The sequence below is a fragment of the Toxotes jaculatrix genome, chromosome 12 (assembly GCF_017976425.1).
Source record: "Toxotes jaculatrix isolate fToxJac2 chromosome 12, fToxJac2.pri, whole genome shotgun sequence".
Lineage (NCBI taxonomy): Eukaryota > Metazoa > Chordata > Actinopteri > Toxotidae > Toxotes > Toxotes jaculatrix.
Window position 1 is genome coordinate 26,102,353 of NC_054405.1, and position 68,841 is coordinate 26,171,193.

At 39.2% G+C, this 68,841-nt stretch overlaps 8 protein-coding genes across 12 annotated transcripts in view; 5 read left to right on the top strand and 3 right to left on the bottom strand.

The window, feature by feature from the left end:
• LOC121190193 (solute carrier family 13 member 5-like) overlaps positions 1 to 4,565 on the top strand; it is a 10,893-nt gene extending 6,328 nt beyond the window's left edge. Inside the window, exons 9-14 of the mRNA XM_041050735.1 lie at positions 2,179 to 2,282; positions 2,367 to 2,488; positions 2,780 to 2,941; positions 3,296 to 3,433; positions 3,524 to 3,723; positions 3,774 to 4,565. Of these exons, the coding sequence (XP_040906669.1) occupies positions 2,179 to 2,282; positions 2,367 to 2,488; positions 2,780 to 2,941; positions 3,296 to 3,433; positions 3,524 to 3,652 (655 nt within the window). The 3' untranslated portion in view covers positions 3,653 to 3,723; positions 3,774 to 4,565. The remainder of the gene's footprint in view (positions 1 to 2,178; positions 2,283 to 2,366; positions 2,489 to 2,779; positions 2,942 to 3,295; positions 3,434 to 3,523; positions 3,724 to 3,773) is intronic.
• A 3,577-nt stretch (positions 4,566 to 8,142) lies between these two features.
• On the top strand, positions 8,143 to 10,926 carry med31 (mediator complex subunit 31). Its single transcript, XM_041052208.1, has 4 exons — positions 8,143 to 8,316; positions 9,219 to 9,293; positions 10,187 to 10,283; positions 10,493 to 10,926. The coding sequence occupies exons 1-4, from the start codon at positions 8,307 to 8,309 to the stop codon at positions 10,701 to 10,703; spliced, it is 393 nt and encodes a 130-aa protein (XP_040908142.1). The 5' UTR covers positions 8,143 to 8,306; the 3' UTR covers positions 10,704 to 10,926.
• A 121-nt stretch (positions 10,927 to 11,047) lies between these two features.
• Positions 11,048 to 16,743, top strand: LOC121191122 (flavin-containing monooxygenase FMO GS-OX5). Of its 4 annotated transcripts, none has more exons than XM_041052205.1 (10): positions 11,048 to 11,824; positions 12,211 to 12,479; positions 12,580 to 12,718; positions 13,260 to 13,390; positions 13,598 to 13,650; positions 13,808 to 13,834; positions 13,951 to 14,075; positions 14,692 to 14,799; positions 15,069 to 15,278; positions 15,690 to 16,743. In XM_041052205.1, exons 2-10 carry the CDS (start codon positions 12,280 to 12,282, stop codon positions 15,999 to 16,001), a joined length of 1,305 nt encoding a protein of 434 aa, XP_040908139.1. In that variant the 5' UTR covers positions 11,048 to 11,824; positions 12,211 to 12,279; the 3' UTR covers positions 16,002 to 16,743. The 4 variants fall into 4 exon arrangements, with proteins under 4 accessions (XP_040908139.1, XP_040908138.1, XP_040908140.1 ...); XM_041052204.1 differs by having other exon boundaries at positions 11,048 to 11,823; positions 12,273 to 12,479; XM_041052206.1 differs by having other exon boundaries at positions 11,048 to 11,808; positions 12,273 to 12,479.
• A 2,191-nt stretch (positions 16,744 to 18,934) lies between these two features.
• On the bottom strand, positions 18,935 to 20,704 carry LOC121190887 (P2Y purinoceptor 3-like). The gene is made up of 2 exons (XM_041051915.1): positions 20,232 to 20,704; positions 18,935 to 19,844 (listed from the first exon to the last, which is right to left on the bottom strand). The coding sequence occupies exons 1-2, from the start codon at positions 20,702 to 20,704 to the stop codon at positions 18,935 to 18,937; spliced, it is 1,383 nt and encodes a 460-aa protein (XP_040907849.1).
• Positions 20,705 to 24,755: 4,051 nt separating this feature from the next.
• Positions 24,756 to 31,060, bottom strand: LOC121191133 (schwannomin-interacting protein 1-like). 2 transcript variants are annotated; one of them, XM_041052220.1, is made up of 7 exons: positions 30,807 to 31,060; positions 29,739 to 30,016; positions 29,366 to 29,475; positions 28,944 to 29,025; positions 28,640 to 28,753; positions 28,126 to 28,243; positions 24,756 to 27,433 (listed from the first exon to the last, which is right to left on the bottom strand). In XM_041052220.1, the coding sequence occupies exons 2-7, from the start codon at positions 30,006 to 30,008 to the stop codon at positions 27,339 to 27,341; spliced, it is 789 nt and encodes a 262-aa protein (XP_040908154.1). In that variant the 5' UTR covers positions 30,009 to 30,016; positions 30,807 to 31,060; the 3' UTR covers positions 24,756 to 27,338. The 2 variants fall into 2 exon arrangements, with proteins under 2 accessions (XP_040908154.1, XP_040908155.1); XM_041052221.1 differs by having other exon boundaries at positions 29,811 to 30,016; positions 30,811 to 31,057.
• A 1,582-nt stretch (positions 31,061 to 32,642) lies between these two features.
• On the top strand, positions 32,643 to 40,381 carry LOC121190794 (P2R1A-PPP2R2A-interacting phosphatase regulator 1). The gene is made up of 9 exons (XM_041051795.1): positions 32,643 to 33,733; positions 34,529 to 34,613; positions 35,068 to 35,124; positions 35,355 to 35,401; positions 35,502 to 35,559; positions 35,694 to 35,758; positions 35,853 to 35,908; positions 36,147 to 36,231; positions 36,328 to 40,381. Exons 1-9 carry the CDS (start codon positions 33,645 to 33,647, stop codon positions 36,449 to 36,451), a joined length of 666 nt encoding a protein of 221 aa, XP_040907729.1. The 5' UTR covers positions 32,643 to 33,644; the 3' UTR covers positions 36,452 to 40,381.
• Positions 40,382 to 40,770: 389 nt separating this feature from the next.
• c12h17orf49 (chromosome 12 C17orf49 homolog) lies at positions 40,771 to 44,241 on the bottom strand. The gene is made up of 6 exons (XM_041050793.1): positions 43,926 to 44,241; positions 42,881 to 42,975; positions 42,264 to 42,365; positions 41,910 to 42,130; positions 41,723 to 41,827; positions 40,771 to 41,634 (listed from the first exon to the last, which is right to left on the bottom strand). The coding sequence occupies exons 1-6, from the start codon at positions 43,944 to 43,946 to the stop codon at positions 41,570 to 41,572; spliced, it is 609 nt and encodes a 202-aa protein (XP_040906727.1). The 5' UTR covers positions 43,947 to 44,241; the 3' UTR covers positions 40,771 to 41,569.
• Positions 44,242 to 44,345: 104 nt separating this feature from the next.
• On the top strand, positions 44,346 to 47,085 carry rnasekb (ribonuclease, RNase K b). The gene is made up of 3 exons (XM_041050745.1): positions 44,346 to 44,570; positions 45,464 to 45,546; positions 46,399 to 47,085. The coding sequence occupies exons 1-3, from the start codon at positions 44,493 to 44,495 to the stop codon at positions 46,541 to 46,543; spliced, it is 306 nt and encodes a 101-aa protein (XP_040906679.1). The 5' UTR covers positions 44,346 to 44,492; the 3' UTR covers positions 46,544 to 47,085.
• Positions 47,086 to 68,841: the final 21,756 nt, after the last annotated feature.

Genomic DNA, 68,841 nt, shown 5'->3' on the forward strand with positions numbered 1-68,841 from the left:
GAATCAGAGGCGAAGAACAAACAGAGGAAACGTGTCCTGGGTACAAACGGTGAACTTTCGTGTCACGTCAACAGCTGCGGGTTTGACCTGTGGTACTGGACCGGACACTGAACTGGGATCACCTGCAGGTTTAGTTAGGCTGCAGGTCACTGAGGCTGCCTTGGCTCACCTTCTTCACGTTAGAACCCAGAGACATTTTATCTTTATTTGATCATTATTTGACCGAACATGGAGAAAATATGAACTTTTCCTCTTAATGACAAGTGGTTCTGCAGCAACATGTCTCCTGTGACTGATCTCTGATCAGATCATTGATCCTGAGTTATCGATGCTTCAGGAACATTTCACTGTTGTAGCTCCAGGTGGAGCTGGTCTGACTGAGTTTACCTGTTTGTAAAACACAGGTTCCACCTGATGAGGTGATCTCAGCTGCTGGATTCTCTTTATTCTAACTCTCTAACCTGTGGACCTGAGCCACCTGACTCTGCCCCTTCACCTTTCACCTGTTTTCTTATCCACACACACTCATTCATAGACTCCCAGCTGGGTCACATGATCAGCAGGAGAATGGTGTGGACGTCATCCATTGATCTGTTGATCCTGAGGCTTGTTTTTGTTCTGTTTATTAAATGTGAGATGAGACCATCTCAGGTCGGAGTCTCTGTTCCTCTGCTCACGCTGTGGACACAAACAGAAGATAACACACTTGATCTGGTTTTACTTTCTTGATTAACCCTCATTACTCCGCTCAGGAGCTTCCTCCTTCATGCTCTGTAAACACATCATCACTCTGAATCACATTTTCAAAAATCTCTGTTAATCTGTTCATTTTGTCCATTTTGCTTCTTCTTTCTGTTTTTTTTTTCTTCTTTTCATTTTGGTTCTGTCTTTCCTCTGAAGTCTCTGGTTGTTTCTCACTTGTTCAGACTTGTTTTCTTCCACATCTTCACACACTGTGGAAATTCAGTCTGAGGGCTGACGGTCTGATCTTAGCTCTGTGGATTATGAGCCATGTTGACGATATAACGAGCTGATTAGCGACAAATAAACAGATTTACGGAGCTGAAACACGGGTCAGAAAAAGAAGTTTGAAAAGGACAGAAAGACCGGGGGGTTCAGGGTGGAAGGACACACAGCCACAGTCTGGCTTTCCAGAGCTGGGTCTGTGGTTGGTCACCTTGGACCTGCAGTTTGTGCAAATGAATGATTTCAACATGTTTCGTGATTACACAGGTTGATAGTGAGACTCTGACGTCCTGCACACGGACAACCGATCAGAGCCAAACTTCAACGGACATCACTGACAACAACTAAGGACTGACCTTTGACCTCCAACAGATATTATTACAACACAATTGCTCATATTATGAATCAGAACATCAGAAAATCAGACAAAGTGAAACAGCGTTTAATGTTCAGGAGTCTGTGAAGTGATGAACCCCAGCTGAGCCTGCAGCTTCCCTCAGCCTCACAGAGCTTCACAGTGAGTTTCAGCTCCGTGTTTTTCATCCTGTCCCTGAATGAACGTTCTGAAAGGTTAAAAAAAAAAAAAACCCACACGGAGTGCACAGGAGGTGGATGTGGAAACACCCTGCTACTTTCTGGTCGCTGAGTGCAAGCAAACAGAGACACTGTGGTGAAATCCCCATTCATGAGCTGAGCGGCTGGTGTTGCACCGTGTGACGGAAGCAGACGAGTCAGTGGAGAGTTTAATGATGAAGGAAGCAGGAGACAGAAGGATGTGGATCTGATTTGCCAACATTGGTAAAACACTTGGTAAATGTCCTTCTGTTACGCAACCTGTTGATCAAGGTTCGGTTTTAGTGTTTACTACAACAACGGTTACTTTCCTTTTTCCAGTGAAGAGCCAGTAATTCTGGTTTCTAGACCAGGGCTGGGGCACTGCCCCTCCCTGGAATCAGATTGGCCACCCTGTCACCCTCTCACCCAGAGTCAGGTAGTCGATAGGGCCCCTGGACCAGAACCTCTGTATGACGACCACAAAGACAAAAAGACGTAAAAGTAAAAAAGCACTACAAGGAAATGCTAATTGACCACAAAAGGATGAAAAAGCACTACAAAGATCCAAAGGAAAACACAAATGAATGAATGTGTGATGGTTTAGAAATAAAGAAGTAAAGAAATAAAGAGTCTGAAAACTCCTCTCTGTCTCTGCAGGTTCGTCACGGATGCGACTGTCTCTCTGTTTGTTGCCGTGCTGTTGTTTGTTCTTCCCTCTGAGCCGCCGCGCTACCTGTGCTGCTGGAGGAGTTCTGACACAGGTGACACACACATACACACAGACAACACACACACAGCAACGTGCAGTTGTGCGCGTGAGTTTTAATATTTTTTTATCCAATCAGAGTCCCAGGTGTCACAAGGCCCCGCCCCTCCTCTGCTCACCTGGCAGGTGACTCAGAAGAAGATGCCGTGGAGCATCGTCCTGTTGCTGGGAGGAGGCTTCGCCCTGGCCAAAGGCAGCGAGGTGTGTTGTTGTTTCAGAGTAACTGGTGGACGTTTTTGTACAGAAGGAACATTTTTGTGAAGCGGTGTGAAAATGTGAGGACACGTAAAGTACGCCACTGCACCACACCGCCATGGACCATGAGCCAGGAATTCTTTACACCCATCAGACTCTGCAGCAGGAAACACGCTTCATTCACGTCACACAAACATGGCACTCTGTATTTGTGTGTGTGTGTCTGTGTGTGTGTGTGTGTGTGTGTGTGTGTGTGTGTGTGTGTGTGTGTGTGTGTGTGTGTGTGTGTGTGGTCAGGAGTCCGGTCTGTCCCGCTGGCTCGGCGCTCAAATGACACCGCTCCACTCCATACCTCCCTGGGCCATCGCCATCATCCTTTGCCTCCTAATCGCCACCTTCACTGAGTGTGCCAGCAACGTTGCCACAGCAACACTCTTCCTGCCCATCCTGGCCTCCATGGTACCGAAACACACTACAGCTTCCATTCGCACGCAATACATACATTCACAATGAAACAGTGGGACTAAGGGAGGGCGGACAAGTTGTTCTGCTGAGCCTAAGGGGCCAAAATAATCTGTGAATGTAGGTTTAAACTTTAAACGAATGTTGCAGCTGGAATTGGTTTGACAGAAATGGAAAAATGAATTGTTTTATATCACTGTAATCTAAAATGTTTCGGGTAGTAGACTGAAGTTCACCCACATTTTCTGAGGTAAAGCTGGTGTGTGTGTGTGTGTGTGTGTGTGTGTGTGTGTGTGTGTGTGTGTGTGTGTGTGTGTGTGTGTGTGTGTGTGTGTGTGTGTCCTGTCCCAGTCCCAGTCTATAAGCTTGAATCCTCTGTATGTGATGATCCCCTGCACCCTCAGCGCCTCCTTCGCCTTCATGCTGCCGGTGGCGACGCCTCCCAACGCCATCGTCTTCTCCTCCGGTTTCCTCAAAGTGTCCGACATGGTGAGTCCTGGTTTTGATTGAAATGGAAATAAGGACTATTCAGACCCACCCATGAAGCCACAGTAACCTCCTCCTCTACGCCCCCTGCAGGCTAAAACTGGTGTGGTGATGAACATTATCGGGATCGGCTGCATTAGCCTGGCCATCAACAGCTGGGGTCGTGTCATGTTTTCTCTGGACTCGTTCCCTTCATGGGCAAACGCCACTGCACCTGTGTAGGACCACATCTGTTTTCTACAACCTGCTGCCACAAGTGTATTTATCAGTTTTCAGGCTTCATCACTGGACTCCAGTTTGTGTTTAGTACTACAGCTTGTAAACTGGTTCTGAGCCACCAGAAGCATCGTCCGGACTTCCTTCTCACCACTGACCCAGAGCGTTTTTCAGAAGTTTAAAATCCTGACAGAGATATTGTAGCTCTCACAGCTGAGCTGATAGTGGAAACTTAAACCTCCAGCTGCAGTTAGAAATATACAGATTCTTCTATAAAAGCCAATATCAAAACTATGTTAAAATAATAACATTATGTTAAAACAATGGCTAAATACCAACTGCTAGAGCAAATTAAGCTCAGAGGAATAAAGGCAGGTCCCTTACAGAGTCCAGGTAAAACCATTAAGGGGGAGGAATTACTTGTACTCTAACAAGGTAAATTCTATATAACTTACATTTCCATGGAACAACAGAGTCATGTCATATTCTGCTGTAAATTAAAACAACAGCAGATCAGAAAAAATATGATCACATATAATTATAAATCAGCCAAGTTTGAATAAAGGTCTGATTCTCTTCAGCTGATATAAAGTCTAATGTCTTAGAATTTAACATTAGTTTCTCTGTAAATCATTGAACCTCCAAAAGCTATAATCATTACTTGGGAAACCTCTGGATCAGAACGGACCACAGCAGGACTTTATACAACTCTTATCCCTGGGAATTGGAATTATTTTAAGTAATTAGGAAATATATATTGTGTGTTTTTTATTGTTTTTTATTTAAATATATGAGTTTTATGTGGTAACATAGTTTTTTCTGTAAGTGAATGAACATGTACTGTACAAACTAAACTTCCAGAGTTTTGTATCATCTTGTTGCTAACAGTTTTATTTGGTGTTAATAAAGTTAGTCTTTAAAGAAATGTGTGTCGACAGTGTGTGTAAACTTTGTGCTGATAGTGTCTACAGCCTTACAAAGTAGTGGTGGCTAAAACATTAGGAAACATATTTTTACTCTGGCCTTTTTCCTGTATGTTTTCTACAAGGGGAATGTTGCATTTCCTCCTGTTATTTTCACTATTTTGCTTTGAACGTTTGGAGTTTCCCACTAAACATTAGACATCTGATGGACGTGCAGATCATGTCTATATTGCGTCCGTCGGTCCATGACCAGTCACCAATGGGTGACGTCACGGGTACTACGTCCATGTCTTATACAGTCTATGATAAGAGCATTGATTTTATAACTCTTATGGTTTCAACCAGTCAACGCTGATTGGCTGAGGCAGCACGTCGTCATAGCCCAACCAGTAAACTGTACTCTGATTGGCCGAGGCAACACGTCCTTATAACCCAACCACTAAACGGCACTCTGATTGGCCGAGGCAACACGTCGTCATAACCCAACCAGTAAACGGCACTCTGATTGGCCGAGGCAACACGTCGTCATATCCCAACCAGTAAACGGCACTCTGATTGGCCGAGGCCACACACGCTTTTGGCGCGATTCTTCGAATTTCTCTCCGTCTCTGATTTCGTCTCTGATTTCATCTCTGTGGAAGCAAGAGGCCGTTCGGCTCTGTTCAGCGTTCATCAAAAACCACCGTTTTCCACTAATTTAAGCTAGGTAAGTTGGTCATGTTTGTTCATTTTATGTTCATTTACGTATTTATAGTGTTCGCTGTTCTGCCTTTGTTGTTTTAAACTACCTAAACCTGCTGTGGCTACAATTGGCAGCATGTCATCCCATGTTTAGCTAGCTACCGTTAGCGTGGTGTTTAGCTAGCTACCGTTAGCTAAACATTGGCCATAGTTAAAATGGAATTGGAATTACTTTTGAAAACGACCGTGCCTAAAAATATTCACGTTAGCTGAAGCTTTAACATAAACACGCGTGGTTCGGTCGCTAAGTCACTACTCACTAACCAGAGCTAGGCTGGTAGCTAACCTAAGCTAAATTCGCTAAGCTAGCGAAAAGAACAAGCTGAGAACTTTATAGCTCTAGCGGCTCCCTCACGGCAGGGAATATGCTTTTTACTTGCTAGCGAGCCGCTAAGATAGGGGTGTCCAAACCGTTCCACAAAGGGCCGTATGGCTGCAGGTTTTTGGTCCAACCAATGAAGAGCACACAGTTTGACCACTCAGCTGTCTGAAGACTGAGATCACTTGATTAAATGAGTCAAGTCTGGTGTGCTGGTGCTTGGTTGGAACAAAAACCTGCAGCCACACGGCCCTTTGTTGAACAGTCTGGACCAGGGGTGTCAAACTGTTCCACAAAGGGCCGGTGTGGCTACAGGTTTTTGTTCCAACCAATGAAGAGCACACAGTTTGACCAATCAACTGTCTGAAGACTGAGATCAGTTGATTAAATGAGTCAAGTCTGGTGTGCTGCTGCTTGGTTGGAACAAAAACCTGCAGCCACACCGGCCCTTTGTGGAACAGGTTTGACACCTCTGGTCTGGACACTTCTGCGGTAAGATATAGGCAGGTGGTGATGCAGATGTATTAATCTAGTACTGGTAGTGGATGCACAGGCAACAGATTTTTGCTTACAAATATGGGGACTTGGTGTACGTGTGCTGTCTTTAAATGTTAAACATAATATTTAAAGTTCATATGTTAAAAGTGTTAAAGTATAAAAATGTAAAATGTGTATTTTCCTTTGGTTCATGGAAATTGTATCAGAGTGAGTGGTCTGTTTTTGGAAACGGCGACAGAGTGAGCGCTCTCTCTGTTAATATTCCAATTCGCATCTTTGTCGCTCCGCTCCGTTAAGTCAGTAAGTTTGGTCAGTAACGCAGAGATGGGCTCGTAAAGTTGGTTCATGTGGTTGCACACGTTTCGGCCAAGGAACGTACAATCTATAAGTATTGTGTGTGTGTGTGTGTAGTTGTAGTCAAAGTGGTATGTTTATTGTGTTGTGTTGTGTTAGCATTGTTTAGTGGAGTTTGTTTGCTAGCCGCATTACATAGATAGATAGATATACTTTATTCATCCCTCAGAGGGATGTAGCAAGCAGCAAGTAAGACAGTCACAAAAAGAAAGGAAGGACAAGTTGACAGCTAACTGGCAGCACATTTTGCGTAATGTCCTGTTTAAGGTATTTGTGTATTTATGTAGTCACTGTATTTGTGCGTAAGGGTACGCGCGGTGAGAGCAGTACAGTATGACTGCAGACTGCCTTTGCATATTTCTAATTTCTTTTTCTACTCGTGCAGATGGAGTCGTGAAATTTGATGACACCGCCACAGAGGACTTCAAGAAAAGGACTGCAAAGATTTGGAGGTGGAGGATACAGTCACTCAGGACTGATAATCGATTGTGGAGAATGTTGTCACAGCTTTTGTACATTGTCTTCTTTTCTGTATTCAGTACAATTGGTTCTGGTTTTAAATTTCTATTCTTGTATATTTGTTGTGGTACAGACCCAAGTAAGGTGGGCTGTGTAATTTATTTATTTATTTATTTATTTATTTTTCCTATTACTGGTAGTTATTGGCTGTCACTTTCATTTAGTTTTGGCACACAATCAAAAGTAAAGCATGTTGGCTTCAACTGATGAACACTGAAGTAATGTCCACATGCAAATCATTAAATTCATGTTCCTTGTTTTTACAGGTAGTTTGCAGGAAATTCAACAGAAGTCAAAAGCTTTATTAGTAACATGTTTATGCCAGTGATTAACAAAAATAAAAATGGAAATAAATTAGTGGGGATTGAATTGTGATTTATTGTAAACCTCTGTGAATAACTGTAGTCCCATGTTTTCAAAAGGTGGAGGACCCGTTTTCTGTACCAGTTAATTTTCCTGTAGCTTCGGTGGCTCAGCAGCAGGTTTAAACTGGAAATGCATCACACCTTTGTGCGTTTCCAGTTGTCACCTGCTGGTGAGACAATCAAATGAAGCTATAGGAAAATGAATTGGAACAGTGTGCCACCTTCTGAAATGGGACTACAGTTATGCACAGAGTCTAGAAGCAGAATAAAAACGATGTCTAAAATTTGTTTAAATTTGACGTAGAAAAGACGTCCTATGGACGTCAATACTGGACGTTCGGTCGACGTCGGAAAAAAGACGTCGTCTGGCGTCACAGTGCACCTTCAGGGGACCATAATTGGACGTGCAAAGACGTCGTTTGGACGTGTCTGCGCAGTTGTCCAATGTCTTCCTCCAGTGGTCAGAAAACGAACAGCAAATTTTCGTCTGTATAGGAAGAAGTTTTCAGGTATAAAAACACAATGGAGAAACAAGTTGTTTCCACTCAGGTGGGAGGAGGAGTGGGATGGTCTCTGGGGATTAGACTGGGACACACTGAAAGAAATCTGTCTCAGACAGAGACTGCTTCATGTTATGTTAGGAATTAAGCAGGGAAATGGATTATACGCCTTATAAAACCATCTTCACCATACAGAGCCGCCTGTACGAACATGAAGACTCCGTAACGTAACAGTTGGTGGCGCTAATGCTCCGCCACGTCACAACTCGCCATTAAACCGAAGAAGAAGAAGTCGGTAAATATGGCTGCGAAATTCTGACGGTGGTGATTGAGAACAACGGAGATTATAAAAGACCAACACTCAGACGTTTTGTTCGTGTTTTAGTTAAACAGCTAACATCTTATTTTGCTTTAGGACCGTATCTCTCCGGAGCCGGCGTCATGGAAACAGGTTTGTAGACGTTATTTTAGCTACTTGCTCGCTAATGTTAGCTTGCTAGCATAAATCCTGCTTGGAGAGGACGAAACTCCGTTAATAAATCAGTCAAATTTAAGTCGGCTTTAAATGTTTGTTTGGAAATGACTGAAGACTTTTTCTGTGTAAATGAGACCTTCTCTTCAATTTGGCAAACGTAATGTCTCACTGGCTTTTCAAAAGCATTTAAAACGCTAAATGCATTTGGTGTATTATAGACATCTTACACTATGTGAAGTTGTGATTGTTTAATGTTTGCGTGCTGTTAAATATTATTTGCAGTTTGGTGAATCACGCTGCTTTTTAGTTGAGTGTTAAGTCGAAATTTTTAGCATTTTGATGATAAACAACGGTGTTAAATTACCACGATTTTGAATGGAGTCTGTTCTCTGTACAAAGGGATTCATAGTTACGTGCATTGTACGTGTGAGTTATCAAAAGGCAGAAGTGCCCGTTTGCTTGTACGAAGATGTTGCAGGTCCGAACTGCATTAGAAATGATTCTTCATTATGAAACGGACTTATTAGATTGAACTCAGGCTGAGAATTGCTCATATAAATTCATGATCCAACCTGATAAAGCAGACATACATATGGTATTGATTTCATTATGTTTTAATGTGACATATCCACATTTTCTGATATGGTTTTTATAAGTTGATTAGAACCCAAGCATTTCACACCTGGAGTGGAACCAGATTTACTGTAAATAATTATTTAAATTGTAAAATATATATTCAATAGTCCTGTTGTTTCTCTAACTCTGCTTCATGACATTTTGACGACCAGTCACCTCTTCACACAGACAATTACTGTGTTCATTATCACGTTGTTGCTGAATGTTGTTTAACTGTTAAACTGTTGTTGTGTGTTTTCCAGAGGAGCAGGCCAGAAACCGTTTCCAGTCGGAGCTGGAGTTCATCCAGTGTTTGGCCAACCCAAACTACCTGAACTGTGAGTGACAGCTGAAAGCAGCTCTGATGTTTCTGTGGTCGTACGTGACAGAGCTCACACTGGTCCTGTGCTCATCAGAGACTCTTGCTGTGTTACATGTGTGCACCTGTTTGTTGATAGTAGGACGTGTTCGTGTGGTTTGACAGGTCCAAATTGTCATGTTGTAATATTTGCACATGACGTGGCTGTTGGCAGTATTTCACAGCCCCAAAAAACTGTTAAGTAAATCTTCATTTTTGTTTTTAGTTTTTGGATTATCGTATTTTATCTATTGAGTTACCTGTTCAGTTATACTTTCTGCATGTTTTATGTAAAAGAACAGTTAATTTAAAGGAAATTCGTCTCACGGACACCACTCACTAACCTTTAAGCAAAATAACTGTCTGATAGTGTGTCTGTATTTTCCCTTTGATTAGTACCTGAGTACACAGGTGTTTCCAGGAAACATGGTAGGAAATAATCTAGGCACTTACCAACCATAGCAAAATTAAATGTGAACGTTTTATTTTCCAACGTGAGGGTCTAAATGTTGTTTCAAAAGTAAAAGAATTAGCTGCATATAATAAGAGGGGTACAGGAAAAGTGTTTGCTGTACAAAGAAGAAGCAGCTGCGTCAACATTTCATATCACAAAATAACTACATGATGATTAAAGCTGCATTGTAACTGCACAAAGATCCTTTGACTCCCGACAGAGTCGATGCTTTAAACTCTTATTCCATCAGTGCAGCTCAGAGCAACATGAGGAGACTCTGTGGTAGTTACTAACATCGGCTCAGTTAGGCTCAGTTAGGCTCAGTGAAGCCAGATGACCCGAGGGGAGCTGGCCTAAGTTGAACTAGTTTCGTGATGCAGGCCTCTGACCTCCTGTGTGTCTTTTTTTTGTGCCTCCAGTTTTGGCTCAGAGAGGTTTCCTGAGAGAGAGGCCCTTCATTAACTACCTGAAGTACCTGCTGTACTGGAAGGAGCCTGAGTACGCCAAGTTCCTCAAGTGAGACAACCTACTGTATTTACACATGTTCTGGGTCCTGAGATATTCTGTTTGTTCCTGTCAGCAAATCTCACACAAAGACTCAAACCAGCACTGAATGTCTCTGACTGACGGGTTAACCCATTCACTCTGGAAAGCATCGTTCCTTTTTAATGGGATAGAAAATCTGTTTGGCCTGTGTGAGGTTAACTTCCTATCTGCCTCTGCAGGTATCCTCACTGCCTGCACATGCTGGAGCTGCTGCAGTACGAACACTTCAGGAAGGAGCTGGTCAACGCTCAGTGCGCCAAGTTCATCGACGAGCAGCAGCTGCTGCACTGGCAGCACTACTCCAGGAAACGCACCCGGCTGCAGCAGGCGCTGGCCGAGCAGCAGCAGCAGCCACAGCAGCCGCCGCACGGGAACGCTGCCGCCAAGTGATGATGCCGCTGGAGGTGGGAGTAGACTGTACATAGGAACGAGTGGGATAGTCAACCTGTGGATTGTAGTTCAGCTGGAGTTTTGAGACTGATATGGATGTTTGAGAGTTTAAAAATCCCTCAGCAACAATCAGCCAATTTTCTTTTTTCTTTTTATACATAAACATGTAAATAATTTTTATAAGAATCCCTTAAACATGGTTATTAAAGAGCTGTGAGCAGGACATGGACTGACTGGGATGCTTTACAGTGTGAAAATAAACTTGTCAGTGCTCTCAGGTGGACACTGATCAGCTGACACTGATAAATCTGTGATGATAAATTCAGATGATATATCAGTCAGTTTATCTCTAACATAAATGTGTGAGTTATAAATGTTTGGAATGTCAGATAAATCTGTGGAATGGGTTTGTTCATGAACTCTCCACTGACAAAAACCCAGCAGCAGCAGTGAGATCCAGTGCTGCTGAAAATCATCTGTCAGGCCACTTCACCTGAAACCGAGCGACACCGGCAGAGTAAAGACGAGCCCTGATCCTCCTCTCATCATGTTTTCTACATGAAGAAAGTAGGAAACGCAAACTCACCAGAGGGTAGAAAATCTTAAGGCAGTTGGGAAACGCGACATCAGAAGCGTCTCCGGTTCGATCCCTCGGTGGAGTTTGTTCTCCATCACTTGGATGACCATCACATGATGAAGGGATGGTTTGATGGTTAACAAGACTAGTCAAGTGTCCTTGGTGCAGCTGTTTTCAGTCTTCCATAGGTTTATTTTGTTGTCTACTAAGAGCAAAAGTACTCATTGTGCAGAATGGCCCATTATAAAATATCAGATATTATGTCACTGAATTCTAATTATCGATGTATTGATCACTTTGATGATGAATGGTGTATTCATCACTGCTGCGGAGATTGATCCACGATGAGACTCGTGAGTGATATGGCTTTTATTGTGAAGGGCCAGTGTCGGAAGTTGTTTGTTGACATTTCCGGTGGCTGCACCTCTGCTGTTTGACTGGATCGGTGTTACAGAGGGAACCGTCCGACCTCGTGAGCTGAGCCTGAGCGATGATTCCGTGATCACCGCAGCTAACGGTGACTGAACCGTGGGTTTGTATAAAGTGCGTGTTTTTAATCTGGATACACAACAAGCTACACAGCTAGCTAGGCTAAATGTTTGTTGTCGTTCTGTGTGGGCACGCGCAGTTTAGGATCGATAACAAGTGACGATCTTTACGCTTTGTTTATTTAAGATGATCAAAAGTCAAGATATCGATCAAAGATGTTTGAGTTGAACTTGTTTTGGGGGTGAGATCTGTTGCTGAGCTCTTACTGATCCTGATTCCGTGTCGAATCTGTCAGAGGGTCAAAGTTCACCGGTGACTGATAAACTGGGTGGTGTGAAGTTCACTTCACCTTGTTGTTAAAGTCCCAATTCAACACTGTGAAACAGCTGAGTGCAGCGAGAGTCCTGCAGCGACTGATCATTCTCTCCATGTATTGATTAATTAAACAGACTGAGTAAAGACCTCAGCAGCTCTCTCTCCCCCCCCCCCCCTCCCCCCCTCAGGGTGAGGATGAAGCGGGTGGCGGTGGTCGGGGCGGGGGCGGCAGGACTCTGTGCAGCCAGACACATCCTGTCGTGTCCGAACAGCTTCGCCCCTCCGGTGGTGTTCGAGCTCACCGACAACATTGGCGGCACTTGGTGTTACGACGAACGCGTCGGCACGTATGACAACGGACGACCGATTCATAGCAGCATGTACAGAGACCTCAGGTGTGTTCACCTGCGCACAGGTGTCAGTGTGTGTGTGCACGTCATCGCTCTGCTCAGCGCGAGGCTGTAAATTGATTCTGATTGGCTGACCTCTCCACAGGACCAACCTGCCCAAAGAGGTCATGATGTTCCCCGATTTCCCCTTTGACCCTCAGCTGAACAGCTTCCTGCCCCATCGGGAGGTTCAGAGGTACCTGGAGAGATACTGCCAGAGCCACAAGATCCGCCCTCACATCAGGGTGAGTGGTCCTGCTGCTGGTCACCTGACTGTGGCACGTGACGGCACAGTCAGGTGACACAGTCATTAGATTTATACTGAGAAAAAGAGAAAAACTAATCAGTGAAAGAAAACTCATCTGTAACAAGTCGTCAGTTTATCAGTCGACCGAGGATCAATCAGCAGCTGCTCTGATGATCGAATAATCGTTTTTCAAACTAAAATTCCAAATGTTGCTGGTTTAAGTTTCTCACGTGAACATTTGTTGCTTAACTTTGGCAGATTTGATTATAAACTCAGGATTTGTTGTTTTTTTTCCAGTGTTGATGAAATAAAACGTCACGTGAATAAAAGTGACACCTTTCACTGTTTTCTGAAAACGTTGATAGAAAATCATCTGCTGATTGATCAGTAATGACGGTAACCGTTAGTTGCAGCCGTCGCAGTTCCAGCTTGTGAGGATTTGCTGCTCGGGTTTGTCTGATGTGATGATGAACTGAACATGTTTGGGTTGAAAGGTCATGATGATTCTCAGCAGTTTATTCTGTGCTCTGCTCTGTCAGTTCAGCACTGTGGTGGAGAAGGTGAAGCCAGTTGTTGAGACAGCGGAGACGACTTTGTGGGAAGTGACGTCCTCTGATTCGTCAGGTTGTCAGAAAACCGAGACCTTCGACTCGGTCTTTGTCTGCTCGGGGTGAGACGTCTGTTATTTCACTCTTCCTGTTCATTTATCAAATCTGGGTTTAAACATCCCAACTTTACGATATAACACTAATATTAAGACTGAACTAATAAATGTGTTGTTACCTCCTTTTGCCACTTGGTGTCGTCAGAGGCTGCGTTTGTCTTTTGAAATGTGTTTGTTTAGATGTTCTGCTGTTTGTGTTTGTTTGTCCTTCAGGCACTACTCTGACCCGCACGTCCCAGACATACCAGGGATACACAACTTTAAAGGTACAGTCCACCTGAATGTGTGTGTTTTTAATAAATGGCCGTGGTGCGTACATTAAACTGAGACCCAAACACAAACATGAAATGAACAACAACCCACTGACTAAATCACTGAACATCGTTTTAAACAGAAAATGAAAAAAGAAATATGTTGCTTCAGAGCTGAGGAAGGAAACAGCTTCACCAGGTGCAGACTCATGACACCACGCTAACACTCTGCCCCTGCTTCCAGGCTAAACACACCCAGGACTCAGCTCTGTGCTGGACACACAGAGGTGACACTGATCCTCACTCTGTTTGCAGGACAGGTGCTGCACAGCCACTCGTACAGGTACGCAGACGTGTTCTCGGGTCAGTCCGTGGTGGTTCTGGGAGCCAAAGCTTCAGGATTGGACATTTCCATTGAACTGGCCAAAGCTGGAGCTCAGGTAACAAACGGTGATGAACGAGACTCTGCAGAAGTTTTAGGCACTAACATTAAAGTGAGGACGCTTTGAAATGAACAGCATGCACAGTTTTTATTTATCAGAAACTTAAACCTAAAGAAGTCAGTATTTACCTTTAAAGCAGCAGCAGTTCTCCTCAGTGCACCTGCCGTGGGTCCAGACCATCAGACGTCCTGATGAGACTGATGGTGGAGAAGAATCGAAACGTCTAACGGGCCCGAAACTTTCACACAGTCCTCTTTAACAGCTTGATGTGTCCTAACTTTCCAGCTGCTGTTAGTTGTTTTAGTCCCGCTGATGGTTGGTGCAGCCTGCTGCACTCATCACACCCAGGCACAGGAGGTTTCCTGTTCCTGTGGACAGGTGACAGGTCACCAAAATAAAACACTGTCAAAAGTAAAGGGACCTCACCAGCATGTAACCCCACACACTGAGCTGCCACACACACACACAGTGTGGCAGCACTGTGTGTGCTACCACCGTTAGCATGCTACCAACATCAAACAGCTGTTACAGACGAGCCCTGTGTCTCCATCTGTGAATGATAAAACCCACTGCAACAGACAGGTGAGTCCAACTCTGTCACGTCTCTCTCCAGGTGACTCTGAGTCACGGCCGTCCTCGTCTCACCTTTCCTCTGCCCTCTGGGATCCAGCAGTCCAGTCCCGTGGCGGCGATCGAGGATGACGGCAGCGTTCGCTTCCAGGTGACTAAACTCTCCCGGCAGTAATCCGCATTCAGTCTGATCCGGTTTAGTTTTCGTTGTGTGTTCACACTGAAGAAGGCGTCGGTGCTCAGATTCCATCCTCCCACCACGCACCAAAGAAATGGAGGAGCTGCTCACAGGTGAAGCAGTGAGAGAAGATTCAGAAGAAAGATGAACGTTCATTTCATTTCAGGTTTCTGTGTGTGTGTGTGTGGCCGCAGCCAGTGTGCGTGCATCACAAACCAGGTCTCATATCTCACCTGCTGCAGGATGGCTCGGTGGGCGGGGCTGACGTCCTGATGTTCTGCACCGGGTACAACTTCAGGTATCCCTTCCTGGACGCGGATCAGCTGGGTCTGGAGATCCAGGACCACATTGTGTCTCCACTGTACCTCTTCCTGATGCCCCCTGCCTTCCCCTCGCTCTTCTTCATCGGCATCTGCAAGATCATCTGCCCCTTCCCCAACTTCAACTGCCAGGTGAGCTGAAGCGTCAGTGGGTGTGTGGAGGGAAACTCATCCAGGCGTCAGCAGAACGACAGAACAGACAGAATGAGATGAGAGAGAGAGAGAGAGAGAGAGACAGACAGAGACACGACATCATAAAAAGATGAAAGAAAATAAATTTACAACCCATAAAATAAAAAACAGCAAATCAGGAAAAAGCCAAATGAGTGTTTTTATTTTGAAGAGGCTGTTCCAGGATCAGCCACAGGAAGAGCTCCATCAGTGCTGACCTGCTCTCAGAGGTCAGAGAGGATGGGGTCACATTCAGCTGAACATAAAAAGCTTTTCAAAGATTTAAACAGAGAAATTAGAAGGTGGCGAAGCAGACAGGGTGGAGATGGTGTGGAGGACACGTCACAGACTCATCCGGTTTTACCTCTGCAGGTCCAGTTTGCTCTGGCTGTGTTGGACGGCTCGGTCACTTTACCGTCTCGGGCTGAGATGGAGGACAAAGTCCGGCGAGAGCTGCAGGCAAAGAGGGAGCGTGGAGTCCATCAGCGCCACCTGCTGATCATGGACCAGGATCAGTGGGAGTACTGCCAGACACTGGCTCACGCCGCCGGCTTCCCGCCGCTGCCTCCGGTCACACGCCGTCTGTACGAGGAGGTGTGGCGACAGCGGCAGATTCATCCCGAAAACTATCGGACACTCAACTACAGGCTGATCAGTGACACCCAGTGGGAGCTGATCGATTGACTGATGGAGAAGCACCTGTGAGGGAGGAGACCCGCACAGGTGCTGGTTCATCTCGACGCTCGCTTCATAAGCTGCACTTTTGTTAAACAAACATCCTGCAGTGTCTTATATTCCGTGTTGTTCCAGCAGCAGAAGACAAAATCACGCACCATCTTGAATTTATATGAGCTCCGTCAACTTTAACGAGCCTCACCTGCGCTCCATCACACGGAGTCATGGAGCTCGGCAGCGGGTGTCAGGGTGATGAAGTTCCCGGTCTGGTTCAGAACGGATCATTTCTCCGACCACAGGATGATCTCCACAAACACTGATGTTCCCCAGAGGATGAATCCTCTGACTGTGAATCCACCATCTGGTGTATTACCAAATACCTGCAGAGCTAACGGCTTTCCCATCAGCCTCAGCCCTGTTGTGTTTATGAACTTGCTACGTTGATGACATCATAGACAGGAGACAGTCAACACTGAAGGATTTCAGTGTTACCTCACCAGGCCTGAACCAGGACTTTAGAAACAGAGGCCAAATAGAAACTGATAAATTAATAAATAATAATGTTAATAATCAGTTCATATGTGGATTTTTGTCAAATGGTCCGTGATCAGTAAAGTATTAGTAAATCATTTATTAACATTAATAAATAAATAAATTAAAACTCTTTACAAATGGTGCCTTATATTTTAAACCAAAAGTCAGAATGAGTCAAAGAGACGCTGAACCAAAGCGACAGAGACACAAACATACGTTTACTTGTTTATACCAGTCCTCAGCAAATAGCGGGGCGCGCGGTGCGATGCCGGGGAGGGGGGGTGAAAACGGGGGGCGAAATGTCTTCTCTTCTTCTTCTTCTTCCTGGGGGGGGGGGGGGGGGGGGGGGCGGGGCGTAACAGAATAGAATTGAGAAGCACTGATTTCTACACACATTTGGCATGAAAAAGGAAAATGAGGCCTGTAGATGTAAAAACTTTGGAGCCACTGGTCTGAACCGGTTCTGTGTCAGACACACTCCCAGACCTGGAGCTGAGTCCAGGACGGAGCAGAACACCTGGAGTGTCCCGCAGGTGTGACAGTGGATTTTTAAAGGTTAAAGCCACATAAAGTCCTGTGCAGGAAAAAAGCTTAGAAAGAAAGAAAGTGACGCCTGAACTATGTGCAAGAATATGTCGAGTGTCTAGAAACGTCGTTGGTAATGAAAGAATCAGTGTGAGATAGAAATGGTTTGTTTCAGTGCTTTGGTTGAACTGTCTGATCTGCAGAGACGGAGACGATCACTGAGCCGTTTAATGATTTCTGAGACGTCCACTGGGACCGAACGGATCCTCGCGTTAACCATGAACGAGGCCGAGGACACAGAGACACAGAGAGCTGACGTCAACAACAGACTTTAATCCAGATGCTGAGCCGCGAAACGTCAAAATGCACGAGTCGAAAAGATGAGGTGTGATGTACAGACGGACCTGAGCTCAACAACAACAACATCACATGAAGCAGCACAGCGAGGAACATACAGTCAGACAGCAGCGCAGGTCAGTGACATGGCAGCAACGTTAAAGGGCGCCACCTTTTTCAGGAATCACACGTTAATGACACGTTTCAGGACAATTCCCTGAAGGTTTGGTGGTACCACGGTGACATAAAATCAGCAAAGTCAGCTCAACATCCGATAATCCTCAACAGTCAGGTTTTTCACAGGGTCAAAGGTCACCTCTCTTCACAAGCACGGAGTGAAATGAGAAACCGGGTGTGACAGTGATTTCATGTAGAAGTGGATTCCCCTTCATTTGTTTGCAGCAGAGCCAGCTGAGCACAACATGCTCACCTCTCTGTGCCTCTCTGTTTATGTCACTGTAAACTGAATCATGTGAAAACGTTTCATTTTCTAGAAAGGACCAAGAACAAAACCAGAAATAATCACCACAGTAACTGCTGTTAACTTCAGGAAGTTAGTCCATTCAGGGGCATAACTTCATATTCTCAGGGCAAAAAGTGCATAAAAAGAAAACAAAAACGTAATTTTAGTCATTTGAGGATATGGTATGTACTTTTATTACTTTATTGATCCCTCAAGCTGGGAAATGATGTGTTCAAGGACAGTTTGTTGAAATAAACATTGTCCCTTATATGAGGCTCCACACATTTCCGATTCCTGTGGGAGCTGCGAGGACACTGATCAATTAGATCCTGATGTAAATTAAAGTTTAGCCAATTTGAGAATTTACAGTAATTTATCTTTAAGAGACGAACTGTTGTTCGGTGCATTTTCAAGTTTCTGGAAACGTCAGGAAATTACAGTTCAAATCAAAGAGTGTCAGTACAATGGAAACAGGCGGAGGCAGGAGAATGAAACTGATCTGAGGCTGGAACCTTTCATCCAGGTTTTCTGTTCATTTCACCGTTAGACGCTTCTCAGTTCAGGTCAGGTTTAATTAGGGTGAATTCTTTTCAGACACAGAGATAGGCTGAGGGGGCAAATGAAAAGGAAGCCTGAGGTTACTTGGAAAGCAGAGGCTAACAGGATGATGCTTCACTTCCAGGTAAAATTACTGGAGGGTGGACACAGTTTTCCATCATTTGGGCTTTAACTTGAGCTCCTTTAATGACCTTGTCTCATTGTGTCTTCTTCTGCAGTGATTTACAGCAGAATTTGCTTCACTGACTGATCATCTCAGTGGACTCAGCTCCTAAAGACTCCACTAACAAACGTGGACGGAAACTTGCCTTTTCTTTTGCCAGTGATCTGGAGATTTGTTTAAAATCTGTCCTAAGTTTGGAAGGAAACTTGGCTTGAAACAAAACTCAGGTATTACAATCCCCCAAGCACTAGCCTCAAAAAATCTAATATCCAACACTACTGAGCAGCTTTCAGTTTAACTGCTGAATTTTCTTCTTGGTGCATCAAGTGCTTTATTAAAAAAAACAAACAGCACTTAAAGTTCCTAGAAGATTATTCTTGAAGATTTTGACTCATTTTCCATGTGCACCTCCCTTTCAACTTTCTCAGCTGCCTCCTGGTCATCCTCTCCCACTCCGTCCTTTTTTAGGATCTTCAGCGGCCACCAGAGGGAGCCACTCCGGCGGTCTCGGCGGACAGTGCGTTCTACCGGCCAGCAGCAGGGGGCGCCTTTATCCCCCGTCAGGAAGTAGAGGAGAGCGTTGAGCCAGGCGTTGCAGGAGGCAAGCGGCCGAGTGACCTTGTAGCAGATGGAGACGGTCTTCATGGCGTTGCAGCCACCGAGCTGCCCCCGCCGCAGGAGCAGGAACAGTGTCCGGGTCACGTGGAAGGGCAGGAAACAGAGAGCAAACAGCAGTGTGATAGTAACAATGGTTTTTATGGATTTCCGCCGCCGACGGATGTAGTGGGAGTACTGGGATCCGGAGATGGAGACAGAGGTTCTTTCCCGCTCTCTAACTCCTTCTGCTGCCCCATCACCCACCTGACCATCCTCGCCGCCTTCTACTGAGCTGGGAGGGGAGCGCAGGGTCTGAAATATCGTCCTGACCACCTGAGAGTAGCACCAGGCGATGATGACAAAGGGCACAAAGAAGCCCAACAGGTGGAGGACGATGCCGTATGGGACATAGTCGGCAAACTCCTTATCGATGGCGTCATCCCAGCAGTTCATGTACCCCTCCACGTCCTGTTCCCCAGTCCTGTTCCCGTCGTCCTTTGCTTCTCCAGGCCCGGGAACACCAACACCTCCTCGCCTGATGTATCCAGTCTGGGCAAACCTGAAGATGGGGCAGGTGAGAATGAAAACCACCACCCACACCAATGCACAGGTCCCCTTCACCACCCGCTTGCTCTCTAGAGTGATGGTCCTCATCGGATGGCAGATCCCCAGGTACCTGTGGAGTACAACCAGTGGTAAGTTTGAATCCATCGCTTCAATCTTCTTTTAGTTTAAAATGTCTTCACACTCAAGGACGTGAACGCTCAGGTGCTTGGTTATGGGTTTTTGAAATTATTTGTAGCTCTGTGTACTCACACACCCATGGATGAATGTTCAAAATACAAAAAGAGGTTTTCAACACTGAGAAATAAACTGTATTTTCTTCACAATCATGGAGACTGAGACCAAGAAGGAGCAGTTCTTGTTGTTGTCAGGACTTTAGCATTTTGATTTCCAGTTTACAACATAATCTCAAACCTGAAAACAATGAACAGAGTTCAGCTAAAAGTGCTGACGGTAACGTTATGTTACGCAGGGCTGGTGTGTTTGCGGAGCATCCTACCTGTGCACAGAGATGCAGGTGAGGAAGAAGATGGAGCAATAGAGGTTGAAGTAGAAGAGGAAGCGTACGAGGCGGCACATGAAGTCCCCGAACACCCAGCTGTCCCTCAGTACGTAGCTGGCCACCAGAAAGGGCAGCGACAGGCCATACATCAGGTCAGTGGTCGCCAGGTTCACCATGTAGATCAGTGAGGTGTTCCAGCGCCGCCCACCACCACTGCTACCGCCGCCGCCGCCACAGCAGCCACCGTGGTGGCGGCAGGAGCGCAGCAACACCACAGAGTTGAGGGTGAGGCTAAAGAGAAAGGTCAGGGAGTAGCAGACGGGCAGGAAGACGTACTTGTAGGATTCATCAATGCTGCAGGATGACGGAGGGAGAGATGAGGTTGGCAAGGTGCCAGAGGTGTTGGGATGGTTGCTTGTCACCACCAGGTTAACGTCTGGAGTGACGCTGGAGGCTTGACTCAATCCCATGATGAACCACTGAAGGCTATTCCTGGCAGAGCTGGATCGGTTCAGGTTCCTCTGGCATCATCTCAGCTCCTTCACAGGACTCAAGTCTTCCCGCTCACTGAGGTTTCCTTCATTTATCCTTCCTCTGATCCATCTAATCATTTATCTGTCTGATCTCTGTCTCCTCGCTGTGGACTGATCCATGTCTCTGGAAACAAAGTTTCTGTGAAAAAGAAGGGAAAAAAACACACGGTCATTAGTTTGGAAAAGCTCGTTCAGAATGTACCACCGGTGTTTTGCTGATGAAGACTATGTCTCGCTCAATTAGCCCCTCAATCATTAACGAAGCTTTCCGGAAACCTCTCTCCGTTCATGTGGCGTTTGCAGCAGGCAGGTGGTTTGTTCGGGCTGATGAAGCGTTTGGGTCAGGGTTTAAATTCAAGCCCGTGTTTTTAAACAACAGTGGCAAAAGTTTTACATGCAGGTGTTTTGGCCCCGACAGTACTGTCAGCTGCACAGTGTAAAAGACTGAGTTCCAGACTGTTCCAACAGCAGGAAAATCATACGAGACAAAGTGTGGACGCACTTAAAGGTTATATATCGTCCGTAAGTAGCGAGAGCTCTGCTAACGGATATAAAGAATACGTGATTTAGACTGAAGGATGTGGATATCGTATGTTTTGGGTGGATTTTGGGATCTGAGGCGTAGTTTACATTTTCATGATTTAACTCTGTGATAGTGTCACTCTCTGAATCCCAACTGCTATCAGATGGATTACCATGAAATTTTATCATCAGAACAGAAATGACCTCAGGGCTTTTCACGTACATCAGGTCTAGACCATGGTCTGACCATAAACCCCTGGAGACTTCTGTCCAAATACATGAAACATGAATGTTTCCTGTTCACTTCAGTCAGGACACACCTTATGGACAAAAGCTGACGTTGATGGATCAGCTTATAATACTGTATTGTTTGGCCATATTCAGTTTTGGTTAAAAAATTATTGGAAACACTGCCTTTACCATAGATTAACAGTTTGTCAGAGGACCACAGCAAAGTGCTGAAGCTGAACTCTGCATGGCTGCTGCAAGCTTTCTTTGAAAGTGTGATCAGTAACCAGAAGCCCATCGTCCTGAGCAGGCAGAGAACAGTTAGCCACATGAACATCCCATAATGATGTTAAAGGTGCCTGTACTCACCCTGACCCTCAGTGAACACAAGATTTTTTAAAAACGCACGCTCCTGTAGGACTTCACTCTGCAGGCCTTCGTCCATTGTCCATTACAATCTACAGTTCCCAAGGTGACATGTTTGGACGTCTCGTTTTTTTTTTTTCAAGACCCAAAAACGTAAATCATAATTTACCATCAAAGAAAACGGAGAAAAGACACAAATCCTCACACTGGAAGCACAAAACTGTGGTCTGTTCATTTTTTGGTGATCAGGTTATTGATTATTTGATTGTTTCAGCACTTCTAGATAGATAGATAGATAGATAAAACCTTTAATAGTCCCACAATGGGGAAATTGCACCTTTCTTTCTTGCACCATTCTATTTTCATATATCAAAGAGGACACAAATGTGTCACAGCTGGATTTGTTTCAGATTGACTGACCTCACTTGTATGAGACATAGAAATAAGTCCAGTTAGAGCAGCTTGCAGAGTCGAACTGGACACACGAAATCTGAAATTAAATTTCGCCTCTTTCTGATCACGAGGAACTGCAGTTTTCATCTGATCCAGCTCCAGTGCTCCATGTTCAGAATATGTCCAGTGTGCTCTGGATCAGACAGAGTCTGTATGAGTCCTACCTTCAGTTGTCCTCCTCGTCCTGGTTGTCCCCTTAGTCTCGTCTCGTCCCGTCCGGGTTCTTCGGTGGACTTGTGGCTGGGAAGTGTCTGTTCGGGGCCGAAGGGTCTCTCGGGGCTTCTCCCCTGACCTTCAGCTTCTCTGTAAATAATTGATCAGCGTTCATTCAGTCTGAACTGCAGGAATGAAACCTAATCCAGGGACTGCAGAGCAGGAGGAGGAGGCACGGTGCAGCTCTGGGTTTTATGGGACACACTGGCTCTTTACAACAGCTGAGGTTTTAAATAATGAAAAATAAAACGTTATTATAATTAATATCAAGCTTTAAATTCTTTTCTCAGATTCTAACTGGTTGTGGTTCACCACACAGTTGACTTTCAAATTTAAATTTCACTTCTACTTAACATTTGCTGAATTAACTGTTATATTTTCTTTTAGTTTAGTTTTTAGTTTTGGAGTAAAGATGCTGTGATTGTGATGAATCTTACATGTGGTTCCTGCTAAAAAACAAACAGAAAAACACAGATAATGATACGTACTCTTCCATAAATAAAACACAGCACGTTATTAACCAGTGATTCATTTTCCATAGGAAACCAAAAAATGAAATGTTTATGTTCCTGGAGTCCAGGAACATAAACATTTCATTAAAAAACATCTGACGAAAGATCAAGAGCAAAAAGGAGGCTGAGAAATCTTAGCTCATGAAACACAGCAGAAAACATATCAACATATATCATACTTAAGTTAATCACGATGTGATGTAGATCCAGCTGAGACGAAAATCTTAACAGAGCAGCTCAGGTAAAAAAAACACTCACGTTTCCAGAGAAGCTGCTGAAGCCTGAAGTGTCTGACTTTCTCCTCCTGACTCTGCCTCGTTATCTGAGGCTTTAATTAGAAAGTGAATACACTAAACACACCCACTCCTCTTCCTCTGCTCTGCCTCCAAACCTTCTGCTCTCTTCCCTCCATCATCATCACCATCAGCGCCGATTCATAAGGTAAACACTGAGTTTGTCGTCTGACACTGAACACACAAGTCAGAGAGCTGCATGACAAAGCACTGCTTGTGTGTTTGAACATGCAGCGGTGTTGAGTATAATCAAACATGGCAACACAATTGTTGGTCAAACAGTGCGCAGGTAGCAGAGGCATGAATCAACATGGTGAGGGTTAGAACCTCAAATCACTCTGACGTTTATTAAAATCAAATACCTAATGCAAATGACAGAAAATGTCCCCTTTATTTGACTGATACAAGATCCAAGAAGAGATCCAACTTATTAGTCTGGTTCCTGGAGCTGGACTACCAACCAGGCAAACTGGGCAAGTGCCCAACACTCATGTGCTGAGTTTGGTCCAGACGCCCCGAAAACTCCATATCATTTGGGTCTACATAATTGGATTAATTGCAGATTTGTCAGAAATCTGATGAAGGGTCTTCCATCCTATATTTTTTGGTCTTGCAGAGGGACAAAATCCAGTCCCTCATTATTCCCTGAAGCCCAAATGAACATTTTGAAATTGCCTCTGTTTGACCGGCTGTCAGAAAAACAAAGGTGTTGAGTTCACAGTTTACATCGAAGAAGCTGCCAGTGAAGTTTGGGCTCTTTTGTTTAAACTGACTTAAAACTGTTAATCAGTTTTCTAAATTGTTGCTGTTTAATTTTCAGATATGAATTTTCGAGCCTTGACGGCCTGTCAACCTTTCTGCCTAAAAATATCATACTGCTTCACATGCCCCAACATAGCGTTGCCATCCCATGGAAGTTAGCTTTAGCATTAGCTCAGAGCTCACAGCTTTGATTTAAAGCCACTGCCTGAAAGGTTTCAGCTTATTATTAGATGTCATATACAATAACAAGATTAAAGAATTGATCCAACTTAATAGCCTGGTTCCAGGCATACAAATTTAGTTGAGCAATTAAGAAGTTACGTTAGCTGAGTTAGCAAAATGAAGTTAATTTCATTAGCTAACATGAAGCTAACACAGTAGGTGCTGTTACAGCTGTGCTTTTGTCCCAATCCACAAACTTTTCCTGAAACAGCAAATCCTTAATTCATGTTTCTTGTGTTTGTTTCAGTGCCTGACTTATTCATGGCAGCGCAGCTTTAGCCAGAACTTAAGGAACTGAGGTTAAATTAAAACACACAAATATAAATAATAAATGAGAAGTCTTCTTCTTATTGTTCTGAGAACATGAAACATTGAAGCAACGAATAACACTCAAAAATACAACAAAAAAAACCCAGAAAAAACATCATCTTTATGCCTCTCAAAATATATTTCAGAATCAATGTTTACATTCACAAATACACTTTAATTCATTTTATTTACATTTTAAAATACATCTCTAAATACTCTTAAAGTCACAGTGAAATGAAAAACAACCTGTTCACTAAGTTAATTCATTCTCAGGACAAAATATTATTCTTATTATTCAACCAGTCAGAATTATCCCTCACACATTATCACATTAAACATGCTTCATTACTTTGACTCTCTCATAATAACATTTCAGTGTGACTTTATATATAAATGTGAATAAAAAAGTTCAGAAAGACACATTGTCCCTTTACAGTACATGTCCCTCCGTTAATATGACATTCAGCTTCTTATCACAGATCAATGTGAGAAAATGTAGAAATTATCAGTATCAAAATATAACTTCTTTGTAAGGTACTAAAGGACACTGTGGTGGTAAAAGCCACACTTTAAATTGTCTAAATATTCCTTGGCTAGTGTTTAAACCAAAGGTAAATTGCTGCAGTTAGAAGAAAACACTGCGTTAAAAATGTTCCAGAGCTTAAAAAAAAAATCACCCAGGTGTGAAGGTGTAGGAAGAAAACTCCAAACACAGCAGCAATGTTTCATGTACATCATCACATATACCTGGCTATATTAAGTGGATTATTCCCTTGTATTTATTACAAGTAAACAATAACATAACTGCAGCCTGTACCTGAAGTGTTTAGCATCAGTTAAAGAGGAATGCCACCAAAATCTTACGCCTCTGTTGTTTTATGCATTTGTGTAAAATTATTATTATAAATCATAAATGAAATTAAAAAGGCAGCTCACCAACTGTAACTGCTTTTAATTTTAGAACAAATGGACAGCCGGGTCCATGAACCTAATTTCAAACGTTAGATATTTACTTTCACTGCCTGAGAATTTTACATTTTCTCAGTAACGACACCATCAGAAACTAATTTTGGTGAAATTCCCCTTTTGTTTGTGTTTTTAGGGAAAAAAAATAACAGAAATAACAACCAAGAAAAAAAAGTATGACTTGTCTTGCTACAGATGCTGTTTGGGTGAACTGTTCCCTTCTTATAGGATTATAATATAATCAGAGGGAAAAGTAATACAGTATAAAACAATAAAACTTAAATAAAACAAATCCCCTTTTTCTGATGGCGTTTAACGGTTTTGTCTCATTTCTGTCGACAACATACTGAGTTATATTAAATCAAGATATTATGGTCTGTATAAAATTTGATCCCAAAAACATTTCAGTTTTGATTTCCCTCCAATCTAAACGGTTTGATTTTCACCGGGGAGGGAAACTGAGCGAACCTGCTGATAAACCTCCTACCTGAGAAAAATCTGTTTTTAATCAGCAAATACAAATTCAAATACACAGACTCCACCGCTACATTTGTGTCCTACATTCAAGTCCAATACAAAGACAGTTGTTAAAACTAGATTGTTTGAAATAGAAGGCTATTCCTGAAGTTTTTTGTTTGATTGAAGATTTCATCCTTTTTTTCTTTCGTGCATCTTAAAGCCCTTTAAAACCACTTTTTTCTTCTTTTACAAAAAAAGTTACAACTAAAGCAACAATTAAAGTTAAGTTTGGAAAAAAACGTCATTAATTGTTATTAAGTTTAACACACGAAAAAACGGAGCTCATCTGCTCGATCAGAACTGTGTGATCTGGTGTTATCACAGTTGATTGACAGCAGCCAAAGTGTGATTGGTGGATTGAACGTGTCCTGTGTGGAAAAACAACACTGCTCGAGCGCTGACAGAAAACAGTGCGTTTGTTCTTTAAGATTTCTCTTTTAAAACTAGGCTGTTTGATGATTGTGTTGTTTCATGTCGTGTCAGAGCAGCAAACTGACTGAAATACAACACCAACACCTCATTGTCACCTGCTAATCATCCATCATCAAACCATGACTCGTTCTCTGAACTGTAAAAACTGGCCACCCAGTCTGTTGACCCAGGATTACCCTGATTATACTGGTGGCCATCAACCTGTTTTTTCCTCTCCCAGCTTCTACCTTCATTTCCAGGTACAATACAAACAACCTGAGCAGCTTAACAGATGCACTAAAGCACTAACACGACAACACTGAATTAAATGGCTGAGTTTTGAAGGAACTCTGACAGAATCTGTTGTGTTTGTCTTTCTTATCGATGTCTTACAGGCCCCGTTGCCCCGGCTTGTTCCTCGTTAGCCAGAAACCGAATGGAGATGCTGACGTACGTACGTTACTTCTTCTTCTTCATGACTTTTCCTTTGGACGTGTGTTGAAAACTTGTACTGTTACTGACAGTGGAACTGCTGTTAGGTTCAAGTTTGTCATCCGATGCCAGAGCGATGTCTTACCACTTTTTCGGTTTTGAAGTTATTCAGTATTCCTTAGACTTGACCACTGACTCGTATTGCCTTCTCGTTGCTCTGGACACTGGTGATTTGTCAGTTTCAGTAATATTAGCATGTTGGCTAATGTTTTGTTGCAGTAAGCAGAATGGTCCCAGAATGGTCAAATGTCCATGCTGTTGTGGCGAAAACTCCATTGGACCATCCAGTCTGTGGTCCTGGTGTTAGGTCAGGTCCTGGACATCCAACAGCATGGCGTCCTGCTTCGTCCTCAGCTGGTCTCGTACCAGCAGGTGGGCCACCAGCTCGGAGCTCAGAGCTTGGAGAAAACCATTGAGACAAAAACAGGATCTATAACAGACGTGGAGTCTAAAGCCTCCACAGAGTGGCGCCGTGGAGCTGACAGGGTCCTGATTCAGTCAGATCTGAACCCAGACATGAAACATGTTGATGTCGTTCAGCGACCTCACGTCCTGACAATGTCTGGGATTAAAATCAAATCCAGTTCCTCCCCTACAGACACTGTGACTGGACACACAGCTGGAGCTCTTTGTACAGTGACATTTCAGATAAGATAAGCTTTATTTGTCACATGCACAATTATACATTGTACAATGTACAGTGAAATGTGTTTTTGTACCTGCACCATAGGTGAGAAAAGTAAACAGATCAGTGTCTGTCAGCACAGAATACGAATAAGATCAAATATATATCTGGAAATATAGAAAATTTAAATAAGATAAAGATGAAAATATGTGATGTGCAGTAAAGTGTTATTGTGCATATTGGAATGATGTAGTAGTGCATTTAAGTGTGTCTGTGTGTGTGTGTCTGTGTCTGTGTGTGTGTGTCTGTCTGTGTGTGTGTGTGTGTCTGTGTCTGTGTGTGTGTGTCTGTGTCTGTGTGTGTGTGTGTGTGTGTCTGTGTCTGTGTCTGTGTGTGTGTGTCTGTGTGTCTGTGTGTGTGTGTGTCTGTGTGTCTGTGTGTCTGTGTGTCTGTGTGTGTATATACCGTGTACGTCCTGTTGAAGTGATGCTCTCAAGCTGCTGAGCTGCTGCACTGAACACTCCTGCAACTCCCAACGCTCCAGATGTTTCCGCTTGGCAACACCACTGCTGCCGGCCAGACGCTGCAACACACACACACACACACACACACACACACACACACACACACACACACACACACACACACTTTAATTAGCTGATCTGTGTGTCTTATCTGGATACAAACACTTCACAGTCTTCTAACTGATCTGTGTGACTGAGAAACATAAACAGTCACTTCAGACTCTGGTCCAGGAGCCCGGGACCCGTCTGGCACCCAGGTCTGTGTGAGCTGGGCCCTGTTGAGTAATCAACACATGGGCCCACATCACATTTACTGATTAATTATATTACTACTAATTACTGATCTATACAAGTGTGATCTAAATAACAAGTGAATGTACTTAATAAATAAATAATTCCTGATGTAATCTTTGTTTCCTCTTGTCGTTCATCCTTCCTTCTCTCTTTCCCTTTACCTCCTTCTCCTTCTGTTCAGCCAGCAGTTTGTCTCTCAGCGTCCTCAGAGCAGTGGCCACTTCCTGTTTCAGCCCGGCGGGATGGCAGCCGTTTCGCCCCGTTCCCATGGAAATCTGATAGACATGTAAGGTCAGTGGTGAGATGACTGATTCCAACCCTGACAAACGTGTGCAGCATGTGTAGAAATGGTTAAAACGGTCAGAAATAGGAATATTCTGATGGGCAGTGAAACTCGAGCCCTGCTCAGCAGCGATGTCGGGAACACACAGCGCTGCTTGGTTCTTAAAGAACAGGCAGAGTGACCTTTGTGTCGGCTCCTTCCTCCTCATCTTCACTGTCGCTGTTGTTAATGAAGCACAGCTGCAGGTTTCTGTGGTTGTGAAATCTGTAAACAGATAATAAACTATAAATTATTCTTATTCCATATAAATTATTCTGCAGCAACTTGTAATTATTTTCCTTATCGATGAATCTGACATTTAATTTTTCAATTAATCTTTTTGTCAAAGGAAACTAATTTGAACTGAAGGTGACCAAATCTCCCAAAGCAGCAAATTTCCTTTTAAAATCTTTGACTCTTTTTCACTTTTTTCCCTGAAAAATTAACAAAACTATTTATTTACCAAACATTTTTCTGTCCGTCAACTAATCGATTGCAGTTTGAATAATGTCTGAACTGCAGCCTGCAGAAACCCACAGAGTAAAACCACCTGTTTCTCTGTTACCGTGACGTGACGACAGCGACGCGACACCTCCTGAAGTCTTCCTCCTCTTCCTCCCACACGCCTCTCCACACTCCCCCCTGACTATCCTCCATCCTCACCCCCGTCCCCCTCTGCAGGAAGACAGGATAGTTCAGTTATGACAGTATTAATCAACTACAGACAGAGGGCACATGATCAGTTAAAAAAAAAGTTTTCTGAAGGCGTCAGTAGGAAAACAAAGGTTGACTGCTGATTTCGATAAAGCTTTGAGTTTTGGTGCAGTCGAAACAGGAAGTGAACAAACACTGACATCATCAGATTTGAGCTGACATGTTCGTCAACACGAGCTCAGCACTGCTCACATCCCTCAGAGGGAGAGAAAGACATAACTAACCACTGACAGGTAACCCGACCCCGCTGACTGAACCATAGACAGGTAATACCACCACTCTTCTTCACGGCTGACCTTTGACCTTTCCTGCCTCTCCTGCTCCTGTTTCTCCAACTCGGCTATCCGCTGGCTTAGATCCTCCCAGTGCATGATGGGGAGGTCCTGGTGGTCCGTAGAGGCCGCGGCGGCGATGCGATGATGAAGCTCTTTCTCCTCCTCCTCCTCCTCCTCCTCTTCCTCCTTCTCCTCTGCTGTCTCTTTCTCTCCCTCCATCCTCGTCTCTGAAAACAACAATGAAAAACTGTAACAGAAACTTCTGCTCAGGCCAAAATATCTTAGAATAAAATAATGAAAAAAAACACCTCAGAAAATCTGGTCTTCAAAAGTGCTTTTTTTTTTTATCAAGACTCAAATATGAAAAATAAATTAGCAACCAACTGTCAAACAGTAACTAAACCTGCTGTAAACTTTACTTACTGAAGCCTGCGTGAATGCAAGTCAGATTTACTAACAGTTAACTACCAGCTGTTACTGAGTTAGTCCAGCACCTTTATCTGAAGGTTAAAGCTTTGCTGCGATGATCATTCGTCATTTTTCATGAGAAATTATCAAATATTTCATGTTTCCAGCTTCTCACTATGCGCTGCATGGAACAAATAACTGGTCGATTCATCGCTCAACAAATTAATCTGGGACAGTTTTGATTATCTATTAATTTCTTATTTTAAACAAAAATGACAAAAAAAAATCTGGTTTCAGCTTCTCAAATGTGCAAATCAACTGTTTTATCAATCTATCATCAATCCATCTATCCGTCTATCTATCGATCAATCTATCGATTTGTCTGCCAATCGATCTATCGATCTGATGTAGGTTAATCAGCTGTCGTTTAAAGTTCTTCAGTTGAATCTGGTCACAAACTTATTTGCAGTTGGATCAAATCGTCTCGGTGTCGTTTCGTGTGGTTTTACTTGCTCTCGGGTCTGAGCAGCGGAGGTGTCCCGGCCGCAGACAACCCTCTGCCCGCTGTTGTTTACCAGCAGCGGGAAGACCTCGGAGGGTGTTACCCACCTACCAGTCACATCCAGTCGGCCCCGGATCTGTCCGACATGTCGCCGTCCGTCGCACCGCGGCTCCCTCCGGCCCGCGGGCTTCGCCGTGTGGACTGAGCGCGGCGCGAAGCTGCGGAGTTTTCACGGGAACATTAAAGTAAAGTTGGAAAAAATCAAAGTGGCCTAAAAGTAGCTGAGCGCCGTCTGAAGGGAGGCAGGACCTTTCTTCTTCCTCCCCCCCCCCCCCCGTCCTCATCCCTTCCGCTGTTCTCCCTTTAACCTCTTGGCTTCGGCGGAGTGACGGAGGTTCAGACGGCTGAACCGGCAGAACCGGCACCGGAGAACTGAAGGTCCCTCCGTGAAGGTCCGAACTAATCTCAAACTTTTAATTTTTGTAGTTTAAAAGTGCTGCAGTTTCAGGTTTCATTTGTTATAAAACCTGTATCATTCATAAACGAGCTGATCATATGGTTTTATTTGTAAAGTGACTGAAGCTGTCAGATTAATGTGGTGGAGCAAAAAGTCAAACGTTTCCCTCTGAATTACTCGGAGCTCAGCACAAAGGGGGCAACCAGACTCAGAGCCGGGATCCTGAAGCCCTGGGTCAAAACCTCTGCGTGAACAACCGCAAAGTCGGTCCGTTCATCGCCTACAGTGACTCTTTATCTGCAGTTTATCCTCAGTTTATTAAACCTGAGTTTTAACACAGTTATACTCATTTGAATCCCCCCCCCAAACAGTTCCTCGACCCGCCCCTGTCTGACTGAACGTGCTGGTTTCGATCTGGAATCACAAACACACAAACATGACCGGAGGAAAAAGCAGAACACCAACAAATGTTCTTCTGGAATTCACGTCTCTGTGTGTTAGAGTCTGAATCTGGTCCTGGTCTCAGTCCTGGTCTCAGTTAGAGGAAACGGGTCTGTGTGGAGGCGGTGAAGCGGTTAAAGGCTGAGCCTGCCGGTGTCCTCTTTCACCATATTTTGGAGATGACGACTCAAAGCAGATGGAGGATTTAGGGGATTCACAACAGCAAAGGAAACACCACAGCATTCCAGCAATATTCCAGCAACATTCCTATAACGTTCCTATAACACAGTGAGCTCAGCTTTCCTGTGTGGTTCTGTTGGTTCTGTTTTCTGTGACATTCTTAAAACGTCCCTGTCTTGTTCTTGTGTTTGTGGTTTGTAGTTTGAGCATCAGGACATTAACACAGTTATTTGTGATGATGTTGTTGTGCTTTGTTGTGAGTCTGTTTCCTGAAATATCTTCCAACAAAACTTTGAGAGCTGGTTTCTAAGTTTCTGGACGTTCAGGTTGATGGTTTGAGGGTTTTGACCTTTCAGTTGTTCAAGTGATTTATTTATAACAGAGCTGCAACAGTTGGTTGATTGATTAGGTTCAGGTGATTGACAGAAAATTAATCTGTAGCTGTTTTTATCATTTTTCAAGCAAAGATTCCAGTTTGGCCAGTGTGAGGATTTTCTGCTTTTCTCTGTTTTCTATCACTGTAAAAATGATATTTGGGATTTTTCTGTCTGTTGCTGAGACAAAACAAAACATTTTACGAGGTTTTGTTGGACACTTCTCATCACATTCTGACCTTTAATCGGTTAAATTATTAATTTATTAACTGGGGGAAAAAATCAATAATGAATTTAATAGTTCCAGGGAGTAATTATATAACAAAAACCTCTGAACCCAGATGCAGTTCTGTCTGCTTGTGGTGGTCTCACTGTGTTGCACTGGGACCAGAGGAGCTCACCGACCTGTTCATCATATGTTGTTGATCATGCAGCACAGAGAAATCCTACCACATTTTTTACTGTTACAAGTTTGCAGGGACAGATTATGAGACTTCGGTCCTCCAACCGTCCCACAGAGGACACCCACACACAAAGACCCAAAGCAACTGCACCCTATGAAACTTTTATGTCACTTCATGTCTCTTTGTAATCGTTTCATAATCCACCCACAGGTTTAAAATCTTCTTTATGAAATCGTACAGCTGCATTTTATCAACGTACCAACAAAGTTATATCTGTAATAAATAGTTAGATATTCACACTATAACAAATCACAGCAGAAATAGTAAATATGAGGATGATTATTGAAACTGTAACATGAAGCGGATGCTCAGTCTTTGTTGCAGTTCTCTGTGTGACCAGCCGGTGGCGTGTTTTCACAGTTGGTGAACTACCTCTATTTGGTGAAGGGCTATGTTGTAAAAATCTTTCAAACTGTATATTATCGGTGGCTCCGAGCTTCTCCCGCAGGTCTACTCGCTGTGTTCGGGTCCCGTGTTACCGACGCCCCCTGAGGACTGCGGCCGGTCTGGGTTGGACCGTCTCGGACAGCTGCTCAGCGGTTTTCTGATCTCTGACTGGAGGTTTTACTGCAAACCAAGTTAGCTCAACAGCTAATCCTAAAAGTCACGTCACCTGTGTGGACTCGAATTAAAAGTTTCACCGCAGAGGCGGGACAGCCGGGTGCGTTTTAACTATATGCAGTTACACTACTTTGTGTGGGCTGTTTTTGCGCGGGGTTCATATTTTAACTCGCTTTCACGCAGCCATTAAATTTGCGTGAGAAGCAGCAGCGAGTGAAGCGCAGCTGCGGATCATCGATGTCGGTCGGACCCGCAGTCTTACGCGGATAAGGTGGTTTTTTCCCGAGGGAAATGCGGTAGAGAGCGGGCAGCTTCGGTGTCCAGCCCGCTGACTCGGCGACTCTGGGTCTGCTGCTCGTGAGGCCTGCGGGTCGGGCTTCCACCGGGCTTGAGTAGAGCCCGACGCCGCTCTCGAAGGGTCGAAGGCCGGCTGCTGGCTCTGCCGCCGCCGGGCCTGCGGATCAAGGAATGGAACGGATGGAGGTGGACCAGTGCGCAGGCGCAGGAGGCGGGGCACTCCGCAGGTCGAACAGCGCCCCCATGATCACCAGTGTCAGGTCAGTGGTATTACACCCAAACGAGCAGCACTGAAATCCATCTTAAAAAACATTAAATGTACATTAGCCTCATTAACAGGGAGCCACACACGTCTCATTAAAGACGTTTCATTAATACGCGGAGCCACTCTTTAATTCGGCGAACTGTTAGTGCGCTGAGCAGCACTGACTGAAAGCCAGATGTTTCCATAGTCCTCAGCAACAGACACACACAGACACACAGTGACACACACACAGACACACAGACAGAGTACTTTATTAATCCCAAAGGCAAATTGCAGCGTTAATGATAATAATAATCACATAAATCACAAGAATAGTGTTAGAAATAGTTATGAGTGAAATTACACTGTTCAGAAAATCGTGTTTGTGTTTTTGTCCTGTTAATCCTGGTTTTTGTTTGGCGTCAGATATTCTGTCCACAGACCAGGACGGCTCTGACCAAACTGGACCCGCAACAGTCGATTGACAGAAAAATGATCTGCATGATCTGATTTGTTTGAGTCATTTTAAGGCTTAATGACAAATATTTTTAGGTTTCACCTCGTCATGTGTGAGAGTTTTTCTCTGTTTGATGTCACTGTAAACTGAATATCTTTGGATTTTGATGGTTGCTCGGACAAAACAAAACCTTTTTTGTGAGATTTTGTTGATTCAGTGTCGATTCAGTGAGAAAATAATCAGAAGCTGAATCGATCATGTGAAAACGACGCTCAGTGTTTAAACGGTGAATGTTACAGTTAAACCTCCTCACTCTTTATCTGTATGAATACACTGTTAACGTCTCTCTCTCAGCGACGGGATGACCATCTTCAGTCCTGTGTCCTCAGCTCGATACAGACGCAGCAGCGTGTCCATCAACCCAAGCTGTCCATCACAGGTCAGTGTCCCGGAGAAAAACCCCTTCAAACCCGCTCCTCGTCACGTTAGTGTGACGATCTCAGACTGCAGCACCAGTCTGAAGTTGTCCAGTCGACTCACATCACATCAGTGTGTTAGAGTTCCTGTATTTTGCTCTGGAGTAAAAGGGGTTACAAATCCCTCCTGTAAAGACAGTCTGTCCTGCAGTCTGTCCTGCAGTCTGTCCGTGTTCCTTCATGGTAAATTCATGATTAAACTGACACACGTTTCAGAACAGACTGGAGCAGCAGAGTCCTGGTTATGGTCCCTGTGAAGGGACAGAAAACACTTTGTCCTGGTTGGACAGGCTCATGTCTCTGTGTAATGTGCTGCCTGTTGTGTTGTTCCCAAAGAGAATGTTTAGCCTCTTTTATCTCCCAGTTTTGGTTTCATCAGACTTTCATCAGTCGTTTTTTTCTCTTGTATTCTTCCAGCTCATCCCTCTCTCTCCTTTCTCTCTGACCGGAGACAGACTGGACCAGAAGAGACAGGTGAGGACACAGCATCAGCAGGGGACCCAGCACTGACGGGCTCCTTCAGTGTAACTGACTTACAGTATTTGTATAGAAGTGAAAAGGAGTCTGAGGTTCAGTTCATACTGGTTTTCTTCCAGTCTGTCTCCAGTTTGATGAACCTTCACCTTACACTCCTGCAGGTGTTGAGACGGATCCTGACGCCAACATGGAGGCTAATAACAGCTGTTTGTTTGTGTCCGATACAGGAGGAGACCATGGAGACGACGCTCAGAGGGAGTCTGCAGAGACTCAGGTACAGCACTGACAACAAACTGCCCCCCCCCCCCCCTCCCCCGAACTGTAAACCACATGTAATTAACCCCCGACCCCACCACCACATCTCTTTCTCCCAGTGCTTCCAGTCTGATCCCAGTTCCTCCAGTCAGTCAGTGGCACGACCACACATCAGTGGTGAGCATCTCCACCTTTTTACTGCTCAGCTCTTATTCTGACGGTTTTTGGTTGCGTTTCCTGTTTTATTCATCATCAGACTGAATCCAGATCCGAGGTTTCAGACTCTGTTCCGTTCTGTTTTTCTTCTTCAGTGGTTTCAGTCGCAGGACAGCGGCGTCACACCCAACTCCTCCCCGAGTCCGACGCGGAGGTTCAGGTACTGACACAGAGAAACGCCATGGTTCCGTTCAGTTTTTCGTGGACGCCGCTTGTTTCTGTTTGTTCTGACACGAATGTTCACTGTTCAACAGACCAGCAGTCAGTGCCACTGTGAGGTGGCCTGCATTGACCCCCCTGAAGAGGAAAGGTAATGTGTGTGTGTGTGTGTGTGTGTGTTCTCACGGATTGGAGGTGTGTTCTGTGTGTAACTTCCTGTTCGGGTCTCTGATGTCACCACAGTGTCTGTTGTCCTTTAAAGTTGCAAAACATTTTATTATTTAAAGTTTTGGAAAAAAAAAAGTTCAGAATCAGTTGTGAGGAAAAGTGCGAACATGTTTCAGAGTCTTCAGCACGTCTGCTTGTCTTCTGTCAACCTGCTTCATCAGGTGGGGTGGAGTCCGACGGACCCCCAAAGAAACTCTTTGTTGCTGGGGTAACAGACCCCGCCCACCGCAGCAGCTACACAGTCAGGTGAGGATCACCTGAAACACACAGTCACGCCATTATCAAATAAGTGAATAATGAATGAAGCTTAGTTTTCTTGTCCTCCCTCCTGTCTCCCCCCAGTGTCTCTCAGTCAACAGCAGACTCTCCACCAGCAGGAGGCGTCAGTCCTCAGTCCAGCCCTCTGTCCCTCTCTCCTCCGCCCTCCTTCACCCCCTTCAGCTCCCACCAGCACCCTGGACATTAAACCCCGCCTCACCCAAAGTCCGGACCCTGTCACTGTGGGTGCAGACGTCCCCAGCACATGTCCAGAGACCTAAAAACCTGGACGAACATTTACCCTCATTGCACCTTATTTCTGTTTGAACCATCTGCAAGCGCCACTGTAAGCCCCGCCTCTTCCTGTGACACGTCTGATGGACAGAGGAACCAGAGCAGGTCAGCCTGGTTTCCCGCCCTCCTCAGTGGGTTTGTTGTCATGGAAGCTGTTTGTTTTGGAAACCTGGATATTTTTCAGCCTAGAAGCTTAAGTTTGAAGTTTATCATCATCAACTCTTCCAAACTGATCCCAGCTCAGTCCTCGTCAAATCAGTCAGTCATCCATCATCACCTTCGTCATGAGATCCTGAAACACGCTTGGGAAACACTGAGACACTGAGGACACACTGGCTGTGTCCTCAGGCTGAAGACGTCTGTGCAGTGGGACTGAGACGGACGGGAGCAGGACTCTGAGCATCAGACGAGTCACATGGTTTATTCAGATTCGTTACAAAGATGAATAAAACGTAGATGTTTTGCACATTGACTGATGCAGCGCGCGAGGATCGTCCCCGACGCTCAGCTCAGAGGACACAGGCTGGTTCTTGGCAGCATTTCCCTGAGGACCTGGGACATCGAAGGAGCCTGGGATGCTGCTTCTTGCGCGGATCAGATCTCGACACCGCCCACTGGAGGAAGCTGAGGCCACGAGTGTCCATGACTGACGGATCTGTGGAGAAACATCTGGACTCAGATCTGAATATGCTAAAAACCTGGATCAGACCCTGATCCAGGTCCAGGAACCACAGGAAGTGTTTTCTCCTGTCTGGTGTTGGTCAGCTGAAACCGTTTCAGTCACTGAATCCTGAGATTTTTGTGTTTTAACGAAACGTTTCAGCCGAGTCACCTGACTGAAGCCGTCTGGATTTTTCCAGAAGAAACTCGACAGATTTCAAACGTTCGTCTGCAGCTTGTTGAACTTTGGCCAATGGTTTGATAAACTGGCTCCAGGTCAGTGTAAGAATGAAGAAGCTGTGGTGTGCAGAGCCACGTTTGCTGTTAATAGTGTATCTATATGTGAATACTGACGGTGCTGATCCAGCTGATCCGGCAGCTTCGGCCTGCAGGGTTTGATTGTACATATTAAATCTGCAGGAAGCGTCTGTGCGTTTCCATGGTTACAACAGTGGATCTTCAGAGATCAGAACCAGTCCGGATCCTTCTGTCAGCAGCTTCTGTCTTTTTTCTTCTTCCTGCGGCCACAGGAAGTCCTCAGGCCGCGCAGTAACTCTTCATCATCAGTTTCGTTATGTTGCTGAATGATGATACCGGCCCGCAGGTTTCTGTTGACTCTGATCAGCCTGGGACCTGAACTCGTGTTTCAGTGGTTTCATTCCCAAATCCACCACAGACCTGATCTGGTGTGTGGTGCTGACCATCAGTAAACACAGTTTGGAGCAGGTGATGAGGGATCTGCTGGGGGTTCAGACGAGCTGCTTCTGCACAGTGTTGTACAGTGTTGTACAGTTTTGTACGGTCGCTCATCGTTGTGCCTGAACGTGGTCGCTTTTTTTTTTTTTTACCGGATCAGATCTGAGAGCTTTGACTTCCCTCGCTGACAGGAAGTGTCCTGCTCTTTTATAATCACCTGACCTGTCGCCTGTGAGATGTTTGTACATAGAATCTGTAAGAAAAAAAAAAAGGAACGGCAGATTGGACGTTGTGTTTTCTATCGTATATCGTCTATACTTTGCACAGAGCTCGTTGGATCGTTGGTGTGTTCGGTGACGAATCGCTGAGTCAGAGATGCTGTTTTCCTGTTTGATTTCTCCACTCGCTGCTGGTTCTCGGAGTCTGTCCTGCCTCAGCCTCCTGTGGTTCACAGCCGGCACGTCTCAGTCTGCACAGCATCTGGTTTAAGTTCAGTAAAACACGGTGAGACGTTACAGGAGCTTTAAACACTTTGAGAACTTTTTAAATGAGCAGGAAGTGACGGACTGTGAGCAGGTGAGAAGCAGGACAGACTTTCCTCAGAGGAAACAACACTTCCAAACAGACGTAGCTTTAAGACGTTTTTCTGTGTGTGATGTTGAACGGTTGAACATTCGCGTCTCAGACTGTTGAAGTGCGAATCGTTTTTACGAAGCCGGATCGAAACTTGACGCGGACTCTTCAGCTCCGTAGTTTTCACTCTGATGCTCGTACGAATTTCTGCTTCAAACCGTTTTCAAGCCAAAAACTTTTCAAAATGTAAGTTTGATGAGAAGAATGTGTCAGTAGCTGTAACGTTAGCTGAACGGTATTTGTGTGCTCGTGTGTCGTCCTCCTCATCTTCACCTTCCTCCTCTTGGTTTTCTGTTTCCTGCAGCGTCTCGGGCTGAGATCGTTCTGAATCTGAGGGTTTTTTCTTCTTCCTTTGGACCAGCAGTTAAATTTTGCTGTGAGTCTGAATCTGATCACATGATCATGTCGACATATAAACACATGGTAACACCTGCATCAGCCTCCAGCTCACGTGGCTTTTCTCTTGTTTGTGACGGAGGATAAACGAAGGCGACGTCGAGCTTGTTGACGCAGTTTTTCCGTGAAGTTTGTTGTTGTGAAAATGTTCAGACGTTCCAACCAGAAGTATCGTGTTCTAACACGAAGTCAACAGGAAACTGATCAAATGTGTTTTCATGTTCAGGTTGAATCTCTCTGTCGGTCGATGTATTGATTGGATTCTTTCGTTGTTTCCTCCCATGATCCTCTGCTCCCTCGTGTTTTTCGAGTAACCAGTCAACGATTCTTCAGTATTAAAGCAAGATTTCACTCTGGCAGAACGCAGTGATTCTCAGCACCAAAGGTCAGAAGGTCCGGGCTGACCCTTCCTGTGACCTGTAGTTTCTCTGCATCACAGTTTAATTTTCACAGGAACAAACCAGAACTCAGACGTTCGGTTCGTAGAGATTTCCTTCAGTTCACGGTATTTTGGATGAACCTTTCACGAACATTTCTGATTTTATTTTTCCAATTGGAAGGAAATAAGTTTTCTTTCATCAAGGCCACAAACTGGTTAATGTGAGTTTAAATGTGTTTTTGTGAACTAGAGCTGAAACGATCGATTAATCAGTGGACAGACCAGAGCTCAGCAGCTGTTTTAATCACTGATTCGTCAGGTTCTGGTTTCTAACGTCGCAGGAACAAACAAAACGAGGCCTCTGAAGATCGATGTGACGATCGAACAGATTATTAATTACACCGAGAATACCAGCAGGTTCGTCGATAATGAAAATGATCTTTAGCTTCAGCTCACGACCAGAACGAGAGTTTGTTGCTGTGAATTCATGAATTGTTTTTACATGATTGTGAAAATGTGAAGAAAAGTCTGAGCTTGTATCCACGGCGACGGATTTTCCTTCCACACAACAGTGAAAACTCTTCGTACTGATGTGATTCTCCATCCAAGCATCGATCAGCATAAGTTTCCTAAAGACTATTTACCTCAGTTCATTTAAAAGAAAAACTAAAGAACTTGCTTTTAATTGAAAAAGCAGTTTTCTTGTATTTTTCAGTTTTTAATTTTTCTGATGAACGTCGCACACTTTGAATTCTGCAAAGTATCAAACAGTCTCTGTCTTCCTGAGACACTGAGGCCACGCACCTGAAAAGCCAACGCGGCGTCGGCAGGATTTTTTATCGGTTAAAAAAAAGAAAAGTGCTGAACAATCCCGACGATCTGGCAGAGTGAGATACGACTTTAAAAAGGGCTGCTAGAGCTTTATCCACAACGATAAAGGGAACTAAAAGCACATCTATGAAAACATTCACACAAGTATTTTCACAGTGTAAATAGTTTTTTCTTTTGGACAAATTCTCTACATAAGACAAATGAGATGACGTATTTTTATGCAACTGAAAAATAAAAGTCTATATTCAAGTGTTCATTCCCTCCTGATGAGCTCACGGCTGTAAAGATGACGCAGAATGACTTTTTAGATTTTAGTGGAAACTAGTTCATGTACACACTATAAATATATATATATATATTATATTGTATATGAAAACTATCAATAAAAAATCTGGTAAGTTTTCTTTCTTTGTTTTTTCAAATTAGTTGTGAAATTACAGTCAGTCCAGTTTGTTTTGGATTCTGTTGTTTTTACAGTGTTGTGATAGTTTGACTGACAGATTAACTGATAACATTTAAACCTTCACAGAAACAGCGAGTGAAAGAGTCTGAGAGCTGAAGGAACTGGACTCTGGCACCAACACAACGAAGAGAGAAAAACATTCAACAAGAAAAGTCAAGAAATTTTTTTTTTTTTTAAACTCAATTTAATGAAAACATGTTTTTACATCGCTCAGCCACTGATCCATAAAAGCAGATTTTCAAACTTGTGGCAGAAACATGATCACTACAGGACGAGGAAGTCTGGTACGAGTTAAAGCCGACGGCTCTGTAAAGTAAAAGTCCTGGTTGGACTCAAGGGAAATTCTTTGATAAACTGTCTCCATGCTGAGAGGACAAATGGCTCAGAGTCAATGATTAATCACCAAACTTCCCAGACGCCATCGTTTCTTCGGGTGATGATTTCTCCATGTGAAGCTCAACATTCTTCATAACAGCCAGATGTAAAAAAAAATCTAACCTGTTTGATTTCGGTTCTTTGACTTTTATTGTCCGATTTTCTAAAATGTTTCCAAACTGAATTTTCAAACTGTCCTGAAAACTAAAAATCTCTGATGGAACATGATTCTGCTCCAAAAAGCCTGAAACTGTTTCACTAAAAAAAAAAACCTGAGCTGAAGTTCATCAGTCGATGTTTCGAAAAGGATGGAGCCAGTTTCCTGTTCTTTAAAAAAATACACTTTTTTTCATTTGTTCAGATCCAAAAAAACATTTTCAGCATATTTGTCTTTTTCACACTTTGAACTTAAAAATTAACAAAATGATCAATTATCAGAAAATCCTGTTTTTAAAACGTCGACAGATGAAAGTCAGGTGGAGAGAGCCGAACAGGAAGTGGGACTGTTTAAAAAATAAAAGTATACGTGTTCGAGATGGGAGGCCACGCGACGTGACAACTACTGCAGCCCTCACGCTTCTCTCTGGGGGGGTCAAAGGTCAGCGGGACAGGAGGGGGAGGTCACTGGAGTTCATGATGAGGCTGGAGTCCAGGTTGAGGCTCTCTGAGGAAACCACAAGTTAAACTGGATTCATTAAAGACACAGTGATATAGACAGACAAACAGAGCCGTTAAACCTCCGTCACACTGACCTTGGTCAAAGTTGAGCTTCTTGCTGGAGGAGCCGTCGCCGAGTCCTTCGATGTCGACCAGGTCACTGTTCACATCCGAGTCATTCAGAGCACTGAGAGTCACGTCTGTGGAGGGGCGAGGAGGAGCTGTGTGTCATCATCACGTCTAAATCTGATTGAACAGAAGTCACTTCCTGTTGTTTCTCACCTGCCGTCTTCTGCTTCTTGATAGGCGGCGCCAGGGAGGGGCTGCTCTGCATTCCCGTCGCCACGACGACCTGCGAGGTTGGCACAGCAATCATGGTGGGAGTGGGCGTCGGCGTCATGGTGACGGCGGATTTCTTAACGTTCTTCTTCGGGGATTCAGAGGAAATGGGGACTCTGCTGTCCTCGTACAACTTCCTCTTCACCGTGCTCTTTATCTGAGCTCTGCAGAAGAAGAAAACATGAGAAAACATCCACGCCTGGGTCACCTGGGCCACCTGGTTCATCTGACTAAGATGATTAGGTGATTAATCGTTTAGTCAGTTGATTGATTTTCCTTTCAAGCAGATGAACTTACACGGTTCGCTCTTTGATCACAGTGCTGATGTTGTTCAGGTCGTCTCCAAAGCGACGCACCGCCAATCGAAGCATCTCAATCTCTGTCTCCGTCCATTTGGCTCTGAGGACAAAGACAAAAGAAATGTCTCAACACAGGAAGTCCTGACTTCAGCTCAGAGCCTGAACAAAGCTGTGTGTGTCTCAGTGTGAGAGTCTGAGACACACACAGCTGACCTTGCTGCTCTGTGCTGCTTCTGATTGGCTGCACAGTCACAGGACAGACCCACCTAGACATCATTCATCAGTCATGTGTCACATGTGTCACGTGTGCTTTGAGGTTTGTCTGTTACTCTTCTGCACTGACACAGTATAGATTCAGGACACTGAGTATTTATGGCTCCATCTTTAGCTTCTGTATCTTTCTATTTCATTTCTATTTCTTTGTTTGTCTCTTTAGTTATTGTTTATTTTTGTCCTTTAATTACATTGTTATTTACCTCCTTGTTTTTGTGATTAACATAAAGTTGCTTCTGCAATACTGCATTTTCCCTTTAGGATTACATAAGTGCTCTGTGCATCGTGTGTGTGTGTGTGTGTGTGTGTGTGTAAGAGTGTGTGAGAGTGTGTGTGTGTCACCCTGCAGGGCTGGAGTCAGACACCGGGTGCAGCTGCATGGTCAGCTCCCCCAGCTTGGTGAAGGCAGCTCCTGCTGCTGAGAAAATCTCCCCCACCTGAAGAGGATCAGAGTTGGTTAAAGTGATGCGGTGATGATAAGCTGACTAACTGATCAGTTAATGCACACAAACTGAAGCTGTTTGGAGACTTGATGAACTGTTTATGGAAATGTTGAAGAGAAAATGTCAAAAATTGAAGGTTTCAACTTCTCAAACGTAAGAATTTACGGCTTCTCTTGGTTTTAGATCAGAGTGCATCGCGTATCTTTGGCTGTTGGAAAAGGCTCCGTGCTGGTAAGAAACTGATCTCTGGATATTTTCCATGTTTTCTGATGTTTAACAGACCAAATGATAAACTGAGAAAATAACTAGCAAATAAACTGATAATATAAAATGATCCTTACTTTTTACACACCTGACTGCAGAGCTACAGTGATTGGTCGATCAGTCGACAGAAAATTAATCTGCAGTTATTTTTATAATCAAGTAATTGTTCAATATTTTTTAAGTAAAAACACCAAATACTCTCTGGCTCCCGTTTCTCCACTGTCTCAGGTTTTTTCTGTAATCTGAACATCTTTGGGTTTTGGATCGTTCAACTTGACAGAGCATGAGACTCTGAGGGAACTGTGATGGACACGTTCAACTACTGTCTGACGCTTCTGTCAAACGATCAATTGAGATAAAATAATCGTTAGTTGCAGCCGTAACTGAGGCTCACTTCACTAGCCAGCAGTAACCAGTAACGTTTGGATTTCTGTTTAAAAATTACACGTTTGGTGCACCAGCTATATGCCGAAACTAACTACAGATTCTATTAATGTAAGAGGGAAAAAAGGTAAAGCACTTTTTATGAAGTCTACCTTTATATCATAGGCAAAAGCCTAAAATTAACGAATTTCTGAGTGAAGTTTGGTGTATGGCTGCATGCCCTTCTCTCTAACAGTCGCTGTTCGGTTTGATGCACGCAGCGGTCTGTAAGAGTTCAGACACACGGTGAAACTTACCTTAGCAGAGGCAGACGTCATTTCGGCGAAAGAGCTGAAACTTTTCTTCTGGAATTTTGTTCTTCAATCAAAATAACACGAACGTACACAGCTAGCTGCTAGCTAAAGTTAGCTTCTGTAACGTTAGCTAGCTCATTAGCGGGCTTCCATTGAGAGCTTGGCGGGATTTTTTTAATGAAGCTTTGGACGATATGCATATAATGTAGCGCTGTGGTTATATTTTAAATCATTTATAAATTACATGCTCAAATGTAAATATTATAAATATTCTACAACAAAGGTAAACGGGATGAAAGGAATGATGCGCGATTATGGAAGTCGAACACCATTGGTCAGCCTCAGAGGAAAAGGCGGGGCGTGTGGTTTTAGACATTTTCATTGGTCGCTTCGCTGAGGGTCACGACGGTATTCGAAGTCTTCCGAGTAAAGCCGAGAGATGCGGATCAGCTGACCGTGAGGCTAGGTCGTTCTGTCGTTCGTTGATAAAACGTTTGTCAGTTTAGTGAATCAGGAACCGAATCAGTTTCTGACTGATCCATTAGACCGAACACCGACCGATCGACCGACATGCCGTCGCTTCTGTTCTGCGGGCCGAAGATGGCCGCGTGCGGAATAGTGATCAGCATCTGGGGGGTCATTATGCTGGTAAGAAATACAGATCTCTGGAACAGACTATTTCCTGGAATGATGTTGTTCATCGAGTCAAATGTTCCTCGGGACGTTTTTAGAAATTAAATTAAAACTAAACTTCCGGTGTTTTGTTAAAGTTCATGAGAGAAAATGATGAAACTCAAAGCGTCTGTCGCAGAGTAGTCCCCGAGACTCATCTCCGGTTAATAGACTGAGCCCAAGTAGGCCAAGCTAAGAAAATACCACCGCCTCAACGATTAGTCGATTCATTTATTTAAAAACAATAAAACGCATAAGGCTTTAACTGATCATATGTGGCAGTAAATGTAAAATCTTTGGCTTTTAGACTGTTGGTAAGATAAAACGGCTGTTTGAATAATTCTCTTTCACCTGTGGGAAATAAGAACAGACTTTCACTATTGTATCTCACAGATAAAACGTTTGATCGATCAATTGAGAAAATAATCAGCCCGAATCAACACACTTTAATCAGTGAGCTCGGACACGGGCGCAGGCTTTTCCGACCTGATGGAAGATTTTAAACTTCAGATGGATCATGTGACTTTTTATTTTGGCTTATGTGATGTTTCAGAGAAGGAAGTCAGTTTTTCCACTTCCTCAGTCTTGGCTGTAAAACATCAGAAAAGTGTGAAAAAGTCCAAAACTCAAACGTGGAGTTTCCGGTGATCGTTTCTGAAACTTTGTTGATCCTTAAACATTTCATCGATGCAGCAGCTGCTTCACGATAATCAGAAAATAATCCGACACGTTCTGTTTTTTTATTGAAACGGTGTAGAGTTTATACCCAGCGACTGCCCTGTCTCCACCTACATATCCTGTGGCCTCTGATGTGTCCCTGAGCCTCACGTTGACCCACTCTGTCCTGACCCTGTGTTACTGTGTTTCAGGCGATGCTGGGAATCTTCTTCAGCGCAAAGTCTGCTGTCCTGATTGAGGACGTCCCCTTCACCGAGGAGGACATTCGTAACGAGTGAGTTACTGCAAATGAAAAACACTCAGCTGCTGGCGACCACTGATGTTAGAACTTGAGTGTGTGGGTGAGTACTTCCGGTCAAAACGTCCGGTGATCTAACAGCAAGTGCGGAAGACAGCGACAGCAAGAGACAACAGCGATCGAGTTACATTAACAGAGAGATTATTTTATTTACATAGCAGTAACTATGTAGCTAACATTTAGGTCAGTTGTCCTGAACATGTTTTAGAATCATCAGTTGTTTTTTTTTCAGCGTTTGACGCTTTTTAGTTGAGGTGCATACGAACAAAACAAAAAAACACAGCACTCTGAAAAAAGCACTAACTTTTCTCGACCAGAAGAAACGATTCAATCTGGCGCAGAGAAAGCAAAACCTGACGCCTACTGCTATATAAATAAAATAAAATAATCTCTCTCTTAATGTAACTCGATTGCTGTTGTCTCTCATTCTTGCTGTCTTCTGCTGTCGCTGTTAGATCACCGGAAGTTTTGACCGGAAGTGCTGGCCCACACACTTAAGTTCCAACATCAGCGGTCGCCATATTGTGCGAGGAGCGAATTGAGACTCTGCTTTTTAAGAAGAGGTTAAATGCTGTAACTTTAAAATCCTGTTGTTCGTGTAAAAACATTTAAACCACTAAACAACACGACAAGCACCAGATCACAGAGTGCTGCCAGTTAGCTGTCAACTTGTCCTTTCTTTTTGTGACTGTTTTACTTGCTGCTGTAACATAATTTCCCTCTGAAGGATGAATAAAGCATATCTATCTTAATCTATCACATGTAACCACATGACTGACGCCTGGTCCCAGTCCAGTCCACATAAACCCATGTTCTTCTCTCCTGCAGTAAGAATCCTCCTCAGAACATCTACAGTCTCTACAACCAGGTTGGCATCAACTGCTTCATCGCCGCCGCCATCTACGTAGCGGTGGGCGCCGTCTCGCTCTGCCAGGTCCGACTCAACAAGCGCCAGGAGTACTTGGTCACGTAAAGACTTGTAGCGAGGACGCGAGCCTGACCTCTGACGTCAGCAGCCGGAGGTCATCTTTTGTCCACACAGTTTACATTCTCCACACGACTGGGGTCATGTAGATGATCTGAGGCAGGTGGTCAGGCATCACCTGAGTATTTATTTTCAAGTTCAAATCTTCCATGTGTTTGTTGTTGTTGTTGTTGTTGTTGTTGTTGCATCATTCCTTTGAACAGGTTGTTCATTAAAACAACCAAACGTTGAACCCCCGTGGCTTTAGATCTCCTGTGTGTCAGACTCCTGGTGTCCTGCGTGGATCTGAACCAATCAGCTGATGTTTGGAGGGGACGCCTTGACAGTAAACAGTCCCCTTCATCATTTTCTCATCTTTATTTTAACCCTCCTGATATTTTTTTTAGAAATAAAATGTTCAGTAAAAGAAATGTTGGAGTTAAATGTTCACATGCTGTTTATTACTGAAGCAACTGTGGATCAATGTGAAGAGTGTTTGTGACTAAACAGTGAGGGTGGATGATCCTCAGTAATAAAGTGTGTGCATGTAAAAACATATCGTCTTATTTAGATTTTTTGAAGTGGCTCTTTATTTGAATGAAATTTGGTCTCAAGTCTTTTGTTTAGTGATGTCCGCTGACGCCCGAGGCTCTGACACATGCGCAGAAGCTCATGAAGCAGTTGTATCGAACCCCTATGCCGAAAAAAATCACGTTTTTTATCACATTTTAAGGCCAGACTAAAGTATGACTTTTTTTGGCCGATTTTGACGCCTTACTATACTATGACGTTTTTTTATGACATTCTGAGGTCAAAAAAAATTTGACTTTTTTTGGCCGATTTTGACGCCTTACTATACTATGACGTTTTTTATGACATTTTGAGGTCAAAAAAAAATTTGACTTTTTTTGGCCGAAAAAAACGCCATACTATACTATGACGTTTTTTATGACTTTTTATGACATTTTGAGGTTAAAAAAAAATTTGACTTTTTTCGACCGAAAAAAACGACATACTATACTATGACGTTTTTTATGACTTTTGGAGGTCGAAAAAAATTTTGACTTTTTTCGACCGAAAAAAACGACATACTATACTATGACGTTTTTTGACTTTTTATGACATTTTGAGGTCGAAAAAAATTTTGACTTTTTTTGCCCGAAAAAAACGACATACTATACTATGACGTTTTTTATGACTTTTGGAGGTCGAAAAAATTTTTGACTTTTTTTGCCCGAAAAAAACGCCATAATATACTATGACGTTTTTTATGAGTTTTTATGACATTTTGAGGTCAAAAAAATTTTTGACTTTTTTTGCCCGAAAAAAACGCCATACTATACTATGACGTTTTTTTATGACTTTTGAGGTCAAAAAAATTTTTGACTTTTTTTGCCCGAAAAAAACGCCATACTATACTATGACGTTTTTTATGAATTTTTGAGGTCAAAAAAATTTTTGACTTTTTTTGTCCGATTTTGATGCCTTACTATACTATGATGTTTTTTATGACATTTTGAGGTCGAAAAAAATTTTGACTTTTTTTGTCCGAAAAAAACGGCATACTATACTATGACGTTTTTTATGACTTTTGGAGGTCAAAAAATTTTTTGACTTTTTTTGTCCGAAAAAAACGACATACTATACTATGACGTTTTTTATGACTTTTTATGACATTTTGAGGTCGAAAAAAATTTTGACTTTTTTTGACCGAAAAAAACGACATACTATACTATGACGTTTTTTATGACTTTTGGAGGTCGAAAAAAATTTTGACTTTTTTTGACCGAAAAAAACGACATACTATACTATGACGTTTTTTATGACTTTTTATGACATTTTGAGGTCGAAAAAAATTTTGACTTTTTTTGCCCGAAAAAAACGACATACTATACTATGACGTTTTTTATGGTTTTTTATGACTTTTGGAGGTCGAAAAAAATTTTGACTTTTTTCGAGCGAAAAAAACGACATACTATACTATGACGTTTTTTGACTTTTTATGACATTTTGAGGTCGAAAAAAATTTTGACTTTTTTTGCCCGAAAAAAACGACATACTATACTATGACGTTTTTTATGACTTTTTATGACATTTTGAGGTCAAAAAAAATTTTGACTTTTTTTGCCCGAAAAAAACGACATACTATACTATGACGTTTTTTATGACTTTTTATGACTTTTGGAGGTCGAAAATTTTTTTGACTTTTTTCGACCGAAAAAAACGACATACTATACTATGACGTTTTTTATGACTTTTGGAGGTCGAAAAAAATGTTGACTTTTTTTGCCCGAAAAAAACGACATACTATACTATGACGTTTTTATGACTTTTTATGACATTTTGAGGTCGAAAAAAATTTTGACTTTTTTCGACCGAAAAAAACGACATACTATACTATGACGTTTTTTATGACTTTTGGAGGTCGAAAAAAATGTTGACTTTTTTTGCCCGAAAAAAACGACATACTATACTATGACGTTTTTTATGACTTTTTATGACTTTTGGAGGTCGAAAAAAATGTTGACTTTTTTTGCCCGAAAAAAACGACATACTATACTATGACGTTTTTTATGACTTTTTATGACATTTTGAGGTCGAAAATTTTTTTGACTTTTTTCGACCGAAAAAAACGACATACTATACTATGACGTTTTTTATGACTTTTGGAGGTCGAAAAAAATGTTGACTTTTTTTGCCCGAAAAAAACGACATACTATACTATGACGTTTTTTATGACTTTTTATGACATTTTGAGGTCGAAAAAAATTTTGACTTTTTTTGCCCGAAAAAAACGACATACTATACTATGACGTTTTTTATGACTTTTGGAGGTCGAAAAAAATTTTGACTTTTTTCGACCGAAAAAAACGACATACTATACTATGACGTTTTTTATGACTTTTTATGACATTTTGAGGTCGAAAAAAATTTTGACTTTTTTTGCCCGAAAAAAACGACATACTATACTATGATGTTTTTTATGACTTTTTATGACTTTTGGAGGTCGAAAAATTTTTTGACTTTTTTCGACCGAAAAAAACGACATACTATACTATGACGTTTTTTATGACTTTTGGAGGTCGAAAAATTTTTTGACTTTTTTCGACCGAAAAAAACGACATACTATACCATGACGTTTTTTATGACTTTTGGAGGTCGAAAAAAAATTTTGACTTTTTTTGCCCAAAAAAAACGACATACTATACTATGACGTTTTTTATGACTTTTTATGACTTTTGGAGGTCGAATAAAATTTTGACTTTTTTCGACCGAAAAAAACGACATACTATACTATGACGTTTTTTATGACTTTTTATGACATTTTGAGGTCGAAAAAAATTTTGACTTTTTTCGACCGAAAAAAACGACATACTATACTATGACGTTTTTTATGACTTTTGGAGGTCGAAAAAAATTTTGACTTTTTTCGACCGAAAAAAACGACATACTATACTATGACGTTTTTTATGACTTTTTATGACATTTTGAGGTCGAAAAAATTTTTGACTTTTTTTGCCCGAAAAAAACGACATACTATACTATGACGTTTTTTAAGACTTTTGGAGGTCGAAAAAAATTTTGACTTTTTTTGCCCGAAAAAAACGACATACTATACTATGACGTTTTTTATGACTTTTTATGACTTTTGGAGGTCGAAAAATTTTTTGACTTTTTTCGACCGAAAAAAACGACATACTATACTATGACGTTTTTTATGACTTTTGGAGGTCGAAAAAAATTTTGACTTTTTTTGCCCGAAAAAAACGACATACTATACTATGACGTTTTTTATGACTTTTTATGACATTTTGAGGTCGAAAAAATTTTTGACTTTTTTCGACCGAAAAAAACGACATACTATACTATGACGTTTTTTATGACTTTTTATGACATTTTGAGGTCGAAAAAAATTTTGACTTTTTTTGCCCGAAAAAAACGACATACTATACTATGACGTTTTTTATGACTTTTGGAGGTCGAAAAAAATTTTGACTTTTTTCGACCGAAAAAAACGACATACTATACTATGACGTTTTTTATGACTTTTTATGACATTTTGAGGTCGAAAAAAATTTTGACTTTTTTTGCCCGAAAAAAACGACATACTATACTATGACGTTTTTTATGACTTTTTATGACATTTTGAGGTTGAAAAAAATGTTGACTTTTTTTGCCCGAAAAAAACGACATACTATACTATGACGTTTTTTATGACTTTTGAGGTCAAAAAAATTTTTGACTTTTTTTGCCCGAAAAAAACGCCATACTATACTATGACGTTTTTTATGACTTTTTGAGGTCAAAAAAAATTTTGACTTTTTTTGTCCGATTTTGATGCCTTACTATACTATGATGTTTTTTATGACATTTTGAGGTCAAAAAAATTTTGACTTTTTTTGTCCGAAAAAAACGGCATACTATACTATGACGTTTTTTATGACTTTTGGAGGTCGAAAAATTTTTTGACTTTTTTTGACCGAAAAAAACGACATACTATACTATGACGTTTTTTATGACTTTTTATGACATTTTGAGGTCGAAAAAAATTTTGACTTTTTTTGCCCGAAAAAAACGACATACTATACTATGACGTTTTTTATGACTTTTTATGACTTTTGGAGGTCGAAAAAAATTTTGACTTTTTTCGAGCGAAAAAAACGACATACTATACTATGACGTTTTTTATGACTTTTTATGACATTTTGAGGTCGAAAAAAATTTTGACTTTTTTTGCCCGAAAAAAACGACATACTATACTATGAAGTTTTTTATGACTTTTTATGACATTTTGAGGTCAAAAAAAATTTTGACTTTTTTTGCCCGAAAAAAACGCCATACTATACTATGACGTTTTTTATGACTTTTTATGACATTTGGAGGTCAAAAAAAATTTTGACTTTTTTCGACCGAAAAAAACGACATACTATACTATGACGTTTTTTATGACTTTTGGAGGTCGAAAAAAATTTTGACTTTTTTCGACCGAAAAAAACGACATACTATACTATGACGTTTTTTATGACTTTTTATGACTTTTGGAGGTCGAAAAAAATTTTGACTTTTTTCGAGCGAAAAAAACGACATACTATACTATGACGTTTTTTATGACTTTTTATGACATTTTGAGGTCGAAAAAAATTTTGACTTTTTTTGCCCGAAAAAAACGACATACTATACTATGACGTTTTTTATGACTTTTTATGACATTTTGAGGTCGAAAAAATTTTTGACTTTTTTTGCCCGAAAAAAACGCCATACTATACTATGACGTTTTTTATGACTTTTTATGACATTTGGAGGTCAAAAAAAATTTTGACTTTTTTCGACCGAAAAAAACGACATACTATACTATGACGTTTTTTATGACTTTTGGAGGTCGAAAAAATTTTTGACTTTTTTCGACCGAAAAAAACGACATACTATACTATGACGTTTTTTATGACTTTTTATGACATTTTAAGGTCGAAAAAAATTTTGACTTTTTTTGCCCGAAAAAAACGATACTATACTATGACGTTTTTTATGACTTTTTATGACATTTTGAGGTCAAAAAAAATTTTGACTTTTTTCGACCGAAAAAAACGACATACTATACTATGACGTTTTTTATGACTTTTGGAGGTCGAAAAATTTTTTGACTTTTTTCGACCGAAAAAAACGACATACTATACTATGACGTTTTTTATGACTTTTTATGACATTTTGAGGTCAAAAAAATTTTTGACTTTTTTTGCCCGAAAAAAACGACATACTATACTATGACGTTTTTTATGACTTTTGGAGGTCGAAAAAAATTTTGACTTTTTTCGACCGAAAAAAAACGACATACTATACTATGACGTTTTTTTATGACTTTTTATGACATTTTGAGGTCGAAAAAAATTTTGACTTTTTTTGCCCGAAAAAAACGACATACTATACTATGACGTTTTTTATGACTTTTTATGACATTTTGAGGTCGAAAAAAATGTTGACTTTTTTTGCCCGAAAAAAACGACATACTATACTATGACGTTTTTTATGACTTTTTATGACATTTTGAGGTCAAAAAAAATGTTGACTTTTTTTGCCCGAAAAAAACGACATACTATACTATGACGTTTTTTATGACTTTTTATGACATTTTGAGGTCGAAAAAAATTTTGACTTTTTTCGACCGAAAAAAACGACATACTATACTATGACGTTTTTTATGACTTTTGGAGGTCGAAAAAAATTTTGACTTTTTTCGACCGAAAAAAACGACATACTATACTATGACGTTTTTTATGACTTTTTATGACATTTTGAGGTCGAAAAAAATTTTGACTTTTTTTGCCCGAAAAAAACGACATACTATACTATGACGTTTTTTAAGACTTTTGGAGGTCGAAAAAAATTTTGACTTTTTTTGCCCGAAAAAAACGACATACTATACTATGACGTTTTTTATGACTTTTTATGACATTTTGAGGTCGAAAAATTTTTTGACTTTTTTCGACCGAAAAAAACGACATACTATACTATGACGTTTTTTATGACTTTTGGAGGTCGAAAAAAATTTTGACTTTTTTTGCCCGAAAAAAACGACATACTATACTATGACGTTTTTTATGACTTTTTATGACATTTGGAGGTCGAAAAAAATTTTGACTTTTTTCGACAGAAAAAAACGACATACTATACTATGACGTTTTTTTATGACTTTTTATGACATTTTGAGGTCGAAAAAAATTTTGACTTTTTTTGCCCGAAAAAAACGACATACTATACTATGACGTTTTTTATGACTTTTGGAGGTCGAAAAAAATTTTGACTTTTTTTGACCGAAAAAAACGACATACTATACTATGACGTTTTTTATGACTTTTTATGACATTTTGAGGTCGAAAAAAATTTTGACTTTTTTTGCCCGAAAAAAACGACATACTATACTATGACGTTTTTTATGACTTTTTATGACATTTTGAGGTCAAAAAAAATTTTGACTTTTTTCGACCGAAAAAAACGACATACTATACTATGACGTTTTTTATGACTTTTTATGACATTTTGAGGTCGAAAAAAATTTTGACTTTTTTTGCCCGAAAAAAACGACATACTATACTATGACGTTTTTTATGACTTTTTATGACATTTTGAGGTTGAAAAAAATTTTGACTTTTTTTGCCCGAAAAAAACGACATACTATACTATGACGTTTTTTATGACTTTTGGAGGTCGAAAAATTTTTTGACTTTTTTCGACCGAAAAAAACGACATACTATACCATGACGTTTTTTATGACTTTTGGAGGTCGAAAAAAAATTTTGACTTTTTTTGCCCGAAAAAAACGACATACTATACTATGACGTTTTTTATGACTTTTTATGACTTTTGGAGGTCGAATAAAATTTTGACTTTTTTCGACCGAAAAAAACGACATACTATACTATGACGTTTTTTATGACTTTTTATGACATTTTGGAGGTCGAAAAAAATTTTGACTTTTTTTGCCCGAAAAAAACGACATACTATACTATGACGTTTTTTATGACTTTTTATGACATTTTGAGGTCGAAAAAAATTTTGACTTTTTTCGACCGAAAAAAACGACATACTATACTATGACGTTTTTTATGACTTTTGGAGGTCGAAAAAAATTTTGACTTTTTTCGACCGAAAAAAACGACATACTATACTATGACGTTTTTTATGACTTTTTATGACATTTTGAGGTCGTTTTTTTATGACTTTTGGAGGTCGAAAAAAATTTTGACTTTTTTTGCCCGAAAAAAACGACATACTATACTATGACGTTTTTTATGACTTTTGGAGGTCGAAAAAATTTTTGACTTTTTTTGCCCGAAAAAAACGCCATAATATACTATGACGTTTTTTATGAGTTTTTATGACATTTTGAGGTCAAAAAAATTTTTGACTTTTTTTGCCCGAAAAAAACGCCATACTATACTAGGACGTTTTTTTATGACTTTTGAGGTCAAAAAAATTTTTGACTTTTTTTGCCCGAAAAAAACGCCATACTATACTATGACGTTTTTTATGACTTTTTATGACATTTTGAGGTCAAAAAAAATTTGACTTTTTTTGCCCGAAAAAAACGACATACTATACTATGACGTTTTTTATGACTTTTTATGACATTTTGAGGTCGAAAAAAATTTTGACTTTTTTCGACCGAAAAAAAACGACATACTATACTATGACGTTTTTTATGACTTTTGGAGGTCGAAAAAAATTTTGACTTTTTTCGACCGAAAAAAACGACATACTATACTATGACGTTTTTTATGACTTTTTATGACATTTTGAGGTCGAAAAAAATTTTGACTTTTTTTGCCCGAAAAAAACGACATACTATACTATGACGTTTTTTAAGACTTTTGGAGGTCGAAAAAAATTTTGACTTTTTTTGCCCGAAAAAAACGACATACTATACTATGACGTTTTTTATGACTTTTTATGACTTTTGGAGGTCGAAAAATTTTTTGACTTTTTTCGACCGAAAAAAACGACATACTATACTATGACGTTTTTTATGACTTTTGGAGGTCGAAAAAAATTTTGACTTTTTTTGACCGAAAAAAACGACATACTATACTATGACGTTTTTTATGACTTTTGGAGGTCGAAAAATTTTTTGACTTTTTTCGACCGAAAAAAACGACATACTATACCATGACGTTTTTTAAGACTTTTGGAGGTCGAAAAAAATTTTGACTTTTTTTGCCCGAAAAAAACGACATACTATACTATGACGTTTTTTATGACTTTTTATGACTTTTGGAGGTCGAATAAAATTTTGACTTTTTTCGACCGAAAAAAACGACATACTATACTATGACGTTTTTTATGACTTTTTATGACATTTTGAGGTCGAAAAAAATTTTGACTTTTTTTGCCCGAAAAAAACAACATACTATACTATGACGTTTTTTATGACTTTTTATGACATTTTGAGGTCAAAAAAAATTTGACTTTTTTTGCCCGAAAAAAACGACATACTATACTATGACGTTTTTTATGACTTTTTATGACATTTTGAGGTTAAAAAAAAATTTGACTTTTTTCGACCGAAAAAAACGACATACTATACTATGACGTTTTTTATGACTTTTGGAGGTCGAAAAAAATTTTGACTTTTTTCGACCGAAAAAAACGACATACTATACTATGACGTTTTTTGACTTTTTATGACATTTTGAGGTCGAAAAAAATTTTGACTTTTTTTGCCCGAAAAAAACGACATACTATACTATGACGTTTTTTATGACTTTTGGAGGTCGAAAAAATTTTTGACTTTTTTTGCCCGAAAAAAACGCCATAATATACTATGACGTTTTTTATGAGTTTTTATGACATTTTGAGGTCAAAAAAATTTTTGACTTTTTTTGCCCGAAAAAAACGCCATACTATACTATGACGTTTTTTTATGACTTTTGAGGTCAAAAAAATTTTTGACTTTTTTTGCCCGAAAAAAACGCCATACTATACTATGACGTTTTTTATGAATTTTTGAGGTCAAAAAAATTTTTGACTTTTTTTGTCCGATTTTGATGCCTTACTATACTATGATGTTTTTTATGACATTTTGAGGTCAAAAAAATTTTGACTTTTTTTGTCCGAAAAAAACGGCATACTATACTATGACGTTTTTTATGACTTTTGGAGGTCAAAAAATTTTTTGACTTTTTTTGTCCGAAAAAAACGACATACTATACTATGACGTTTTTTATGACTTTTTATGACATTTTGAGGTCGAAAAAAATTTTGACTTTTTTTGACCGAAAAAAAACGACATACTATACTATGACGTTTTTTATGACTTTTGGAGGTCGAAAAAAATTTTGACTTTTTTTGACCGAAAAAAACGACATACTATACTATGACGTTTTTTATGACTTTTTATGACATTTTGAGGTCGAAAAAAATTTTGACTTTTTTTGCCCGAAAAAAACGACATACTATACTATGACGTTTTTTATGGTTTTTTATGACTTTTGGAGGTCGAAAAAAATTTTGACTTTTTTCGAGCGAAAAAAACGACATACTATACTATGACGTTTTTTGACTTTTTATGACATTTTGAGGTCGAAAAAAATTTTGACTTTTTTTGCCCGAAAAAAACGACATACTATACTATGACGTTTTTTATGACTTTTTATGACATTTTGAGGTCAAAAAAAATTTTGACTTTTTTTGCCCGAAAAAAACGACATACTATACTATGACGTTTTTTATGACTTTTTATGACTTTTGGAGGTCGAAAATTTTTTTGACTTTTTTCGACCGAAAAAAACGACATACTATACTATGACGTTTTTTATGACTTTTGGAGGTCGAAAAAAATGTTGACTTTTTTTGCCCGAAAAAAACGACATACTATACTATGACGTTTTTATGACTTTTTATGACATTTTGAGGTCGAAAAAAATTTTGACTTTTTTCGACCGAAAAAAACGACATACTATACTATGACGTTTTTTATGACTTTTGGAGGTCGAAAAAAATGTTGACTTTTTTTGCCCGAAAAAAACGACATACTATACTATGACGTTTTTTATGACTTTTTATGACTTTTGGAGGTCGAAAAAAATGTTGACTTTTTTTGCCCGAAAAAAACGACATACTATACTATGACGTTTTTTATGACTTTTTATGACAGTTTGAGGTCGAAAATTTTTTTGACTTTTTTCGACCGAAAAAAACGACATACTATACTATGACGTTTTTTATGACTTTTGGAGGTCGAAAAAAATTTTGACTTTTTTTGCCCGAAAAAAACGACATACTATACTATGACGTTTTTTATGACTTTTTATGACATTTTGAGGTCGAAAAAAATTTTGACTTTTTTTGCCCGAAAAAAACGACATACTATACTATGACGTTTTTTATGACTTTTGGAGGTCGAAAAAAATTTTGACTTTTTTCGACCGAAAAAAACGACATACTATACTATGACGTTTTTTATGACTTTTTATGACATTTTGAGGTCGAAAAAAATTTTGACTTTTTTTGCCCGAAAAAAACGACATACTATACTATGACGTTTTTTATGACTTTTTATGACTTTTGGAGGTCGAAAAAAATTTTGACTTTTTTCGACCGAAAAAAACGACATACTATACTATGACGTTTTTTATGACTTTTTATGACTTTTGGAGGTCGAAAAAAATTTTGACTTTTTTTGACCGAAAAAAAACGACATACTATACTATGACGTTTTTTATGACTTTTGGAGGTCGAAAAAAATTTTGACTTTTTTCGACCGAAAAAAACGACATACTATACTATGACGTTTTTTATGACTTTTTATGACATTTTGAGGTCGAAAAAAATTTTGACTTTTTTTGCCCGAAAAAAACGACATACTATACTATGACGTTTTTTATGACTTTTTATGACTTTTGGAGGTCGAAAAAAATGTTGACTTTTTTTGCCCGAAAAAAACGCCATACTATACTATGACGTTTTTTTATGACTTTTTATGACATTTTGAGGTCGAAAAAAATTTTGACTTTTTTTGCCCGAAAAAAACGACATACTATACTATGACGTTTTTTTATGACTTTTTATGACATTTTGAGGTCGAAAAAAATTTTGACTTTTTTTGCCCGAAAAAAACGACATACTATACTATGACGTTTTTTATGACTTTTTATGACTTTTGGAGGTCGAATAAAATTTTGACTTTTTTCGACCGAAAAAAACGACATACTATACTATGACGTTTTTTATGACTTTTTATGACATTTTGAGGTCGAAAAAAATTTTGACTTTTTTCGACCGAAAAAAACGACATACTATACTATGACGTTTTTTATGACTTTTGGAGGTCGAAAAAAATTTTGACTTTTTTCGACCGAAAAAAACGACATACTATACTATGACGTTTTTTATGACTTTTTATGACATTTTGAGGTCGAAAAAATTTTTGACTTTTTTTGCCCGAAAAAAACGACATACTATACTATGACGTTTTTTAAGACTTTTGGAGGTCGAAAAAAATTTTGACTTTTTTTGCCCGAAAAAAACGACATACTATACTATGACGTTTTTTATGACTTTTTATGACTTTTGGAGGTCGAAAAATTTTTTGACTTTTTTCGACCGAAAAAAACGACATACTATACTATGACGTTTTTTATGACTTTTGGAGGTCGAAAAAAATTTTGACTTTTTTTGCCCGAAAAAAACGACATACTATACTATGACGTTTTTTATGACTTTTTATGACATTTTGAGGTCGAAAAAATTTTTGACTTTTTTCGACCGAAAAAAACGACATACTATACTATGACGTTTTTTATGACTTTTTATGACATTTTGAGGTCGAAAAAAATTTTGACTTTTTTTGCCCGAAAAAAACGACATACTATACTATGACGTTTTTTATGACTTTTGGAGGTCGAAAAAAATTTTGACTTTTTTCGACCGAAAAAAACGACATACTATACTATGACGTTTTTTATGACTTTTTATGACATTTTGAGGTCGAAAAAAATTTTGACTTTTTTTGCCCGAAAAAAACGACATACTATACTATGACGTTTTTTATGACTTTTTATGACATTTTGAGGTTGAAAAAAATGTTGACTTTTTTTGCCCGAAAAAAACGACATACTATACTATGACGTTTTTTATGACTTTTGAGGTCAAAAAAATTTTTGACTTTTTTTGCCCGAAAAAAACGCCATACTATACTATGACGTTTTTTATGACTTTTTGAGGTCAAAAAAAATTTTGACTTTTTTTGTCCGATTTTGATGCCTTACTATACTATGATGTTTTTTATGACATTTTGAGGTCAAAAAAATTTTGACTTTTTTTGTCCGAAAAAAACGGCATACTATACTATGACATTTTTTATGACTTTTGGAGGTCGAAAAATTTTTTGACTTTTTTTGACCGAAAAAAACGACATACTATACTATGACGTTTTTTATGACTTTTTATGACATTTTGAGGTCGAAAAAAATTTTGACTTTTTTTGCCCGAAAAAAACGACATACTATACTATGACGTTTTTTATGACTTTTTATGACTTTTGGAGGTCGAAAAAAATTTTGACTTTTTTCGAGCGAAAAAAACGACATACTATACTATGACGTTTTTTATGACTTTTTATGACATTTTGAGGTCGAAAAAAATTTTGACTTTTTTTGCCCGAAAAAAACGACATACTATACTATGAAGTTTTTTATGACTTTTTATGACATTTTGAGGTCAAAAAAAAATTTGACTTTTTTTGCCCGAAAAAAACGCCATACTATACTATGACGTTTTTTATGACTTTTTATGACATTTGGAGGTCAAAAAAAATTTTGACTTTTTTCGACCGAAAAAAACGACATACTATACTATGACGTTTTTTATGACTTTTGGAGGTCGAAAAAAATTTTGACTTTTTTCGACCGAAAAAAACGACATACTATACTATGACGTTTTTTATGACTTTTTATGACTTTTGGAGGTCGAAAAAAATTTTGACTTTTTTCGAGCGAAAAAAACGACATACTATACTATGACGTTTTTTATGACTTTTTATGACATTTTGAGGTCGAAAAAAATTTTGACTTTTTTTGCCCGAAAAAAACGACATACTATACTATGACGTTTTTTATGACTTTTTATGACATTTTGAGGTCAAAAAAATTTTGACTTTTTTTGCCCGAAAAAAACGCCATACTATACTATGACGTTTTTTATGACTTTTTATGACATTTGGAGGTCAAAAAAAATTTTGACTTTTTTCGACCGAAAAAAACGACATACTATACTATGACGTTTTTTATGACTTTTGGAGGTCGAAAAAATTTTTGACTTTTTTCGACCGAAAAAAACGACATACTATACTATGACGTTTTTTATGACTTTTTATGACATTTTGAGGTCGAAAAAAATTTTGACTTTTTTTGCCCGAAAAAAACGACATACTATACTATGACGTTTTTTATGACTTTTTATGACATTTTGAGGTCAAAAAAAATTTTGACTTTTTTCGACCGAAAAAAACGACATACTATACTATGACGTTTTTTATGACTTTTGGAGGTCGAAAATTTTTTTGACTTTTTTCGACCGAAAAAAACGACATACTATACTATGACGTTTTTTATGACTTTTTATGACATTTTGAGGTCAAAAAAAATTTTGACTTTTTTTGCCCGAAAAAAACGACATACTATACTATGACGTTTTTTATGACTTTTGGAGGTCGAAAAAAATTTTGACTTTTTTTGCCCGAAAAAAACGACATACTATACTATGACGTTTTTTATGACTTTTTATGACATTTTGAGGTCGAAAAAAATGTTGACTTTTTTTGCCCGAAAAAAACGACATACTATACTATGACGTTTTTTATGACTTTTTATGACATTTTGAGGTAAAAAAAAATGTTGACTTTTTTTGCCCGAAAAAAACGACATACTATACTATGACGTTTTTTATGACTTTTTATGACATTTTGAGGTCGAAAAAAATTTTGACTTTTTTCGACCGAAAAAAACGACATACTATACTATGACGTTTTTTATGACTTTTGGAGGTCGAAAAAAATGTTGACTTTTTTTGCCCGAAAAAAACGACATACTATACTATGACGTTTTTTATGACTTTTTATGACTTTTGGAGGTCGAAAAAAATGTTGACTTTTTTTGCCCGAAAAAAACGACATACTATACTATGACGTTTTTTATGACTTTTTATGACATTTTGAGGTCGAAAATTTTTTTGACTTTTTTCGACCGAAAAAAACGACATACTATACTATGACGTTTTTTATGACTTTTGGAGGTCGAAAAAAATTTTGACTTTTTTTGCCCGAAAAAAACGACATACTATACTATGACGTTTTTTATGACTTTTTATGACATTTTGAGGTCGAAAAAAATTTTGACTTTTTTTGCCCGAAAAAAACGACATACTATACTATGACGTTTTTTATGACTTTTGGAGGTCGAAAAAAATTTTGACTTTTTTCGACCGAAAAAAACGACATACTATACTATGACGTTTTTTATGACTTTTTATGACATTTTGAGGTCGAAAAAAATTTTGACTTTTTTTGCCCGAAAAAAACGACATACTATACTATGACGTTTTTTATGACTTTTTATGACTTTTGGAGGTCGAAAAAAATTTTGACTTTTTTCGACCGAAAAAAACGACATACTATACTATGACGTTTTTTATGACTTTTTATGACTTTTGGAGGTCGAAAAAAATTTTGACTTTTTTTGACCGAAAAAAAACGACATACTATACTATGACGTTTTTTATGACTTTTGGAGGTCGAAAAAAATTTTGACTTTTTTCGACCGAAAAAAACGACATACTATACTATGACGTTTTTTATGACTTTTTATGACATTTTGAGGTCGAAAAAAATTTTGACTTTTTTTGCCCGAAAAAAACGACATACTATACTATGACGTTTTTTATGACTTTTTATGACTTTTGGAGGTCGAAAAAAATGTTGACTTTTTTTGCCCGAAAAAAACGCCATACTATACTATGACGTTTTTTTATGACTTTTTATGACATTTTGAGGTCGAAAAAAATTTTGACTTTTTTTGCCCGAAAAAAACGACATACTATACTATGATGTTTTTTATGACTTTTTATGACTTTTGGAGGTCGAAAAATTTTTTGACTTTTTTCGACCGAAAAAAACGACATACTATACTATGACGTTTTTTATGACTTTTGGAGGTCGAAAAATTTTTTGACTTTTTTCGACCGAAAAAAACGACATACTATACCATGACGTTTTTTATGACTTTTGGAGGTCGAAAAAAAATTTTGACTTTTTTTGCCCAAAAAAAACGACATACTATACTATGACGTTTTTTATGACTTTTTATGACTTTTGGAGGTCGAATAAAATTTTGACTTTTTTCGACCGAAAAAAACGACATACTATACTATGACGTTTTTTATGACTTTTTATGACATTTTGAGGTCGAAAAAAATTTTGACTTTTTTCGACCGAAAAAAACGACATACTATACTATGACGTTTTTTATGACTTTTGGAGGTCGAAAAAAATTTTGACTTTTTTCGACCGAAAAAAACGACATACTATACTATGACGTTTTTTATGACTTTTTATGACATTTTGAGGTCGAAAAAATTTTTGACTTTTTTTGCCCGAAAAAAACGACATACTATACTATGACGTTTTTTAAGACTTTTGGAGGTCGAAAAAAATTTTGACTTTTTTTGCCCGAAAAAAACGACATACTATACTATGACGTTTTTTATGACTTTTTATGACTTTTGGAGGTCGAAAAATTTTTTGACTTTTTTCGACCGAAAAAAACGACATACTATACTATGACGTTTTTTATGACTTTTGGAGGTCGAAAAAAATTTTGACTTTTTTTGCCCGAAAAAAACGACATACTATACTATGACGTTTTTTATGACTTTTTATGACATTTTGAGGTTGAAAAAAATGTTGACTTTTTTTGCCCGAAAAAAACGACATACTATACTATGACGTTTTTTATGACTTTTGAGGTCAAAAAAATTTTTGACTTTTTTTGTCCGATTTTGATGCCTTACTATACTATGATGTTTTTTATGACATTTTGAGGTCAAAAAAAATTTTGACTTTTTTTGTCCGATTTTGATGCCTTACTATACTATGATGTTTTTTATGACATTTTGAGGTCAAAAAAATTTTGACTTTTTTTGTCCGAAAAAAACGGCATACTATACTATGACGTTTTTTATGACTTTTGGAGGTCGAACAATTTTTTGACTTTTTTTGACCGAAAAAAACGACATACTATACTATGACGTTTTTTATGACTTTTTATGACATTTTGAGGTCGAAAAAAATTTTGACTTTTTTTGCCCGAAAAAAACGACATACTATACTATGACGTTTTTTATGACTTTTTATGACTTTTGGAGGTCGAAAAAAATTTTGACTTTTTTCGAGCGAAAAAAACGACATACTATACTATGACGTTTTTTATGACTTTTTATGACATTTTGAGGTCGAAAAAAATTTTGACTTTTTTTGCCCGAAAAAAACGACATACTATACTATGAAGTTTTTTATGACTTTTTATGACATTTTGAGGTCAAAAAAAATTTTGACTTTTTTTGCCCGAAAAAAACGCCATACTATACTATGACGTTTTTTATGACTTTTTATGACATTTGGAGGTCAAAAAAAATTTTGACTTTTTTCGACCGAAAAAAACGACATACTATACTATGACGTTTTTTATGACTTTTGGAGGTCGAAAAAAATTTTGACTTTTTTCGACCGAAAAAAACGACATACTATACTATGACGTTTTTTATGACTTTTTATGACTTTTGGAGGTCGAAAAAAATTTTGACTTTTTTCGAGCGAAAAAAACGACATACTATACTATGACGTTTTTTATGACTTTTTATGACATTTTGAGGTCGAAAAAAATTTTGACTTTTTTTGCCCGAAAAAAACGACATACTATACTATGACGTTTTTTATGACTTTTTATGACATTTTGAGGTCAAAAAAATTTTTGACTTTTTTTGCCCGAAAAAAACGACATACTATACTATGACGTTTTTTATGACTTTTTATGACATTTGGAGGTCAAAAAAAATTTTGACTTTTTTCGACCGAAAAAAACGACATACTATACTATGACGTTTTTTATGACTTTTTATGACATTTTGAGGTCGAAAAAAATTTTGACTTTTTTCGCCCGAAAAAAACGACATACTATACTATGACGTTTTTTATGACTTTTTATGACATTTTGAGGTCGAAAAAAATTTTGACTTTTTTTGCCCGAAAAAAACGACATACTATACTATGACGTTTTTTATGACTTTTTATGACTTTTGGAGGTCGAAAAAAATTTTGACTTTTTTCGACCGAAAAAAACGACATACTATACTATGACGTTTTTTATGACTTTTTATGACTTTTGGAGGTCGAAAAAAATTTTGACTTTTTTTGACCGAAAAAAAACGACATACTATACTATGACGTTTTTTATGACTTTTGGAGGTCGAAAAAAATTTTGACTTTTTTCGACCGAAAAAAACGACATACTATACTATGACGTTTTTTATGACTTTTTATGACATTTTGAGGTCGAAAAAAATTTTGACTTTTTTTGCCCGAAAAAAACGACATACTATACTATGACGTTTTTTATGACTTTTTATGACTTTTGGAGGTCGAAAAAAATGTTGACTTTTTTTGCCCGAAAAAAACGCCATACTATACTATGACGTTTTTTTATGACTTTTTATGACATTTTGAGGTCGAAAAAAATTTTGACTTTTTTTGCCCGAAAAAAACGACATACTATACTATGACGTTTTTTTATGACTTTTTATGACATTTTGAGGTCGAAAAAAATTTTGACTTTTTTTGCCCGAAAAAAACGACATACTATACTATGACGTTTTTTATGACTTTTTATGACTTTTGGAGGTCGAATAAAATTTTGACTTTTTTCGACCGAAAAAAACGACATACTATACTATGACGTTTTTTATGACTTTTTATGACATTTTGAGGTCGAAAAAAATTTTGACTTTTTTCGACCGAAAAAAACGACATACTATACTATGACGTTTTTTATGACTTTTGGAGGTCGAAAAAAATTTTGACTTTTTTCGACCGAAAAAAACGACATACTATACTATGACGTTTTTTATGACTTTTTATGACATTTTGAGGTCGAAAAAATTTTTGACTTTTTTTGCCCGAAAAAAACGACATACTATACTATGACGTTTTTTAAGACTTTTGGAGGTCGAAAAAAATTTTGACTTTTTTTGCCCGAAAAAAACGACATACTATACTATGACGTTTTTTATGACTTTTTATGACTTTTGGAGGTCGAAAAATTTTTTGACTTTTTTCGACCGAAAAAAACGACATACTATACTATGACGTTTTTTATGACTTTTGGAGGTCGAAAAAAATTTTGACTTTTTTTGCCCGAAAAAAACGACATACTATACTATGACGTTTTTTATGACTTTTTATGACATTTTGAGGTCGAAAAAATTTTTGACTTTTTTCGACCGAAAAAAACGACATACTATACTATGACGTTTTTTATGACTTTTTATGACATTTTGAGGTCGAAAAAAATTTTGACTTTTTTTGCCCGAAAAAAACGACATACTATACTATGACGTTTTTTATGACTTTTGGAGGTCGAAAAAAATTTTGACTTTTTTCGACCGAAAAAAACGACATACTATACTATGACGTTTTTTATGACTTTTTATGACATTTTGAGGTCGAAAAAAATTTTGACTTTTTTTGCCCGAAAAAAACGACATACTATACTATGACGTTTTTTATGACTTTTTATGACATTTTGAGGTTGAAAAAAATGTTGACTTTTTTTGCCCGAAAAAAACGACATACTATACTATGACGTTTTTTATGACTTTTGAGGTCAAAAAAATTTTTGACTTTTTTTGCCCGAAAAAAACGCCATACTATACTATGACGTTTTTTATGACTTTTTGAGGTCAAAAAAAATTTTGACTTTTTTTGTCCGATTTTGATGCCTTACTATACTATGATGTTTTTTATGACATTTTGAGGTCAAAAAAATTTTGACTTTTTTTGTCCGAAAAAAACGGCATACTATACTATGACATTTTTTATGACTTTTGGAGGTCGAAAAATTTTTTGACTTTTTTTGACCGAAAAAAACGACATACTATACTATGACGTTTTTTATGACTTTTTATGACATTTTGAGGTCGAAAAAAATTTTGACTTTTTTTGCCCGAAAAAAACGACATACTATACTATGACGTTTTTTATGACTTTTTATGACTTTTGGAGGTCGAAAAAAATTTTGACTTTTTTCGAGCGAAAAAAACGACATACTATACTATGACGTTTTTTATGACTTTTTATGACATTTTGAGGTCGAAAAAAATTTTGACTTTTTTTGCCCGAAAAAAACGACATACTATACTATGAAGTTTTTTATGACTTTTTATGACATTTTGAGGTCAAAAAAAAATTTGACTTTTTTTGCCCGAAAAAAACGCCATACTATACTATGACGTTTTTTATGACTTTTTATGACATTTGGAGGTCAAAAAAAATTTTGACTTTTTTCGACCGAAAAAAACGACATACTATACTATGACGTTTTTTATGACTTTTGGAGGTCGAAAAAAATTTTGACTTTTTTCGACCGAAAAAAACGACATACTATACTATGACGTTTTTTATGACTTTTTATGACTTTTGGAGGTCGAAAAAAATTTTGACTTTTTTCGAGCGAAAAAAACGACATACTATACTATGACGTTTTTTATGACTTTTTATGACATTTTGAGGTCGAAAAAAATTTTGACTTTTTTTGCCCGAAAAAAACGACATACTATACTATGACGTTTTTTATGACTTTTTATGACATTTTGAGGTCAAAAAAATTTTGACTTTTTTTGCCCGAAAAAAACGCCATACTATACTATGACGTTTTTTATGACTTTTTATGACATTTGGAGGTCAAAAAAAATTTTGACTTTTTTCGACCGAAAAAAACGACATACTATACTATGACGTTTTTTATGACTTTTGGAGGTCGAAAAAATTTTTGACTTTTTTCGACCGAAAAAAACGACATACTATACTATGACGTTTTTTATGACTTTTTATGACATTTTGAGGTCGAAAAAAATTTTGACTTTTTTTGCCCGAAAAAAACGACATACTATACTATGACGTTTTTTATGACTTTTTATGACATTTTGAGGTCAAAAAAAATTTTGACTTTTTTCGACCGAAAAAAACGACATACTATACTATGACGTTTTTTATGACTTTTGGAGGTCGAAAATTTTTTTGACTTTTTTCGACCGAAAAAAACGACATACTATACTATGACGTTTTTTATGACTTTTTATGACATTTTGAGGTCAAAAAAAATTTTGACTTTTTTTGCCCGAAAAAAACGACATACTATACTATGACGTTTTTTATGACTTTTGGAGGTCGAAAAAAATTTTGACTTTTTTTGCCCGAAAAAAACGACATACTATACTATGACGTTTTTTATGACTTTTTATGACATTTTGAGGTCGAAAAAAATGTTGACTTTTTTTGCCCGAAAAAAACGACATACTATACTATGACGTTTTTTATGACTTTTTATGACATTTTGAGGTAAAAAAAAATGTTGACTTTTTTTGCCCGAAAAAAACGACATACTATACTATGACGTTTTTTATGACTTTTTATGACATTTTGAGGTCGAAAAAAATTTTGACTTTTTTCGACCGAAAAAAACGACATACTATACTATGACGTTTTTTATGACTTTTGGAGGTCGAAAAAAATGTTGACTTTTTTTGCCCGAAAAAAACGACATACTATACTATGACGTTTTTTATGACTTTTTATGACTTTTGGAGGTCGAAAAAAATGTTGACTTTTTTTGCCCGAAAAAAACGACATACTATACTATGACGTTTTTTATGACTTTTTATGACATTTTGAGGTCGAAAATTTTTTTGACTTTTTTCGACCGAAAAAAACGACATACTATACTATGACGTTTTTTATGACTTTTGGAGGTCGAAAAAAATTTTGACTTTTTTTGCCCGAAAAAAACGACATACTATACTATGACGTTTTTTATGACTTTTTATGACATTTTGAGGTCGAAAAAAATTTTGACTTTTTTTGCCCGAAAAAAACGACATACTATACTATGACGTTTTTTATGACTTTTGGAGGTCGAAAAAAATTTTGACTTTTTTCGACCGAAAAAAAACGACATACTATACTATGACGTTTTTTATGACTTTTTATGACATTTTGAGGTCGAAAAAAATTTTGACTTTTTTTGCCCGAAAAAAACGACATACTATACTATGACGTTTTTTATGACTTTTTATGACTTTTGGAGGTCGAAAAAAATTTTGACTTTTTTCGACCGAAAAAAACGACATACTATACTATGACGTTTTTTATGACTTTTTATGACTTTTGGAGGTCGAAAAAAATTTTGACTTTTTTTGACCGAAAAAAAAACGACATACTATACTATGACGTTTTTTATGACTTTTGGAGGTCGAAAAAAATTTTGACTTTTTTCGACCGAAAAAAACGACATACTATACTATGACGTTTTTTATGACTTTTTATGACATTTTGAGGTCGAAAAAAATTTTGACTTTTTTTGCCCGAAAAAAACGACATACTATACTATGACGTTTTTTATGACTTTTTATGACTTTTGGAGGTCGAAAAAAATGTTGACTTTTTTTGCCCGAAAAAAACGCCATACTATACTATGACGTTTTTTTATGAC

What these genes read in the sequence shown, in the direction of transcription:
- LOC121190794 (XM_041051795.1), top strand. Translation starts at nt 33,645, where the DNA reads ATGGAACGGATGGAGGTGGACCAGTGCGCAGGCGCAGGAGGCGGGGCA. An exon ending in CCCATGATCACCAGTGTCAG is followed by an intron (nt 33,734 to 34,528) that starts GTCAGTGGTATT and finishes TCTCTCTCTCAG; the next exon opens with CGACGGGATGACCATCTTCA. An exon ending in GACCCCCCTGAAGAGGAAAG is followed by an intron (nt 35,909 to 36,146) that starts GTAATGTGTGTG and finishes CTGCTTCATCAG; the next exon opens with GTGGGGTGGAGTCCGACGGA.
- c12h17orf49 (XM_041050793.1), bottom strand. Translation starts at nt 43,946, where the DNA reads ATGACGTCTGCCTCTGCTAAG. An exon ending in TGACGTCTGCCTCTGCTAAG is followed by an intron (nt 42,976 to 43,925) that starts GTAAGTTTCACC and finishes GATCCTCTTCAG; the next exon opens with GTGGGGGAGATTTTCTCAGC. An exon ending in CAAGAAGCAGAAGACGGCAG is followed by an intron (nt 41,828 to 41,909) that starts GTGAGAAACAAC and finishes GCCCCTCCACAG; the next exon opens with ACGTGACTCTCAGTGCTCTG.
- LOC121191122 (XM_041052205.1), top strand. Translation starts at nt 12,280, where the DNA reads ATGAAGCGGGTGGCGGTGGTCGGGGCGGGGGCGGCAGGACTCTGTGCA. An exon ending in TCGGTCTTTGTCTGCTCGGG is followed by an intron (nt 13,391 to 13,597) that starts GTGAGACGTCTG and finishes TTTGTCCTTCAG; the next exon opens with GCACTACTCTGACCCGCACG. An exon ending in AGGGATACACAACTTTAAAG is followed by an intron (nt 13,651 to 13,807) that starts GTACAGTCCACC and finishes ATGTTGCTTCAG; the next exon opens with AGCTGAGGAAGGAAACAGCT.
- rnasekb (XM_041050745.1), top strand. Translation starts at nt 44,493, where the DNA reads ATGCCGTCGCTTCTGTTCTGCGGGCCGAAGATGGCCGCGTGCGGAATA. An exon ending in TCTGGGGGGTCATTATGCTG is followed by an intron (nt 44,571 to 45,463) that starts GTAAGAAATACA and finishes ACTGTGTTTCAG; the next exon opens with GCGATGCTGGGAATCTTCTT. An exon ending in GAGGAGGACATTCGTAACGA is followed by an intron (nt 45,547 to 46,398) that starts GTGAGTTACTGC and finishes TCTCTCCTGCAG; the next exon opens with TAAGAATCCTCCTCAGAACA.
- med31 (XM_041052208.1), top strand. An exon ending in CAACCCAAACTACCTGAACT is followed by an intron (nt 9,294 to 10,186) that starts GTGAGTGACAGC and finishes TTGTGCCTCCAG; the next exon opens with TTTTGGCTCAGAGAGGTTTC. An exon ending in GAGTACGCCAAGTTCCTCAA is followed by an intron (nt 10,284 to 10,492) that starts GTGAGACAACCT and finishes CTGCCTCTGCAG; the next exon opens with GTATCCTCACTGCCTGCACA.
- LOC121191133 (XM_041052220.1), bottom strand. Translation starts at nt 30,008, where the DNA reads ATGGAGGGAGAGAAAGAGACAGCAGAGGAGAAGGAGGAAGAGGAGGAG. An exon ending in AGGAAGGAGCCGACACAAAG is followed by an intron (nt 28,754 to 28,943) that starts GTCACTCTGCCT and finishes CATGTCTATCAG; the next exon opens with ATTTCCATGGGAACGGGGCG. An exon ending in CTGAACAGAAGGAGAAGGAG is followed by an intron (nt 28,244 to 28,639) that starts GTAAAGGGAAAG and finishes TGTGTGTTGCAG; the next exon opens with CGTCTGGCCGGCAGCAGTGG.
- LOC121190887 (XM_041051915.1), bottom strand. Translation starts at nt 20,704, where the DNA reads ATGGGATTGAGTCAAGCCTCCAGCGTCACTCCAGACGTTAACCTGGTG. An exon ending in ACCTGCATCTCTGTGCACAG is followed by an intron (nt 19,845 to 20,231) that starts GTAGGATGCTCC and finishes TGTACTCCACAG; the next exon opens with GTACCTGGGGATCTGCCATC.